Genomic DNA, 66,669 nt, shown 5'->3' with positions numbered 1-66,669 from the left:
TTGTGTCTATGTACTCTCCTAACATAATCTGTTTTGCTTTCGCTGTAAAGCCTTTTTGAAATCGGACAACGTGGTTCGATTCAGGAGAAGTGTATCTATAAAATGGTGTAAAATAGTCCTATGTTTGAGAAATTGAAATGATTAGATTTGTGGTTTTGAATCTGGCGCTCTGATTTTTCACTGGCTATTGTCAAACTCAGTCCCGCTGACGGGATTGGTGTCGTAAGAAGTTATTAAGCATCAGCTGTTAGAGCAGCTTACAGGTGTACAGGCACAGTGAATCTGTAAATAGCACACCCAACTACCTCATCCCCATATTATGAATTACCCTCTTGCCTTTTGCACCCCAGTATCTCTACTTGCACATCATCTGCACATATCACTCCAGTATTAATGCTAAGTTGTAATTATTTTTCGTCTCTATGGCCTATTTACTTACTACCTCCCTACTCTTCTACATTTGCACACAGTGTAAATAGATCTTTGTATTTTTCTTTTCCTTTGTGTTATTGACTGTACGTTTGTTTGTGTAACTCTGTTTTTGTTGCACTGCTATGCTTTATCTTGGCCAGGTCGCAGTTGTAAATGAGAACTTCTTCTCAACTGGCCTACCTGGTTAAATAAAGGTGAAATATATATATATTTAAATATATATTTAAATAAATAAAAATAAGCAAAGAGAAACGATAGTCCATTACTTTAACATACTTTGCTGGTGACACTGTCAGTCATTTATTTAGAATTCAAGGCACACTTAACCAGCATGGCTACCACATTCTGCAGCGATACGCCATCCCATCTGTTTTGCGCTTAGTGGGATTTTCATTTGTTTTTCAACAGGACAATGACCAAACACACCTCCAGGCTGGGTAAGGGCTATTTGACCAAGGAGAGTGATGGAGTGCTATATCAGATGACCTGGCCTCCACAATCACCCAACCTCAACCCAATTGAGATGGTTTGGGATGAGTTGGACCACAGAGTGAAGGAAAAGCAGCCAACAAGTGCTGAGCATATGTGGGAACTCCTTCAAGACTGTTGGAAAAGCATTCCAGGTGAAGCTGGTTGAGAGAATACCAAGAGTATGCAAAGCTGTCATCAAGACAAAAGGTGGCTACTTCGAAGAATCTAAAATATGAAGTATATTTTGATTTGTTTAACACTTTTTTGGTTACTACATGATTATTTCATAGTTTTGATGTCTTCACTATTATTCTACAATGTAGAAAATAGTAAAAATAAAGAAAGACCCTTGAATGAGTAGGTCTACAAACTGTTGACTGGTATTGTACATGTTAAACAGAGTAGCAGCAGTGCATATGATTGTATGTGAGTGCCTGTGTGTAGAGTCCATATGAATGTGTGTGTGGGCAAATTAAGTCGGAGTGTGCAAAAATATAAGGGTCAATGCAGATAGTTCTTGTAGCCATTTTTTGTAGCTATTTAGCAGACTCATGGCCTGGGTATAGAAGTTGTTCAGGAGCCTGTTGGTGTCAGACCTTTTGCTCTGGTACCGGTTGCTGTGTGGAAGCAGAGAGAACAGTCTATGGCTTGGGTGGCTGGAGTCTAACAATTTTCTGGGCCTTCCTTCACACCGCCTGATAGAGGTCCTGGATGGCAGGGAGCTTGGCCCCAGTGCAGTTGCCATACCAAGCAGTGACGCAGCCAGTCAAGATGCTCTCAATGGTGCAGCTGTGTTAACTTTTTGAGGATTTGAGGGCCCTGCCAAATCTTTTCAACCTCCTGAAGGGGAAGAGGCAATGTCATACCTTCGTTACAACTTGTGCGTGTGTGTTGCTAAGGCAGAGGGGTGTGTGTGTGTAACTGTATAGCTCTGTGTTGTAGGTGTTGGAGTTGCTGAGGAGGAGGGGAGGGGGGGGTGAGGGCGAGGACTTTGAAGCCATGGGACCGCTTCAGATGCGGTGTCTGGTGAAGACTGATGTCACAGACGGAAAGAGGAGCAACGCAGCTACCTCCAATGCTAGTGACAAAACCCCCAATGCAAATGCTGGCCTTAATGCTAAAGCAAATGCTGGCCTTAATGCTAAAGCTAATGACAAACCCATTGCTAAAGCTAGCCATATTGCTAATGCTAACCCTGCCGCTGGGGAGGCCAGCAGAATGGCCCAAGTCCACAGTCAGGCAGCAAGGCCCAAGTCCCCAGTCCAGCTTCTCCAGACCCAGGCCGAAGCCAGACCAGTGCCACTGAGATGACAGGTGAGTCTGAATCAAATCAAATTGTATTGGTCACATACTCATGGTTAGCAGATGTTAATGCGAGTGTAGCAAAATGCTTGTGCTTCTAGTTCCGACCGTGCAGTAATATCTAACAAGTAATCTAACAATTTCACAACATCTACCTTATACACACAAGTGTAAAGGGATGATTAAGAATATGTGTATATATAAATATATGGATGGCTGAACGGCATAGGCAAGATGCAGTAGATGGTATAGAGTACAGTATATACATATGAGTAATGTAGGGTATGTAAACATTTTATAAAGTGGCATTGTTTAAGTGACTAGTGATACATTTATTACATCCAATTTTTTATTATTAAAGTGGCTAGAGATGAGTCAGTATGTTGGCAGCAGCCACTCAATGTTAGTGATGGCTGTTTAACAGTCTGATGGCCTTGAGATAGAAGCTGTTTTTCAGTCTCTTTGTCCCAGCGTTGATGCACCTGTACTGACCTCGCCTTCTGGATGATAGCGGGGTGAACAGGCAGTGGCTTGGGTGGTTGTTGTCCTTGATGATCTTTTTGGCCTTCCTGTGACATCGGGTGGTGTAGGTGTCCTGGAGGGCAGGTAGTTTGCCCCCGGTGACGCATTGTGCAGACCTCACTACCCTCTGGAGAGCCTTACGGTTGTGGGCGGAGCAGTTGCCGTACCAGGCGGTGATACAGCCCGACAGGATGCTCTCGATTGTGTGTTTTTGGTGACAAGCCAAATTTCTTCAGCCTCCTGAGGTTGAGGCGCTGTTGCGCCTTCTTCACCACGCTGTCTGTGTGGGTGGACCATTTCAGTTTGTCCGTGATGTGTACGCCGAGGAACTTAACTTTACACCTTCTCCATTGCTGTCCCATCGATGTGGATATGGGGGTGCTCCCTCTGCTGTTTCCTGAAGTCCACAATTATCTCCTTTGTTTTGTTGACGTTGAGTATGAGGTTATTTTCCTGACACCACACTCGAGGGCCCTCACCTCCTCCCTGTAGGCCATCTCGTCGTTGTTGGTAATCAAGCCTACCACTGTAGTGTCGTCTGCAAACTTGATGATTGCGTTGGAGGCGTGCATGGCCACGCAGTCATGGGTGAACAGGGAGTACAGGCGATGGCTGAGAACGCACCCTTGTGGGGTCCCAGTGTTGAGGATCAGCGGGGTGGAGATGTTGTTTCCTACCCTCACCACCTGGGGGCGGCCCGTCAAAGTCCAGGACCCAGTTGCACAGTGCGGGGTCAAGACCCAGGGTTTCGAGCTTAATGACGAGTTTGGAGGGTACTATGGTGCTGAATGCTGAGCTGTAATCGATGAACGGCATTTTTACATGGGTATTCCTCTTGTCCAGATGGGTTAGGGCAGTGTGATTGCGATTGTGTCATCTGTGGACCTATTCGGGTGGTAAGCAAATTGGAGTGGGTCTAGGGTGTCAGGTAGGGTGGAGGTGATATGATCCTTGACTAGTCTCTCGAAGCACTTCATGATGACGGAAGTGACTGCTATGGGGCGATAGTCATTTAGCTCAGTTACCTTAGCTTTCTTGGGAACAGGAACAATGGTGGCCCTCTTGAAGTATGTGGGAACAGCATACTGGGATCGGGATTGATTGAATATGTCCGTAAACACACCAGCCAGCTGGTCTGCGCATGCTCTGAGGACGCGGCTAGGGATGGCGTCTGGGCCGGCAGCCTTGCGAGGGTTAACACGTTTAAATGTTTTATTCACGTTGGCTGCGGTGAAGGAGAGCCCGCAGGTTTTGGTAGTGTGCCGTGTCAGTGGCACTGTATTGTCCTCAAAGCGAGCAAAGAAGTTAGTTTGTCTGGGAGCAAGACATCGATGTCCGCGACGGGGATAGTTTTCTTTTTGTAATCCGTGATTGACTGTAGACCCTGCCACATATGTCTCGTGTCTGAGCCGTTGAATTGCGACTCTACTTTGTCTCTATACTGACGCTTAGCTTGTTTGCCTTGCGGAGGGAATAGCTACACTGTTTGTATTCGGTCATGTTTCCGGTCGCCTTGCCATGATTAAAAGCAGTGGTTCGCGGTTTCAGTTTTGCGCGAATGCTGCCATCAATCCACGGTTTCTGGTTGGGGAAGGTTTTAATAGTTCCCGTGGGTACAACATCATCGATGCACTTGCTAATAAACTCGCTCACCAAATCAGCGTATACATCAATGTTGTTGTCTGAGGCTATCTGGAACATATCCCAGTCCACGTGATCAAAGCAATCTTGAAGCATGGAATCAGATTGGTCGGACCACCCTTGAACAGACCTGAGCATTTCCTGTTTTAGTTTCTGTCTATAGGCTGGGAACAACAAAATGGAGTCGTGGTCAGATTTGCCGAAAGGAGGGCTTTGTATGCGTCGCAGAAATTAGAGTAGCAATGATCCAGAATTTTGCCAGCCCAGGTCGCGAATTCGATATGCTGATAAAATTTAGGGAGCCTTGTTTTCAGATTAGCCTTGTTAAAATCTCCAGCTACAATAAATGCAACCTCAGGATATGTGGTTTCCAGTTTACATGGAGTCCAATGAAGATCTTTCAGGGCCGTCGAGGTGTCTGCTTGGGTGGGGATATACACGGCTGTGATTATAATCGAAGAGAATTCTCTTGGTAGATAATGCGGTCGGCATTTGATTGTAAGAAATTATAGGTCAGGGAAAGAAAGGACAGGGAGGAAGGAAGGTGAGAGGAAGCTAATTGGAATTCCATGAAATTACAAACTCTTCTACAAATAAAACATATCGGAATTGAAATTCGTAATGTTCTATTTGACCCCCAGAATTTTCTGCTCTCTTGCCAGGCAACAGTGCGATGGAAGGCGGAGTGACGAGGGGGCGGTCCGACAGCGAATGATCTGATCGTTGCCATAAAGGAACAGCCCCATTGGGTTGTGGGACACTAGGAACCAGAGAGGTTCTAAGACCCAGAATCTCAACAAGCCATTATCTAAACAACTCAGACTAAGGATTAGCAGAGATGTCTTGACGTCAATGGGACACTTAACTAACGCCAGCGGTACTAGCCAGCAATGCCATGAAGTCGCTTTGATGTGATCAGGGATTTGAGTCGACAAGCAGTTTTTGGGTATCTTCCTATATTCAAAGCCATACTGCCCAAGGTGTGTTTGTGTGTGGTGGTGGCATACTGTCTGAAGTCGCTCTGGATAAGAGCGTCTGCTAAATGACGTAAATGTAAATCTATAAACTATGGTACCAATGAGGATTTCCTAAACAGGACAACTTGATACAGCTGTTTATAATACATTGATAATATGGCTTTTTTTTCATGGAAGTACATTAAGAAATAAGGGGAGATCGTAGCTATATTCAATACAATTCACAAGTTGATATAACCTACAGTTGAAGTCGGAAGTTTACATACACTTAGGTTGAAGTCGTTTTTCAAGCACTCCACAAATTTCTTGTTAACAAACTATAGTTGTGGCAAGTCAGTTAGGACATCTACTTTGTTCATGACACAAGTCATTTTTCCAACAATTCTTTACAGACAGATTATTTCACTTATAATTCACTATCACAATTCCAGTGGGTCAGAAGTTTATACACTAAGTTGACTGTGCCTTTAAACAGCTTGGGAAATTCCAGAAAATGTCATGGCTTTAGACGCTTCTGGTAGGCTAATTTACATAATTTGAGTCAATTGGAGGTGTACCTGTGGATGTATTTCAAGGCCTACCTTCAAACTCAGTGCCTCTGCTTGACATCATGGGAAAAATCTAAAATCAGCCAAGACCTCAGAATTTTTTTTGTAGATCTCCACAAGTCTGGTTCATCCTTGGGCGCAATTTCCAAACGCCTGAAGGTACAACGTTCATCTGTACAAGCAATAGCACGCAAGTATAAACACCATGGGACCACGCAGCCATCATACCGCTCAGGAAGGAGACGCGTTCTGTCTCCTAGAGATGAACGTACTTCGGTGCGAAAAGTGCAAATCAATCCCAGAACAACAGCAAAGGACCTTGTGAAGATGCTGGAGGAAACCGGTACAAAAGTATCTATAGCCACAGTAAAACGAGTCCTATATCGACATAATCTGAAAGGCCACTCAGCAAGGAAAAAGCCACTGCTCCAAAACTGCCATAAAAAAAGCCAGACTACGGTTTGCAACTGCACATGGGGACAAAGATCGTACTTTTTGGAGAAATGTCCTCTGGTCTGATGAAACAAAAATAACGTTTTGGCCATAATGACCATCGTTATGTTTGGAGGAAAAAGGGAGGCTTGCATGCCAAATAACACCATCCCAACCATGAAGCACGGGGGGCAGCATCATGTTGTGGGGGTGCTTTGCTGCAGGAGGGACCAGTGCACTTCACAAAATAGATGGCATCATAAGGAACGGAAAATTATGTAGATATATTGAAGCAACATCTCAAGACATCAGTCAGGAAGTTGAAGCTTGGTTGCAAATGGGTCTTCCAAATGGACAATGACCCCAAGCATACTTCCAAAGTTGTGGCAAAATGGCTTAAGGACAACAAAGTCAAGGTATTGGAGTGGCCATCACAAAGCCCTGATCTCAATCCCATAGAAAATTTGTGGGCAGAACTGAAAAAGCGTTCGCGAGCAAGGAAGCCTACAAACCTGACTCCGTTACACCAGCTGTCAGGAGGAATGGGCCAAAATTCACCCAACTTATTGTGGGAAGCTTGTGGAAGGCTACCCAAAACATTTGACCCAAGTTAAACAATTTAAAGGCAATGCTACCAAATACTAATTGAGTGTACAGTATGTAAACTTCTGACCCACTGGGAATGTGATGAAAGAAATAAAAGCTGAAATCATTCTCCTATTATTCTGACATTTCAATTCTTAAAATAAAGTGGTGATCCTAACTGACCTAAGACGGGGAATTTTTACTAGGATTAAATGTCAGGAATTGTGAAACTGAGTTTAAATGTATTTGGCTAAGGTGTATGTAAACTTCCGACTTCAACTGTATGTTTAACCCTTTATCATGGTTGGTGTCTTTACGGATTTTTCCAAAATCATGCAACATAAAATATTACTTTTATATCCATGCAATTATGGCAGTGTAAATTGTCTTCATGTAATATATTGGCATTAATCTGTTAAATTAGACATTGAACTTGAACCCTGTAAGAATACTGGATCTTGCCAGTTGACAGTTTTTCTATAGAGATCTCAGAAATGCAATTTAACTTGTAACATTTTGTGTGGATCTCGTTATGTTATGGGGTGAAAACGGTTTATTGGCACACAAATCCAAAATGATGTATGCAATTGCAAAATCGGGTGCTTCTAACCGAGTCACCTTCCCTTTATATTTAAACTCTACATTGATACTGTCATTAACGTGGTTCTTCAATAATGATGCATAATATTTGTTGGATGTGCATTTGGTGTCCAGCTGATTAGTTAGGCCGTGATATTTTCACATCTGATGAAGGAAGGAATTTAATGAATGACAGTCAAATGACGAATAGCTGTTGTGATAGCGCATGCGATGCAACAACTGCCCAAGTGCTGGAAAAAAGGTGTTCGGAAGGATTGTCAAGAATTTATTTTGAACGTTAGTTACACTGGTGATATCCCTAGCGAATTGATGTTGATCATCTGTTGTCTGCTTGATTTACAGCAGGTTCTCCTTAGATTCAACAGAGAAAGCATTAAGGTAATGAGTTCATGTTTTTGTGCCTTGGATTGGACACAGTCTATGTGAAATTGTGTAGGATAGATTATTGTGCAGCACCCAATGCTATTCCTATTAATTCTGGATATAATGACAAATGACATTGCCACTAGGCTATGTAATATGATCTGGTAATGAAATGACATGACGAATATATTATTTTCCATATTACACCTGCAATTTTAAACAATACAAGGGGCTTGAAGTAGTCTACATTCTCATTAATAAAACAGATGGTGAGATTAACGCTACCCCTATTTTGGGATTTATTATATGTCCCTGCATCAGGCCACAGCCTACAGAAAAAAATCACCATGCATGCATCCAATCGGTTTAGTCAGGCAATGTCTACATTATTATCAATTTAATTTGTAATATTTTGAATATCAATGCATTGGCAAGGCCTAAAAAAATGCATTCTCAGTGGCAATGGCCTACTCTTTGCATTCTTTTTTGGAGGAGGGGTTCGACAATGAACAAAAATATAAACGCAACATATGAAGTCTTGGTCCTTATTTCTCACAAATGTTGTGCACAAATTTGTTTACCTCCCTGTTAGTGAGCTTTTCTCCTTCAAGATAATCCACCCACCTGACAGGTGTGGCAAATCAAGAAGCTGATTAAAAGGCATGAGGCAAAAGGCAAAAGCCTGAGGAGTATACCAGGCTAATAAAGCCCTTTTGTGGGGAAAAACTCTGATTGGCTGGGCCTGGGCCATGGCTGCACCCCAGCCCAGTCATGTGAAATCCATAGATTAGAGCCTAATCAATTTCTTTCAATTTACTAATTTCCTTATAAGAACTGTAACTCAGTAAAATCTTTGAAATTGTTGCATGTTGCGTTTTATATTTTTGTTCAGAACACATTAAGCCCTATATGTACAATTGGAGGTCCTTAAATTACAATTAATCGCTTGAAAAAGTCCCTGAATTTGACTTGCCAATGTCTTTTATGAACCCTGCTTAAAGGAGGTATAGTCCAATGTTGTTGTATAGGTGGAGTTATAGGCCAATTTAAATATTCATTTTTATTACTCTAAATACACGTGGAACTGCATGAAAATCTTTTTTATTTTAGTTTCAAACCATTTTCATCCAAATGTCACACATTGCCCCCATTATTTATATAAAGACCCAGAACTGTTATTTTTATATGTGGCGTATGCTGAGTGGAGAATTCCTTTTTAGTCCAGAAATAGGCTTTCTGGGCCCGGAAGCTAGATTGTGATGCATATGTTAATGTGGATAAACAAAATAAAATATTTGTTATTATCAAATGCATTTGCAGCATCATTATTCCCCTTTGGACAGGTTACACATTGGCTGACGGTGACAACAGGAGGAATGGGAACCTAAAGGCAGTAGAATAGCCTTTTGGAAAACGGGAGGGACACACACACACACAACATAAAAGTCCATGTTGAAAAAAAAAGTGTATAAAATAAATGGTTTATTGGATGAACTCGGGACAAACAGCTCTTGCTTCAAACGTTGAGTTAATAAATTTAACCATTAACCAGTCCACATTTTATCATGGACACGTTGAGCAGGTGACTGGGAACGAACTGGTAAGGAAGAGTAGCAATCACGACTGGCGGACATAAAATGAATACCGACAGAAATCTGTAGTAAATGATGGCAATGTGACATGTTCGTCTATTTGTTAGGGTTTTTAAACTTGTTTGTGTGCACTTGCTACAGTTCACCAGTTTCTTTACATGGTCATGTGGACAGAAATACAATCTAATAATAGTTAATAGGGATTCAACTTTTGAAATGTTTCTCACCAGATATGCTTGTTTTATTAGAATACTTTATATATCCATATTCCTTGCAGCATTGATCTCAAGTTGACAACCCCTCTGAACACACAGATTGGAGAGGTTTGAGCAGGGCAGCCCCTGATGAGCCATGGATAGTACCCTCTGGTTCCTGGCTTATTCCCCAGCAGATGTTTCTGTTGGGATTCAGAACCGGCAAGCCTCCTGTTGCTAGGGCACCTTTTAGATTAAAAACGCTGCATTCGTTTCCAAATGTGCCTGCAGCAGCCGAGACACAACACATGCCCTATGTCGTCACCAGAGATCGCTTCCCTTTCCTGGAGACACATGAAGGTGAAGGGCTGCTCCTCTTCCTATAAGGACTGTAAGGTGTGGCTCGGGGGAAGCCGCGCCTGGGACGGACGTAAATTATGATGATAATATGACGGATAGCACATAGAGATGGACATGGGCTGCTCCTTATGATGATAATGTCACTCACTTTGTGTGTAGCATCACCCTGGAGTGCAGCCTGCAGATCTGGAGGAGGTACTTCAGAAGGGGGTGGAGAAGCTGGTCATCGGGCAGGGCATGAGTGAGGCACTGCAGGTATGTCCCTAGGCCTGGACCCATACACACAGACTTTCCCTAGCCATACACATTTACCCCAAATATTGTTTATTTTATTGACAAGATATTAGAATGACCAATCTAACAATGGAAATAAATGTCCTCAAAGATGGAAGGTAGGTGGGAGGAGGTGAGATCAGGTGGGACTATTCTAACCAATGAGAGGGCAGATACTCGTATGAACAATAGGCCATAGAGATATATAGAGGACTCAACTTTATCTGTGGCATTATAGCATCGGACAGCAATAGACATAGCCTATATGGCAATCTCCATTATAAAGTAGTACAATATTTTTCTCCATTGGCTGATTTTTTCCAACTCATAGGAATCCCCACCCAGTTTACTACTTTAACATGTTGGAAGCCTTCAATGGCAATGTCCATGCTGAAATGGATAATATCCATGATGAGTCCTCTATATATCTATGACAACAGGCACAACTACGATAGTCGTTTTTGGGTAAGTTGCCAATATGCCACAGGCGTTCACTTATCACTGCATTCGTAACAACCTAAACATTACAAAAATTCCTTACAATCAAATAAGCCTCACGTAGCAAATTAGCAATTCCATTTTTTGTTGACCAAATTCGAAACTCATTGACCTCTATACAAACATTCCTCACTTCTTGGGCTTATTTGGATGACTGTACGTACATACTCCAACCAGAAGCCATGGATTACAGATAACATTCGCACTGAGCTAAAGGCTAGAGCTGCCGCTTTCATGGAGCGGGACTCTAATCCGGAACCTTATAAGAAATCCCGCTATGCCCTACGACGGACCATCAAACAGGCAAAGCATCAATACAGGACTAAGATCAAATCGTACTACACCGGCTCTGACGCTCATTGGATGTGGTAGGGCTTGCAAACTATTACAGACTACAAAAGGGAAGCACAGCCGAGAGCTGCACATTGACACGAGCCTACCAGACGAGCTAAATAACTTCTATAACGTCTAGGCAAGTAAGACTGAAACATGCATGAGAGCATCAGCTGTTCCGGACAACTGTGTGATCACGCTCTCCGCAGCCAATGTAAGACCTTTAAACAGGTCAGGGGTGTGTCTATATGGTCAACATTCACAAGGCCGCAGGGCCAGACAGATTACCAGGATGTGTACTCTGAGCATGCGCTGACCAACTGGCAAGTGTCTTCACTGACATGTTCAACCTCTCCCTGTCTGAGTCTGTAATACCAACATGTTTCAAGCAGACCACCATAGTCCCTGTGCCCAAGAACACTAAAGTAACCTGCCTAAATGACTACCGACCCCTAGCACTCACGTTTGTAGCCATGAAATGCTTTGAAAAGGCTGGTCATGGCTCACATCACCACCATTATCCCAGAAACCCTAGACCCACTCCAATTTGCATACCGCACCAACAGATCCACAGATGATGCAATCTCTATTGCACTCCACACTGTCCTTTCAAACCATTGACTACAGCTCAGCATTCAACACCATAGTGCCCACAAAGCTCATCACTAAGCTAAGTACCCTGGGACTAAACACCTCCCTCTGCAACTGGATCCTGATTGCACGGCCAGGCATGACTCCAGCACCATCATTAAGTTTGCCAATGACACAACAGTGGTAGGCCTGATCACCAACAATGATGAGACAGCCTATAGGGAGGAGTTCAGAGACCTGACCTTGTGGTGCAAGGACAACAACCTCTCTCTCAACGTGATCAAGACAAAGGAGATGATTGTAGACTACAGGAAAAGGAGGACCGAGCACACCCCCATTCTTATCGACGGGGCTGTAGTGGAGCAGGTGGAGAGCTTCAAGTTTCTTGGTGTCCACATCACCAGCAAACTAACATGGTCCAAGCACACCAAGACAGTCGTGAAGAGGGCACAACAAAACCTCAGATCCTCAAAAGCTTTTACAGCTGCACCATCGAGAGCATCCTGACGGGTTGCATCACTGCTTGGTATGGCAACTGCTCGGCCTCCGACCGCGGTACATCACCTGGGTCAAGCTTCCTGCCACCCAGGACCTCTATACCAGGCGGTGTCAGAGGAAGGGCCTAAAAATTGTCAGACTCCAGCCACCCTAGTCATAGACTGTTCTCTCTGCTACCGCACGGCAAGCGGTACCGGAGCACCAAGTCTAGGTCCAAGAGGCTTCTAAATAGCTTCTACTTCCAAGCCATAAGACTCCTGAACAGCTAGTCAAATGTCTACTCAGACTATTTGCATTGCCCTTCCCCCCACCCTCTTCTACGCTGCTGCTACTCTCTGTTATTATCTATGCATAGTCACTTTAATAACTCTACCCACATGTGCATATTACCTCAATTACCTCGACACCAGTGCCCCCGCACATTGACTCTGTACCGGTACCTCCTGTATATAGCCCCGCTATTGTTATCTCTTACTTTTTTGTGGGGGGTATTTTCTTAAAACTGCATTGTTGGTTAAGGGCTTGTAAGCATTTCACTGTAAGGCACATGTGACAAAAAATTTGATTTGATTTAACTTTCAAAATACAGAAATCATCCCCGCAGCATAATATGATACAAATTGCATCATAAGGGAATGATTTATGTATTTGGAAAGTTACGTATCTTGAAAAAATGTTTTGCTTGTCAGCAATCAAGTTGAGACTATGTCAACAATGGACTAATGAAATAAAAACAAAATGATAGCTTTCGGGTAGAATTTGTCTTTTAAAGTCAGCTGCAATGTTGAACACGCTCTCTTTAAAAGGTCTCTCCTCAACTGTGGACTTTGTGTGACAGAGAGGTGTGGAACTGAGGGTGCTGCAGACCATGAAGGCTGTCGCAGAATACAACAACCTGGTTGGCCAGGGAGCCAAGGTGGGTGGCGTCTTCCACTCTACCTGCTGATGAAATCATACCACAGAGGGAGCAAAACCTTTTGCAATGGAAAACAATAATGGGCGTTTTCCATTGTAGTCCCTCCCTATTTTCTTCTGTTTGGTGCCTGATGAACACAACCCTGGGGTGAATTTAGCGATGTGAAACATTCAGAACACTGTAATGAACAGAGCTGAAATGACTTGGTGAGAATAAAGGCTTGTTTTTGTCATCTGGTTTCATTTATTGTCATTAAAAAAAAGGTTTTTGTCCTTAACTATAGCAACTAGGAATAGCAACACACAGGTCAGACATGTGGCCTCAGTGATACTCTGGCTTAGTCTCGGGCGGAATTCCAAATGGCACCCTATTCCCTTTACAGTGATCAAAAGTTGTACACTATATAGGGAATAGGGACCTATTTGGGATGCATCCTCATTCTAGTTGAGCATAAAGGTCAGTCAGCTAGTCAGCCAGCCACTAACAAACATTGTTTTGTAAAAATGAACACAGTAAGGAAGGACCAGCTTTGAGGTCTGCACCAATGGCTGAGGAGAAGCAGGTCATGGGTGGGAGAGGGAGAAGACAACAGACAAGATAGAAAAGACTAGAGGAAGACGAGAGGGAAAGGGAGATGGATGTTTAAAGAGGTGTGTTTGGTGACAGCGGCGAGCAGGTTTGGGCATGATGAAGACCTTGACAGGTTTGCTGAAGGGAATGGTTCCCTCAGTGGCACCCTCTGCTGGCTGGAGGCCTTCAGTGCTGCTGTCGTTCTACGCTGTCTTACAGAGACAAAATAAGCTGTAGGCCAGCAGCAGCCTCACTTCGATCTGACACGCCTCTGAGAGAAAGGGGCCGGGGTGAGTTTGTGTCCTCACCGGTCCATACGGAGTGAGACAGGTAGAATGTGTGTGGGTGTGCCCCCACTAGTCCATGTGCTGTAAGACAGGTAGTGTGTGTCCTCACCAGTCCATGCGCAGTGAGACAAGTAGACCTGTGTGATGAGGCGGTGGCGGTGTGGTCCAGGACTCCTGAAGTCTCCAGGTTTAGGCTGAATCAAATGAGACTGGCCGTCTGGATACAGCTCCTGGAGAGAGACAGAGTGTGTGTGTGTGTGTGTGTGTGTGTGTAAAAGACAAAGCAAACTATTACAACTGGGACCAACACTTCATCCATGAGCCGGGAGAGAGGAGATGGCACAGCTTATATACCGCTAGGGTCCTGAACAAAGGCTCCATTCCGATTCTCTACCCTTCACCCAGAAATGTGCATGTATATCCACCTTATGCATCTACATTGGATTGGTGCAAGCACGACTGGAGGGAGTTAACACTACATTCCAGTTCATTCCTTTTAAATCCATGAGGGTGAGTGTATGAGTGCACATTTTAGGAGAAGGTTGGGGAATCGGAACGCAGCCAAGGGTGTGTACCTGTACTTTGACAGTGTTGTGGGGGTCTTGTACGTGCTCCAGCGTAGCGTCGTTGTCTAGCGCCACCATCAGGCCAGAGGTGAAACGCAGTGGGTTGTCAGACTCTCCTGTCGGCTCGATGATGGTCGCTGATGCACGCTGGACCTGCCAGCCAATACAAACCACACTTGGGTCAAATACCTGTGTGTGTGTGTGTGTGTGTGTGTGTTCTGTGTACCTGTTTAGGTAACTGAAGGTTTAAGAAGCCACTCTGTCTCAGTGTGGTCTGAAGAATCTTGACCAGTTCTCCAGGCTTGCAGGCCGACAGCCTGGGACTCACGTACAACAGCTTCCCCACAAAACTTTCCTGGAGGTGGGGCAGCTCCATCACGAACAGCCTGGAGGCATAGAGGTTAGGATTCATCAGAATACCAAAAGAAAAGGGTGTGCTTTCTGCAAGTTCAATGTTGATAAATTAATTACAAATGCATCAGTTTCTTGTCTTTTATAGGACAAATATTCTGTCTTTTTTGTTTTCAACGATATCAAAAGTTTATGAAATAAAATGGATGAAATGATTGGTAGATTAAATGATAGTTAAAAAAAGAAAGATAATATACCTCAAAGGATTCCACCTCCTGAAGGAATTTCTCAGACACTGATGAGAGGTTCAACTCTGCAGAGAGATGAGAGGGGTCGAGCTGCTTGACAGTTATAGACATGGACGGTGGGGGTGTTTGTGTGTGTACTAACCCTCGTCTGGTACGGGCAGTCAGGACTAGATGTAAGGCCTTAGCCTGTAGTCTGGCATGGTGTATGGTGGCCACCTGTTTGTTCTCCCGACCACTATATAGGAACTCCAGTTTATACGTCTCCTCCAGCATCTACAGACACACACACACACACACAGACAACATGACATTATATACACACAGCTCTGCATATCACATTACTGTCTAGGGGTAACGCCACCGGCTGAAGACATATACACTGAGTGTACAAAACATTAGGAACACTTGCTCTTTCCTTGACAGACTGACCAGGTGAACCTTATTGATGTCACTTGTTAAATCCACTTCAAATCAGTGTAGATGAAGGGGAGGAGACAGGTTAAAGAAGGATTGTTAAGCCTTGAGACAATTGAGATATGGATTGTGTATGTGTGCCATTCAGTGGGTGAATGGGCAAGACAAAAGATGTCTTTGAACGGGGTATGGTAGTAAGTGCCAGGTTCACCGGTTTGTGTGTGTCAAGAACGGCAACGCTGCTGGGTTTTTCACACTCAACAGTTTCCCGTGTGTATCTAGAATGGTTCACCACCCAAAGGACATCCAGCCAACTTGACAACTGTGGGACGCGTCAACATGGGCCAGTATCCCTGTGGAACACTTTTGACATCTTGTAGAGTCCATGCCCAACGAATTGAGACTGTTCTGAGGGCAAAAGGGGGGGGGGCAACTCAATATTAAGAAGGTGTTCCTAATGCTTTGTACACTCAGTGTATGTGCTCCTCCTCCCACTGGAGACCGGGATTCAATACCCCTTCAACCCGTATCTCCCAACTGCCTGTATCCCTACCATTTGAAATCTGTCTAAATAAAGTTAAATAAATACTACAAAAAAACACATTCGTTTGTGCGTGTGTACCCGTTTGGCAGCAGCAGTTGCCATGGCGTTGTGTTTAAGGCAGAGGGTGAAGGCCATGGTCCACAACTTCTCCTGCAAGGCCTGTGGGAAGGACACAAGGAGAGGAGACAAGGAGATGAGGAAGGGCAATATGATTTGGCCATTGTGGTCAAATGTAATGCAGACAGACACCTGTCTATCCAGAGAGACACCTTGGTGAGCAGTAGTTGGCAGCGGAGGTAGGTGGCAGAAAAGTCAGCAGCCCCTACCAGCTCTGTCTGTAGCTCCCCCAGTCTCTGTAGGTCTCGGAGAGAATACACACACAATCACAGAAGTGTGATTGACTTGGAGTTACATTGTGTTGTTTAAGTGTTCCCTTTATTTTTTTGAGCAGTGTATATACATACATACATACACAATTCCTGACATTTAATCCTAGTAATAATTCCCTGTCTTCAGTCAGTTAGGATCCACTTTATTTTAAGAATGTGAAATGTCAGAAAAATAGTTGCAAGAATGATTTATTTCAGCTTTTATTTCTTTCATCACATTCCCAGTGGGTCAGAAGTTTACATACACTCAATTCGTATTTGGTAGCATTGCCTTAAAAAATATATATATATTTGGGTCAAATGTGTCGGGTAGCTTTCCACAAGTTTCCCACAATAAGTTGGGTGAATTTTGGCCCATTCATCCTGACAGAGCTGGTGTAACTGAGTCAGGTTTGTAGGCCTCCTTGCTCGCATACGCTTTTTCAGTTCTGCCTACAAATTTTCATTAGGATTGAGGTCAGGGCTTTGTGATGGCCACTCCAATACCTTGACTTTGTTGTCCTTAAGCCATTTTGCCACAACTTTGGAAGTATGCTTGGGGTCATTGTCCATTTGGAAGACCCATTTGCGACCAAGCTTTAACTTCCTCACTGATGTCTTGAGATTTTGCTTCAATATATCCACATAATTTCCCTTCCTCATGATGCCATCTAGTTTGTGAAGTGCACTGGTCCCTCCTGCAGCAAAGCACCCCCACAACATGATGCTGCCACACAACATAACGCCACAGATTTCTCAAGTTTTGAGGGAGCGCGCAATTGGAATGTTTACTGCAGGAATGTCCACCAGAGCTGTTACCAGAGAATTGAATGTACATTTTTTTAACATAAACTGCCTCCAACATCGTTTTAGAGAACTTGACAGTACATCCAACCAGCCACATAATTGCAGACCACTTGTAACCACGCCAGCCCAGGACCTCCACATCTGGCTTCTCCACCTGCAGGATCATCTGAGACCAGCTACCCGGACAGCTGATGAAACTGAGGGTTTGCAACTTCAGTTGGTAAATGCTCACCTTCGATGGCCACTGGCACGCTAAAGAAGTGTGCACCTCACGGATGAATCACGGTTTTTACTGTATTGGGCAGATGGCAGACAGCGTGAAAGGTGTCGTGTGGGTACCCGGTTTGCTGTTGTGAACAGAGTGCCGCGTGTTGGTGGGGTTATGGTATGGGCAGGCATAAGCTACGGACAACAAACATAATTGCATTTTATCTATGGCAATTTGAATGCTCAGAGACATCGTGACAAGATCCTGAGGCCCATTGTCATGCCATTCATCCACTGCCATCACCTCATGCTTCAACATGATATTGCACGGCCCCATGCCGCAAGGATCTCTACACAATTCCTGGAAGTTGAAAATGTCCCAGTTCTTCCATGGCCTGCATACTTACCAGATATGTCACACATTGAGCATGTTTGGGATGCTCTGGATCGACGTCTACGACAGCGTATTCCAGTTCCCTCCATATCCAGCAACTTCGCACGGTCTTTGAAGAGGAGTGGGACAACATTCCACGGGCCACAATCAACAGCCAGATCAACTTTATGCGAAGGAGATGTGTCACGCTGCGTGAGGCCAATAGTGGTCACACCAGATACTGACTGGTTCTCTGATTCACGCCCCTACCTTTTTTGTAAAGGTATCTGTGACCATCTGTGTGTATTCCCAGTCGTGAAATCCATAGATTGGGGCCTAATGAATTTATTTCAATTGACTGATTTTCCTTTGAAATTGTTGCATGTTGTGTTTTTAGATTTTTGTTCCGTGTATATTTCAGAGGAAACGTACGTCACATGAGCAGGCCAAGGATCTCAATATAATTTAGATGTAATACAGTATATATGTAATGTAGTCTGTATGCAGTGTGACCAAGATGGTGGCAGGGCAGTTCCACTGAGCATGTTGTGTGTCGCTGTTTGTTTGAAGTGTTAATTAGCAAAATCGTTAATCTTCAGATATATTTATCTTATTACACTGTCTTTTGTGTGTATTTATATTTTTTGTAACATTTTATGTACACGCTGCTATTTCCCTGTTTTGCCTTCTTGCCAGGTCGCCCTCGCAAAAGAGGTTTCTAACCTCAATGGGTCTTACCTGGTTAAATAAAAACATATACAGTACCAGTCAAAAGTTTGGACACACCCACTCATTCAAGGGTTTTTCTTTATTTTACTATTTTCTACATTGTAGAACAATAGTGAAGACATTAAACTATAAAATAACACATTGTTATTTTTATGTTTTAGATTCTTCAAAGTAGCCACCCTTTGCCTTGATGACAGCTTTGCACACTCTTGTTATTCCCTCAACCATTTTCCTGAGGTAGTCACCTGGAATGCATTTCAATTAACAGGTGTGCCTTGTTTAAAGGTTATTTGGGGAATTTCTTTCCTTAATGCATTTGATCCAAAGCGTTTACAAAGCTGTCATCAAGGCAAAGGGTGGCTACTTTGAAGAATCTCAAATATAAAATATATTTTGATTTCTTTAACACTTTTTTGGTTACTACATGATTCCATGTGTTATTTCATAGTTTTGATCTCTTCACTATTATTCTACAATGTAGAAAATAGTAAAAATAAAGAAAAACCATTGAATGAGTAGGTGTGTCCAAACTTTTGACTTTGTTGTCCTTAAGCCAGTTTGCCACAACTTTGGAAGTATGCTTGGGGTCATTGTCCATTTGGAAGACCCATTTGCGACCAAGCTTTAACTTCCTGACTGGTTGGAGTTGTTAACTTGTTTTTCAACCACTCCACAAATTACAAACTGTAGTTTTGGCAAGTCGGTTAGGGCATCCACTTTGTGCATGACACAAGTAATTTTCCCAACAATTTCACTTATAATTCACTGTATCACAATTCCAATGGGTCAGAAGTTTAAATACACTAAGTTGAATGTGCCTTTAAACAGCTTGGAAAATTCCAGAAAATTATGTCATGGCTTTAGAAGCTTCTGATAGGCTAATTGACATCATTTGAGTCAATTGGAGGTGTACCTGTGGATGTATTTCAAGGCCTACCTTCAAACTCAGTGCCTCTTTCCTTGACCAAAAAAATCAGCCAAGATCTCAGAAAAAAAATTGTAGACCTCCACAAGTCTGGTTCATCCTTGGGAGCAATTTCCAAACGCATGAAGGTACCACGTTCATCTGTACAAACAATAGTACGCAAGTATAAACACCATGGGACCACACAGCCGTCATACCGCTCAGGAAGGAGACGCGTTCTGTCTCCTAGAGATGAACGTACTTTGGTGCGGAAAGTGAAAATCAATCTCAGAACAACAGCAAAGGACCTTGTGAAGATGCTGGAGGAAACCGGTACAAAAGTATCTACATCCACAGTAAAACGAGTCCTATATCGACATAACCTGAAAGGTCACTCAGCAAGGAAGAAGCCACTGCTCCAACATCGCCATTAAAAAAGCCAGACTACGGTTTGCAACTGCAAACGGGGACAAAGACTATACTTTTTGGAGAAATGTCCTCTGGTCTGATGAAACAAAAATAGAACTGTTTGGGCATAATGACCATTGTTATGTTTGGAGGAAAAAGGGGGAGGCTTGCAAGCCGAAGAACACCATCTCAGCCGTGAAGCACGGGGGTGGCAGCATCATGTTGTGGGGGTGCTTTGCTGCAGGAGGCACTGGTGCACTTCACAAAATAGATGGCTTCATGAGGAAGCAAAATTATGTGGATATATTGAAGCAACATCTCAAGACATCAGTCAGGAAGTTAAAGCTTGGTTGCGAATGGGTCTTCCAAATGGACAATGACCCCAAGCATACTTCCAAAGTTGTGACCTCAATCCTATAGAACATTTGTGGGCAGAACTGAAAAAGTGTGTGCGAGCAAGGAGGCCTACAAATCTGACTCAGTTACACCAGCTCTGTCAGGAGGAATGGGCCAAAATTCACCCAACTTATTGTGTGGAAGCTTGTGGAAGGCTATGCGAAAACATTTGACCCAAGTTAAACAATTTAAAGGCAATGCTACCAAATACTAATTGAGTGTATGTAAAGTTCTGACCCACTGGGAATGTGATGAAAGAAATAAAAGCTGAAATAAATCATTCTCTCTACTATTATTTTGACATTTCACATTCTTAAAATACAGTGGTGATCCTAACTGACCTAAAACAGGGTATTTTTACTCGGATTAAATGTCAGGAATTGTGAAAAATTGAGTTTAAATATATTTGGCTAAGGTGTGTGTAAACTTCCGACTTCAACTGTATGTATATTGGGACGTAACAGGAGTAAGTGAGGTCATACCATGGCTTTGATGGCCGCCGTGTGCACCCTGGGGTCCTGGTCGGAAAAGTAGTCACTGATGACGCTCTGCGCGTCTCTCACACACACACACACACTCCACCAGACACCCCTGGAAGGGAGAGTGGAAAGTAGTCACTGATAACCCACTACTGCTGCACATCTTTGGTGGCTAATTTCTGCATTACCAAATGAGGAGAGTTAAACTTCACACACAAGTCAGAGATTTACTTAAAACTACATCTTTAATAATTAAGATGCTTTTGCAAAAGCACTTGACTTTCAATGATGCACCATCTCTAATGAACCATTGAAAAGTGACTACACATAAGTACAAAGAGCTTTTATACCCAAGATCCACCCCTCTCAACGTACATGACGAACAACAGATCTTAGGAACTGTTCACAAAGGGACCTTATACTTGAGAAAGGAGTATCCCTTAACCAGATAACATTCACTATAAATTATCGTTCAGTTTGGTCCCTAATGACGAGGTTCTAATCTCGTTCCTTGTACTTCATAGTACAAAAACACCATCTCATCCAATGGCATATATGAATTGTCAACTCTAGATACTCCCATCTCAAGTAAACCCCCTCTTGATCCCACTCCTGGACAAGCTCACTGAGGGGAGTGACTTGCACACAGACATTGTGGAGGCAAATAATTGGTTCTCTATTAATCACGCCATCTCTTCACATGGTTTAAGAATAGTTAAAGACATTCACATATGAAGACAATGTTCCATTTTGTCCTCCTCCCCGTCTGATATTCTGCATAGCAACAGAGATATGTCAAAGACAAGTCTGACCTCTCCCCTCTCTGGGCCCCAAGTGACTGAGCCCCAGCTAAGGGAAACGTGCAACTGAAAGACACCAGAATCCAAAGGATACATTCTAATGACAAGTATCTCACATAAGCATATTATGCTAATAAAACATCTTAATTATCTATGTTACCCAACTAATTCTGATTCATCCGCCACACATCCCACACACATCTCTCACAGACATGGTGATGTGATGAGGAGACTAGTCTGGTTAAATTAAATATAAACATGTCATGTAGTGAATATTTGTTATTGTTGTTGACTCAACTACCCTGGTTAACGCAAATAAATATACACACCTGGAGCACCGCCCCACAGCTGGAACCAATCCCTGTCCGTCTTTATTTAGGGGCGTGTCCACATTTCCCAGGCAACTGAGGAGTTGCAGGCATTTATTCCTCACGCCAAAATATGTGTCTGACAGGTGCTGAGAGAGGAGGATGAGCGAGATCGATGAGCGAGAGAGGGATGAGCAAGGGGGACGAGCGAGGGGGATGAGCGAGAGAGGGATGAAAAAGAGGTATGAGAGAGATTCAACTTGCAGACCACGTCTGTGTTTTACCTTGCAGGCCACCTCTATGAGTCTGTGTCTAACAGTAGGGCTTTCTGGGAGCCGATGACCAACAGAGTGTCCAGCAGCTGAGCCAGGACCTGGTGAGACTCTGGACACACACACACACACACACACACACACACACACACACACACACACACACACACACACACACACACACACACAGAAGAAAACAGAGACATGGACTAGGTCAGAGAAGATATGGGATAGAGTGTTACGATGTACGAAGTCTGTGTATCAGAGTGTAACTTACTCTCTGTGTTGAATGTGTTGAGGGTGTCATCTAGGATACTCTCAGGGCTGAAGTTCTGAGTCTTATTAAGCAGGCCAATCGGAGAGGCAATCTTCAGCCGGACCGAGTTATCCTGCTCCTACAGAGACATACATACACACACACACACGTACAGGTTATCACTCTCCTACAGGAAGACAGGAGCAAGGTGAGGGAAAGAAGGGATGGAAGAAGGAGAGGCAGAAAGGATAAAAGTAGGAGGGGAGAAAGGATGGACCATGGAAGGAGGGGAGAGGATAGCTGCTCTTAGCAATGCAAGCTTATTTCCATACACTAGCGTTGCTTTCAATTGTATTGGGTTGCACAAAAACAGTTTGCGGGAAGCCAGAAGTTAAATACAATTCCATTTCTACTTACTGTGCCGGTGGGCAGGAAGGTTAGTCATTATGACAGGGGGAATTTGACAATATCTAAAAGATTGTTTAATAATACAGACTTTCCAAACGTGGGTCTGTTGTAGACCCACTTCTAATCTGCATATCTCATGTCAAAATAAAAGTTCCCCACAAGTTATTCCTTTTTTGTCCATGTGCAGGACTTTTATTTTGACATAAGGTAAGCAGAGAGTACGTTGGCACAGTACTTTAACATTATATTTGATTGAACTTCTGGCTTTCCGCTGACTGTTTTTGTGCAACCCAATACAACTGAAAGCAACGCTAGTGTATGTAAATACACCCGCATTGCTAAGAGCAGCTAGGGATAGGAGGGCTGCTTTACTTTGTAATAGTGTTCCAGGAGGAGAGAAGGGAGAGAGATGAAGGATAGATAGAAAGAGAAGAGAAAGGACGGAAAGAGAATATGGTGGGATGGAAGGAGAGATGGGAGGATGAAAGGATTAAAGCCAGGACACCATACCTTGTAGTAGTGTTCCAGCAGTATGCGCACCACCCCCTCCACACTCTGCCTCCACGGAGCGGGCAAAGTGCAGCAGGTACTGCAAGGCATCAGTGAGGTTGGAGGACTTACACAGGTCAATGTGCAGTGCTGACAACTTACTTGCTTTGGTCAGACGGAGCTTCTTGGCTGGAGCCTCCTCTTGGGGAAGCTGTTGATCAACAGAGACAATGGATTACCTTTTCTTTATCATTTTGTGATATGAGATGATACGGATCTGAATAGCTAAACGGCATATCTAAAGCTGTAGGGATCGAACTATAGTTAGGCTCTAGACAAAGCTATCCCAGATCAGTTTGTGCTCTTCCCCACTATATTGATGTCCTTTGCATGATCATAACAGAAACAGACTGGCACTCAGGCTAGAACAAGATTGCAATTGTACACCAGCCAGCATAACTAGCTACCACTGGCCATTTGCTCAGATCCCTGTGACCCAGCTTTTCTATGAGGCCAATATAATATCTATATCTAGCTAAAGTTAATGAAAGAGGATGCATGATGTTATCAACAACTCGGTGGTGTTATTGTTTACTAGCTACGAAACACTCAGACGCAGTCTAACGTTAGCTAGCTGGCTTGCTATTATTGAAAGAACAACGTTGGTTAAAGGTGAATGTTTCGTTTTTTTCCGTAACCATGGTCTACCAACCTGGACAACTTTTGAGAATTCTTCGTAAACTCGCTTTTTGAGATGTGCTGCCATTTCCAACGAAGTTAACGTTCGTTGTTTAGCTAACGGTAGCAACCAGTATTTTTTTTAAAGCGCCCAACATTCATCGTCATCAAATGTCGTCGGAACACGCAATTCTGGGTATAAATATACTTCCGGTTCCTTAACAATTTCTTTCCTGTCAGCGGCCTCCAGTAAGATGGCTGTGCAAATCTCAAAGAAGAGGAAGGTCAGTTCACAATTCGTCACAAAATGCTCTTTATAACGGATACATTTGTAGCAAATTCGGATGCCATGTGTTAGCAGTATGAATACGGAGTTGGTTATAGTATTGCTCGGCGTCCTCGTCCCCTAGTCTAAAGAGGATTACCATAGATTCTAGCTACTGGTACGGGAATCCTCACTCCGCTAGTGAACGTGTCACGGGTTGCTGTTTAGACCGTACTAGCAAATAAGCATAACCACCTCTGATTGTCGAAGTGGTGTCTGTAGATTAGTGGTCACTGTCTAGTTGGCTAATGTTAAAGTCACACAGGTGGCAGGATACTTTATTTTAACTTTGGTACTAACGTTACCCAGTTCACCAGCTCTGTAACTTGCTGGCCAATGATGCTACCTACAGTAACACGTTCACTAGTGGCTATGTGACTACAAGCATGTTCCCTACAACCTTGTGTTATCCTTCGTTAGTTTGTCGCGGACGGAATCTTCAAAGCCGAACTGAACGAGTTCCTGACGCGCGAGCTTGCGGAGGATGGTTATTCCGGTGTGGAGGTGCGTGTGACCCCGACCAGGACCGAGATCATAATCCTGGCCACAAGGTAACGTTACTTGTATGTTGGTAGCTAGTGGTGTTATTCCGCCTTTAAAAGGTTTATTGTTGGTAGTAGAATGAATGTGTAAGGGGTAGAATTGGGTGGTATCCAGATTTTTATACCATCAAACCGTGCCATGCATGCATATACTGTATTACCGGGTAGTGCACACAAGGGGCATTTTTTTCCAACCATAAGCCGAAAGTATGTCACTTGCATAATGATAACAAAATGCTAACAAGTACTAAGGAATGCAGGTGCTAAAATAGAACTTGGTTGTATTTCAAAATCAAATTGTATTAGTCGCATGCGCCGAATACAACAGGTGTAGTGAAATGCTTATGAGCCAACAATGCACTAATAAAAATATGGATAAGAATAAGAAATAACAGTAAGAAGTAATTAAAGCGCAGCAGTAAAATAACAATAGCGGGACAATATTCAGGGGGTACCGGTACAGAGTCAATGTGAGGTGGCACATTGATGATAACAACAGTAGCAGCAGTGTGGGGGGCAAGGCAAATAATCTGGGTAGCCATTTGATTAGGTGTTCAGGAGTCTTATGGATTGGAGATAGAAGCTGTTTAGGAGCCTCTTGGACCTAGACATGGCACTCCTCTCTGCTACCGCACTTCAAGCAGTACCGAACAGTCTATGACTAAGGTGTCTGGAGTTGGACAATTTTTAGGGCCTTCCTCTGACACTGGTATAGAGGTCCTGGATGGCAGGAAGCTTGGCCCCAGTCATGTACTGGGCTGTTCGCACTACCCTCTGTAGTGCCTTGCGGACGGAGTCTGAGCAGTTGTCATACCAGGCAGTGATGCAACCAGTCAGGATGCTCTGGATGGTGCAGCTGTAGAACCCTTTGAGGACCCATGCTAAATCTTTTGTCTCCTGGGGGGGGGAGTAAGTTTTGTTGTGCCCTCTTCCCGCCTGTCTTGTTGTGCTTGGACCATGTTGGTGATGTGGACACCAAGGAACTTGATGCTCTCAATCTGCTCCACTGCAGCCCTGTCGATGAGAATGGGGACGTGCATGCCATTCTCACATAGGTGTTACTTTTGTCCAGGTGGGAAATGGCAGTGTGTAGTGCAATATAGATTGAATCATCTGTTGGTGGTACGCAAATTGGAGTAGGTCTAGGGTTTCTGGGATCATGGTGTTAATGTGAGCCATGACCTGCCTTTCAAAGCACTTCATGGCTACAGGTGTGAGTGCTACGGGTCGGTAGTCATTTAGGCAAGTTACCTTAGTGTTCTTGGGCACAGGCACTACGGTGGTTTTCTTAAAACATGGTGGTGTTAGATTCGGGCAGGGAGAGGTTGAACATGTCAGTGAAGACACTAGCTAGTTGGTCAGCGCATGCTCGCAGTACATGTCCTGGTAATCTGTCAGGCCTTGTGAATGTTGACCATATAGACACACCCCATGTCTTTTAATAAAATCAACTATCTACTGAGCTTGTCTTAACTTCAAGCATGCTGTTTGATTAAATAATTAAGATACGCATTACTCGGGGGAGCCAGAGATCATGATGGCCTGACCAGAAAACCCTGTTCCCGACCATCCTCCTGCTGCCGGCCTTCGCAGATTCTGACATTATGCTTCTGAAGATGCCTGTAATAGGTCGGCAACCATTTCCATTTTGAATGCGAGTTTTGATTTTCGTGGAACAGTTTTAGTTTGTTATAGTCTTTGCATCTCAAAATCATTATCATATGGTTAACCAAAGTTCTATCTAATTGAAAGTGATCCAAATCTAAAATTAACTACTATTACCAACTATGTAAAAATAGCCTACATAAAGCCAACAAATAAACATTGCAGCCTGCTGGTAGAAAATATCCTGATTTAAAAAAAAAAAAAAAAAACTATAAATCACATTGGCTAGTCATGGCATTTCTGCAACGAACTTGAAACATTGTATCAACTGTGTTCACCAGAAGGTGCTAGTAGACAGACACAGCTGGTTATCAAAAGGGAGAGAGACCTGTAAATATTTTTCTAATGCATTGAGAATGACAATAGTTCCTCAATGGATTTGATAAACCGATTTAGTTTAAATGGTGTTTGAGGTGAAGAGAACATTACTTTGAGAAGCTCCACAGCTCATTAGTGGTGGTGAGTTAAGACAATCCAAAATACTATCAGACATTCGCAGATGGGCACATTTATGGCCTACATTTACGCACAGGTCAGGTAGTCTAGGCCTACTTCTATATGTGTAATCATGTGCGCGTCCTTACTCGACATTGACAGTAGCGCTTCAAACAAAATACAATAAATTGACATCTTGTGACTGGAATGAAATAAATCGTCTTGTTTCTCACAAGTGTAGCATGGGTTGTGAGCTCTGCAAACAACGTGTCAACTCCCACAATGAGAATGATAACCAACTAATAATAATTGAATGCATTAACCTCTAGGGTAGTGGGACGAAAATCGAAAACCCCCCACAAAATGTCAATTCAAAGTTCTCAAACGGGACTATTTTACACCATTTTAGATACACTTCTCCTGAATCGAACCACGTTGTCCGATTTCCAAAAGGAAAGCAAAACATTAGATTGTTAGGAGAGTACATGGACACAATAACCCCACAGCCATTTTCTAAGCAACTAGCATGCATCACAAATACCCAAAACGCAGCTAAATGCAGCACTAACCTTTGACGATCTTCATCAGATGACACTCCTAGGACATCATGTTACACAATACATGCATTTTTTGTTCGATAAAGTTCATATTTATATATAAAAATAGCATTTTACATCAGCGCGTGACGTTCAGAAAATATTTTCCCTCAAATACTGCCGGTGAATCAGCGCCACAATTTACAAAAATACTTGTCATAAACATTGATACAAAATTAAACTGTCATTCAAAGAATTATAGATGAACATCTCCTTTATGCCAACGCTATGAAATATTTCAAAAAAGCTTCACGAGGAAAGCACTCTTTGCAATAATCTGAGTACCGAGCTCAGAAAAATACACTAGGCTATACAGATAGCCGCCGTCTTGGGGACATCTAAAATCATACATTACATTAGAAATATTCCCTTACCTTTGATCATCTTCATCAGAAGGCACTTCCAGGATCCCAGGTCCACAAAATAATGTTTTGTTCGATAAAGTCCATAATTTATGTCCAAATAACTTCTTGTTGTTCGTGCGTCCAGTAAGCTACTCCAAGTGTAGAAAGCGCGCGGACGATGTCGCAACGAAAAGTTAAGAAAAAAAAAAATTTGTATTTACGTTTGTTCAAACGTTGTAAAACATCAATTTTTAGGGCCTTCAGAACGTGAAGATTCAATAATATTTCAACCGGACGGTTCCTGTGTCTTCCTGTGATAAAGGTTTTGGAACTGGAGGATCCTCCCTCGTGAATGCGCCCCAAGAAGTGATGTCACACCTGCCTCAACAACTTCCCCTCCTTGTCATTCGGGCTCTGTTCATCGTAGAAGCTTCAAACAACTTTGTAAAGACTCGACATCTAGTGGTAGCCTTGGGAAGTGCACAATTATTACTACGTCACCGTGTATTCAATAGGAAACGACTTGAAGAGAGCCCATGCATCCAGATTTCCACTTCCTGGTAGGATTTCTCTGGGGTTTTTGCTTGCCATATGAGTTCTGTTATACTCAGACACCATTCAAACGGTTTTAGAAACTTCAGTGTTTTCTATCCAAATCTACTAATAATATGCATATCCTAGCTTCTGAGTTTGAGTAGGAGGCAGTTTAATATGGGCACATATTTTTTCCGAAATTGTCAATACTGCCCCCTAGCCCCAACAGGTTAACAAAAATCACCATAACCAAACATTCTGGAGTGAGATGTTTCTTGTGCATCTTAGCCACACTCCCCTTCTTGGACGTTTGTATTTTAGTCCACTGAGATGGGTGCAAATCAAACTTGTCTCGTGTGCAACTGCTCTTCACAAAAAATCATGTTTAGGTGGCTAGTTAGAGATATGGTGGGTTAGGGTTGGTGAAAGTTGTCTGCTTTAGAAAGGGCCATTTTGCCAAAGTGTGTTCATCATAATGAGAACACTGGCGCCTTCCTGCTACTGTCCTGCATCATCCAAACTAATCTGCGTTTACTAACTCAAGAATATCTATTGATTTGAATGAAATTGATTATCACTTTTTTAAATATTAAACGTGTTAAATACGGCTGGAGCTTTCAGGCAAACAAGATGACTGATAACTGATTGTATACAAAGCACATTTAGTAATGGATTATTGTTGTTTCAGGACCCAGAATGTTCTGGGAGAGAAGGGCCGTCGCATCCGGGAGCTGACCGCTGTTGTTCAGAAGCGGTTTGGCTTCCCTGAGGGCAACGTGGAGGTAAATGCACACTACTGACATGCATCCACTAGACATACAACAGCTGCTTACGTGTAAACATTATACATACTCCCTAACCCCAACATCAAGGAGCTGACAACTGTGGTTCAGAAGAGGTTTGGCTTCTGATGGCAGTGTGGAGGATAAAGGAATATGATTGTGTGAAGTTTAAATTAAAACAAGTGTGAATTCCACATTGGTGATGATTTTAAATGTGTTAATCAACTTACAACAACCAACCTCAAGTGTGTGTCTGAAGGTAGTCTATGACTGGAGAAGCTCTAGCTTTGCCTTTGCACCAGACTGTTAACCAGGAACCACTTTCCTTCAGTGATGATACGATGACGAGTCAGAACGGACATGGTTTGTCTCTGGGGTCACTGACTCAGGGTCACGTTCTGTGTCTCTGGGTTCAGTTACCCAGAGCAGCGTGTCTTCAGTTGAAGACATCGAGGCATTTGTCTGAGAAGGACTCAATCCACTATAGGAAATGTCTGGATTCAGATGTTTTCTTGTTAGGGAGTCAGGTGGCTAGTTGGGTAAGAAGAAGGTAGTCAGCGACGTATGAAGTAGTCGGCGTTCTAGATGCTATTTCCACCACAATTGTAAGAATGTGAAGCGGGAGGCTACACTTCTCTGCTGTGGTGGTCTAGGTGCAGCACCTGCACCAAGCTCTTAAGCTTTTGGCTGTGTAGCCTCTCCCACTCTCTGTATGTGTAGAAGGTTAACCTCCCCGCTCTCTCCCTCTAGCTGTATGCTGAGAAGGTTGCAACACGTGGTCTGTGTGCCATTGCTCAGGCGGAGTCCCTGCGCTACAAGTTGCTGGGAGGACTGGCTGTACGTAGGTAAGCCGAACCCTGGCCTGTGAGCTCTAACATGTTGCACCTAGACACTGCTTCATGGTCAGTTATGCATTAACCTGTAATGGAGCAGGTTTCACTCTGTAATCGTACAGGTTAGGATTTGGGAAGGTAAGCAGGTTCTAGATCTGTTATCTTGAGCAGCACATGGTTAGCTTAGCATGCTAACATGAGTGTCTCTAGGGATCCATTGAGCAGAACATACCCCTGCTGTTAGTCCACTTTCTTAAACTTCCTTTCTCATGACATACAGTAATGTCTCCCTTCAGTGATGAAACGATGACGAGTCGGAATGGGACAGTCCGTCTCTGGGGTCGCTGAGTCAGGGTCACGTTCTGTGTCTCTGGATTCAGTTCCCCAGAGCAGCATGTCTCTTCAGTTGAAGACATCGAGGCATTTGTCTGAGAATGGGCCAGCAAAATTGCTCATAATGTCAGATGTGATCTCATAGTTGACATGAGTTAATTATTTCCTTTCTCATTTACATCCCCCCCCCCTTTCATCCTCTCTCGCTCTCCCTCACCCGCTTTCTTTTCTCCACCTTCTTCACCATCCCTCTTTCCATCCCTTTCCTCTCCTTCTATCCCTCTTCCAGGGCTTGCTATGGTGTGCTGAGGTTCATCATGGAGAGTGGCTCTAAGGGTTGTGAAGTGGTAGTTTCTGGGAAGCTGAGGGGTCAGAGGGCCAAGTCCATGAAATTTGTTGACGGCCTGATGATCCACAGTGGAGACCCAGTCAACTACTACGTAGACACTGCTGTACGCCACGTCCTGCTCCGACAGGGTGAGTACCAAATCAACCCCTAGACACTACTACCCTACCCCTAAAAAGCGAGTCCCAAGTCAACCCCTATACCCTACCTTTAGACAATACTACTAATGGTTAGAAGGCAAATACCAAATCAACCCCTATACCCTACCCCTAGATTATTCTGCTCTGTCAAGGTGAGTCATCAACAGTAAGTTTTGGTCTGTTGCTTTTAAAGATGAAATGTTTTCCGTCGGTGATGATACGATGACGAGTCGGAACGGACACGGTTTGTCTCTGGGGTCACTGGGTCAAGGACACGTTCTGTGTCTCTGGGTTCAGTTCCCCAGAGCAGCGCGTCTCTTCAATTGAAGACATCGAGGCATTTGTCTGAGAAGGGCCAGGAATGACTTAAGTCTAGTTATATTATGATCAACTGCTTTCTTGCTACGCTACACACAGGCTAACCCTCATACTCTATTCTATATGCTTCACGGTTCTGTGTATACTCTGTTCTACGTATGCAGAATGATAACTGTTGGGTGGAGGGCACTGATGTGTGTGTTTGTCTTGTCAGGTGTGCTGGGCATCAAGGTGAAGATCATGTTACCATGGGACCCCAGTGGTAAGATCGGCCCCAAGAAGCCTCTGCCAGACCATGTGAGCATTGTGGAGCCCAAAGACGAGACTATCCCCTCCACCCCCGTGTCTGAGCAGAAGGGGGCCAAGCCAGAAGCCCCAGCAGCCATGCCACCGACTCCTGTACCCATTGCATAGACAGGTACTATACCCTACACTAACCCAGCCACTGCACAGTAGAAATGTACTGTTAATCAGTCTCAACTGGTTTTGCCTCAGGACCCAAATTTAACCACGTTGACTCAAAATGTGCATTGTGGGGGAACACCACAAATTAAATTTGGGAAATCATTTTTAAATCTAGATTGATAATGTATTATTTTTTGAGGAGGCTTGTGGTAGTGAAAGGACTCCCCCATGATTGTCTCATTTAAAATGCTCTACCAAAGCGTCTATCTCAGGGTGGGATACACTAAGTTTGTTTAGTTTAGTTTCCGCTTCCCTTCTGTGATGATACGATGACGAATCGGAATGGGACACAGCCTGTCTGGGGTCACTGGGTCAAGGACACGTTCTGTGTCTCTGGGTTCAGTTCCCCAGAGCAGTGTGTCTCTTCAGTTGACGACGTCGAGGCATTTGTCTGAGAAGGGCTTCCTGACTTAAGCAAGTATGTGTGTCTCAAATGGCACCACATTCCCTTAATTTTGCTCTACTTTTGACCAGGACCCATAGGGCTCTGTTCAAAAGCAGTACACTGTATTGGGAATGGGGTGCTATTTGAGTCAGACAATATACTGGTGGCGGAATTGACCATGAGCATGTTTCTAGACTGTTGCGCATTTAGCTAAACTATTGAATGTTGTGTGTGATTCTGGTAGGGTTAGGGATGGTGTCCTAATGGCTGATATTGTCTTTTCTTCTCCAGGTGTCAACCATTTGTTCAGATGGAAGCAGGACCCTGAATTTTCTTTCTGTACAAAAATAAAACCTGGAAAATACACTTGTCTGTCTCAACTTCCTGTTTCAACCATGCTAAATAATTAATTTGACAATTGTTTGATTTATGGCACTTTTACAGTTGGTGAATGGTAAGTAGCAAGGAGTCTGGGTAGCCAGGTAAGGAAATGCCACCTCAATAACTACTTAATAATTAAAAAATCCCTTGGTTTTTGGAAAATAATATACCTTGTAAAAACAGAACTTTGTTAGTGTAGTAGAGTGATGTTGTTCCCCTAGATTATGCACCAAGTTGCACGCAAGGACAGTTCAAGTAGGCCAGGTCAAGAGGGGATGTTAAGTTAATAACAATAATTCAATGTGTTTTCTTTATTTAATTACAGCAGCATAGTTAATGTTATTTTTCGGTTTACAAACATTTTTTGATATCTATATTGTAAATACACCTAATTGTAAAAGTTTGTATATTTTGGTTTGGTCCATCGCGGGTTATCCGTACCCTTTTATCGTTCTCTTTTGCCGGACCTGCTAGCAAGGTGCCCGAGAGCTGTGACTACACCGAGGGCTAACATATTGTGTGTTGTCTCTTCGTGTGCAGGTCGAATAAAAATGATTCTACCAACAGAATTCCAGTTGTGGCAGTGTCCTAAATAAAAAATACACAACGCAGAACGAACCACGCTACATCAGTACCAACAAAGGACCTAGAACGCAATTGTTTAATAAACCTGGCTTGTTTTAGGCCATGGTCATGTTCTAAAACTTCTTGTTGCTGTCATGGATAATCATTCCTTGATGTGTTATAGGACAACAGAACCCTCTTCTGGTAATTAACCCCGATATCAAAGAATATACTGTCCTTTCCGCACCTGTGTTTGGGTTATTTACTGGTTACAAGTAGCTTATTTTATACTGAACCAAAAATGAATGCTACATTTTAAGATTTTAGAATTCCAGTTCATATGAGAATCTTAATTGAAATACATTTATTTGGCCCTTATCTATGAATTTCACATGACTGGGAATATGTATGCATCTGTTGGTCAAACACGTTTAAAAAAAAAATGGGCCTCAGGATCTTGTCACAGTATTTCTGTGCATTCAAATTGCCATCGATAAAATGCAATTGTGTTTGTTGTCCGTAGCTTAAACCTGTACCATAAGCCCATCGCCACCATGGGGCACTCTGTTCACAGCGTTGACAGCAGCAAAATTCTCTATACACGTGGTCTGCGGTTGTGAGGCCGGTTGGCCATACTGCCACATTTCCTGAAACAGGTTTTATGGTAGAGAAATGAACATCGCATTCTCTGGCAATAGCTCGGGTGGACATCCCTGCAGTTGCCATGCCAATTGCGGGCTCCCTTAACTTGAGACATTTTGGCATTGTGTCGCGAGAACTGCACATTAGAGGACCTTTGTTGTCCCTGGCACGAGGTGCACCTGTGTAATTATCATGCTATTTCATCAGCTTCTTATATGCCACACTGGTCAGCTGGATGGATTCTTTTGGCAAATGAGAAATGCTTACTAACAGGGATGTGAACAATACATTTTTGTTCACAATTTGAGACAAGCTTATGGAATGTTTCTCAGGTCTTTTATTGCGGCTTATGAAACATGGGACCAAAACACTACATTTTACACTGAACAAAAATATAAATGCACTTTCCCTGAACTGAGTACTGTTGGGAGAGCAAAATTGTCCTTCAGTACAAACCTGTCACGGATACCCACCTGGGGCCATGCCTGGAGAGGACGAGACCATAGAAATAGTGACACCTGAACCTGGACTTGACAACGCCCATAGAAACACCTCCATGCCACTGAGGTAGTCGATTACCGGGCTATGGCCCATGACATGACCGGGCAGAGGAATGTGCCCTTCTCAAATTGAAAAGTATTCTGCATTTCCTTGATCCTACATTACCCCACGTGCTTGATGTCACTGTTTTAAACTGACTTCGCCAAATCACGTTATCTACAGTAACTTTGATTGGACTGATCGTGTCATCATCATACTTTCATAATCTTAGCTAACAATCAACTGTTTAATCCTTGTCATATGAAGAGAAATTATAGATAAAAGGTATCGGTGCTCATTGGCCATTGGACATAAACATTACACAACAGGTTTGGAAATCGCAAATTCAACAATGAGTGGTTTAGAAGGAATCAGTGGCTAACTGCAAGCATTGCAAAGCAATCACTAGCCTGCTATTCAGCGGAGTGGCTGTGTGGTCCCAAGTCTGGAGTTAAGGGTCTCTTTTCCAAGCTTAAAATGATAAACATCCAACATTGGCCATGCTGTCAATGAAGCATGATTTGTGCCGCGCTCAAAACAACAACTTGGAACTGCGAAATATGACTTCAGTGAGTTCAAGACAACTGGGAACTCGTAAACAAATCTCAGACTGGAAAATTCACGTTTTGAATGGTCATCCAACTTGGAAATGTAAATCCGTAACTCAGGCCTCTTTCTAGAGCTACGGCCTGAAGAACAGTGACGTCATTATGATTCGACTTTGTTTTTTTCCAGAGTTCGCGTTTGTCTTGAAAGCACCATAAATCCAGAGAACGCCAGAATATGAAGACAAAGTTTGATGACAGAATTTGCCCACGAAGGACCGCCGCACCACCTTCCTGTTCAAGTGAGCACAGCACAACAAGGTGAGTCCAAAAAGGTATTGTATGCTGCTGCATAAATTATGTAATATGCCACGGAGATATGTATACTGTAGCTAAGAAAGTAATACTAAGTGTATGTTGTGTAGTAAGCTGTTATTAGCCCATGTGCCTCACCCTAATAATTTGGTCTATTTTCCCCTCTTAATTTCAGCCTACTGTTGTCCCCTTATGCCATAGTTTGTACATCTCAATTGTCAGTAGAAACCACATTTGTTTAAGCAAGTCAGCCATATCAGCTATGTTTTTTTAAAAGGCAGTAAATGAGGCTAAATGAACTGTTTCGCTGCCAGACAAGGCTCCGATGATAGCCAGGTGTAGCAGTGGTAATGGTGTTGGGACTCTGCTGTTGGGACTCTGCTGTTGGGAAAGCTTTATGTAATGTAGGCCCAAACAGTTGGTGGGCACCGTTTGTCACCGTTATACTGAAATTAATGTATTGTTAAGTGTTGTGTTTTGTAGTGGCTTTGCTGGCATGCATCCCACATTTGTTTGCCCCACCAAGATTTACATGCTAAAATCACCACTGCTAATGTCTAACTCTAACCTTAAATTAAAACCAAAAAGCAAAATGTTTGTTTTTAGTGAATTATCACAATATAGACTATTTTGACTTTGCAGCTAAGTGGAAAGTGCTCAGTTCTGCCTCCAGGACAAGACTCAGACAATGAATGTCAACCTGCGATTAAAGCTGTGTTCGAATACCCATACTAACATATTGTATACTACATACAGTTGAAGTTGGAAGTTTACATACACCTTAGCCAAATACATTTAAACTCAGTTTCACAATTCCTGACATTTAATCCTAGTAAAAATTCTCTGTCTTAAGTCAGTTAGGATCAGCACTTTATTTTAAGAATGTGAAATGTCAGAATAATAGTAGAGAGAATTATTTATTTCAGCTTTTATTTCTTTCATCACATTCCCAGTGGGACAGAAGTTTACATACTCAATTAGTATTTGGTAGCATTGCCTTTAAATTGTTTAACTTGGGTCAAACGTTTTGCGTAGCCTTCCACAAGCTTCCCACAATAAGTTGGGTGAATTTTGGCCCATTCCTCCTGACAGAGCTGGTGTAACTGAGTCAGGTTTGTAGGCCTCCTTGCTCGCACAAGCTTTTTCAATTCCGCCCACAAATTTTATATAGGATTGAGGTCATTTATGTCCACTCCAATACCTTAACTTTGTTGTCCACAACTTTGGAAGTATGCTTGGGGTCATTGTACATTTGGAAGATGCATTTGCGACCAAGCTTTAACTTCCTGACTGATGTCTTGAGATGTTGTTTCAAAATATCCACATAACGCCATCTATTTTGTGAAGTGCACCAGTCCCTCCTGCAGCAAAGCACCCCCACAACATGATGCTGCCACCCCCGTGCTTCACGGTTGGGATGGTGTTCTTTGCTTGCAATCCTTCCCCTTTTTCCTCCAAACATAACAATGGTCATTATGACCAAACAGTTCTATTTTTGTTTCATCAGACCATTTACATTTTAGTAATTTAGCAGACGCTCCTATCCAGAGCGACTTACAGTAGTGAATGCATACATTTTTTCTCCGTACTGGTCCCCCGTGGGAATCGAACCCACAACCCTGGTGTTGCAAACACCATGCTCTACCAACTGAGCTACACGGGACTACCAGAGGACATTTCTCCAAAATGTACGATCTTTGTCCCCATGTGCAGTCACAAACCGTAGTCTGGCTTTTTTATGGTGGTTTTCGGAGCTTTGGCTTCTTCCTTGCTGAGTGGCCTTTCAGGTTATGGCGATATAGCACTCGTCTTACTGTGGATATCAATACTTTCGTTCCTGTTTCCTCCATGATCTTCACAAAGTTCTTTGCTGTTGTTCTGTGATTGATTTGCACTTTTCGCACCAAAGTACGTTCATCTCTAGGAGACAGAACGCGTCTCCTTCCTGAGCGGTATGACAGCTGCGTGGTCCCATGGTGTTTATACTTGCGTACTATTGTTTGTACAGATGAATGTGGTACCTTCAGGCGTTTGGAAATTGCTCCCAAGGATGAACCAAACATGTGGGGGTCCACAATTCTTTTTCTGAGGTCTTGGCTGATTTCTTTTGATTTTCCCACGATATCAAGCAAAGACGCACTGACTTTGAAGATAGGCCTTGAAATATATCCACAGGTACACCTCCAATTGACTCAAACTATGTCAATTAGCCTATCAGAAGCTTCTAAAGCCATGACATCATTTTCCAAGCTGTTTAAAGGCACAGTCAACTTAGTGTATATAAACTTCTGACACACTGGAATTGTGATACAGTGAATTATAAGTGAAATAATCTGTCTGTAAACAATTGTTGGAAAAATTACTTGTGTCATGCACAAAGTAGATGTCCTAACCGACTTGCCAAAACTATAGTTTGTTAAAAGAAATTTGTGGAGTGGTTGAAAAACGAGTTTTAATGATTCCAACCTAAGTGTGTAAACTTCCGACTTCAATTGTATACGACATACTCTATACTATTAGTTCATTTTAGTATACTGTTAACTAACGGTATTCTTTCAACTCTTCGCCTGTCTACCAGAAGTTGATGCTGTTGCTATGCAACCTCTTGTTAGATAGTTAGCATAACAAAGTACTAGTTGGACATTTTACGACTTCAGGTGTGTTTTTAAATTCAATCTGGAGTGCCAGAGTGTGCTCGTAAATTCAGAGCATTGTCAGATTGTACGTGTGCACACTGAGCATTCTGACATTGGCTAGCTACTCCCAGACACACATGATACCACTCTGATCATTTTACTCACCCAAGCAGAGCTGGTTAGGCAGTTTCTGTTATCCAGAGGGTTGGTGACTGTAACTGTGCTGCTGGCAACAATTTAACTATGCTTTTTTGCTGATGTTTTCTGACACCGGCCATATTCAGCGGGTGTTGAGCGCTCGTAAATTCATTATTCTGCACTCTGGTACGCTCAGACGAGTGTGCTCTGAAATCTGAGTAGAGAGCCAGTGTCACGGGTGTCGTAGGGATTAGACCAAAACGCAGCGGGAACGTGTAAACTCATCTTCTTATTTTATTAAAGAAGGAAAACAAAAGAAACACGTATACAAAAACAACAAACGACACTAAACAGTCCCGTCAGGTGCACGAACACAAAACAGGAAATAACTACCCACAAATCCCATAGAAAAAACACCCCTCTTAAATAGGACCTTCAATTAGAAGCAACGAGAGCAGCTGCTTCCAATTGAAGGTCAACCCAATAAACACCACATAGAAATAGACATACTAGAACCAACATAGAAATAGACGAACAAAGAACATAGCCCAACAAACCCCGAAACACTCTAAACAAACACCCCCTGCCACGCCCTGACCGAACTATATTAACAAACAACCTCTTTTACTGGTCAGGACGTGACAGCCAGAGCAAATTTACGAAAGCACCCGAATGTCCATTTTGAACGCACAATAACTATACCATTTAGCTAAGCTAAGAATGATGGGAATAATCAAGTCAATAACCGTTGGGTAGTTTGTTAGATAGCCTATAGTTAAAATACTGGCAAGTTTGATGTATAAATAGCCAACGAATGTTACATACAGGTACGTACTGCTGTAATAATATGCTATGTGGTTCGTAAGGACAGTGTAACTAACAAACTGTCAGCCAACATAATGTGTAAGGTAACTTATTTGACAAGTCATAACTTAATTACATTGCTGAACATTTTCTTAACATTTGTCATAAATTGTTAAAGCAATGATTTTGTATCCGCTCTCGTTGTACGTCGGCTCCATATTTTCCGCCATTTTCTTCAAATCTGAAAATGAGGTGAAGCCACACCCATTTCCTGAAGAATTGCATTATAGGCCCTAAAGTACGGAAATAGTGTCCTCTGTGTGAATACTTCATATTTTGGTGAATTTATTACAACATCTGGGAACTTTAGGCATACTAACTATATCCAAACTATGACCAATAAGCACACTATATACTCAATTCAAATCACAAATAGTACGGTTAGTATTAGTATTCGAACACAGCTTATTCGAACAGTATTCAAACACAGTGTTACTGTTTTGGATGTACAGACACTTCCCACTTGCAAAGACACACACAAGAAACACCCACCACAAAGCACCACTCCAATACACACATCTCTTTGGCTGTTAACTAACCTGCTATTTGACATTTACAAATAACTTTGTGGTTGAACTTATTTTCTCAAAGCTGCACTGCCCCCCACAAAGTTACACTTTCAAACTTGGTGAACTTTTATTGCAGGTGAGCATTTTACATATAGAATGAAGTCTTTGTCGGAGGATCTATCCATTCACGGATAGATACAGATGAATTACTACAAAATATGTAACTTTAACAAGAAACTCAATGCAGAGAACTGGCAAACCTTTTTATTTTACTTGCACTTGTATGTGCTACTCTATTGTTGCAAAACAGACATAGCTACCCCTGGCACTGAAATAAAATAGTTAAAATCTCATTTGAGGTGTCTGTTATTGAATTTTGCACTTCCGTTGAACCTGATAGTGCAACAATGTATAGTAGGCTATACATAGTAGGCTATTTTCCATCCTGTTATGCTAGTAGAACAATTCATAACACTACCACTGCATCAGAGAGGGAAGGGCAAACAAACCTGCAATCAATGGTTGGCTAGTCAATATGTCGATCCAACTCAAGATGCAAGGTTTGTCCAATGACAAGTGTAAATCATTTGATTTACTGCCTGAAGCTTTACATAGCCTACTTTGTGCCATTTTCTAAAACAATCATTCATACCACCATAAGACTGTAAAAATACATCATTTCGAATTGTCAGTATATAATATACGTTAAACTTGGATTTATAAAAATGTAGTGATTAAATTAAAAATAATTTCAGAATGTGATATTTCTGTTCGGTATTTCTTGTATCTTGTTTATGCACACTATATCACTCTAAATGTGTAGCCTACATTCAACCATACTTTCTAGTTACATGCATATTATTCTTATTGTCACGTCCTGACCAGTATAATGGGTTATTTGTTATTGTAGTTTGGTCAGGGCGTGGCAGGGGTGTGTTTGTTTTGTGTTGTTGGGGTCTTTGGGTATTGTTCTATGTTTGTATGTCTATGGTTATTCTATGTTGTGTATTTCTTTGTGTTGGCCTGGTATGGCTCTCAATCAGGAACAGCTGTACATCGTTGTTGCTGATTGGGAGTCATACTAAGGTAGCCCTTTTTTCACCTGTCTTTTGTGGGAAGTTGTTTTTGCACTGCTAGGGTTAGCCTGCAATGCTGTTTAGCTGTCGTTCGTTTTTTTTTCTCGTTTTCTTGTTGTTTGTGTAAATGTTCTAATAAAAGTATTATGAGCATTCACGTACCCGCTGCATTTTGGTCCCATCCTTACGACGGCCGTGACAGAACTTCCCACCAACAAAGGAACAAGCAGCGGGGTAAGGAGCATGATGAAGAAGGATGGACATGGGCGGAGATGAGGATGAGCATATCCAGGGCTATGGCATCGAGGCCCAGCATCCACAGGCCGGTGTGTTCAGTGCCAGCGTCCCGCATTTGCCGGGGGGAAGCGGGCACCCAGCCAGTACGGGTGGTGCCAGTCCTGCGCTCGAGACCGCCAGTGCGCCTCCACGGCCCAATGTATCCTGTTCCCGCTCCCCGCACTAGCCCTGAGGTGCGTGTCTCCAGTCTGGCACCTCCAAAGCCAGCACCACGCACCAGGCCTCCAGTGTGTCAGCCCAGTCCAGCTCGTCCTGCTCCTGCTCCTCGCACTAGCCCTGTGGTGTGTGTCCCTAGTCTGGCACTTCCTAGGCCAGCCCCACGCATCAGGCCTTCAGTGCGCAGTCCCCGTCCAGAGCTTCCGGCGACAGTGCCTCGTCCAGAGCGTCCGGCGACAGTGCCTCGTCCAGAGCGTCCGGCGACAGTGCCCCGTCCAGAGCGTCCGGCGACAGTGCCCCGTCCAGAGCGTCCGGCGACAGTGCCCCGTCCAGAGCGTCCGGCGACAGTGCCCCGTCCAGAGCGACGGGCGACAGTGCCCCGTCCAGAGCGACGGCCCACAGTGCCCCGTCCAGAGCGACGGCCCACAGTGCCCCGTCCAGAGCGACGGCCCACAGTGCCCCGTCCAGAGCGACGGCCCACAGTGCCCCGTCCAGAGCGACGGCCCACAGTGCCCCGTCCAGAGCGACGGCCCACAGTGCCCCGTCCAGAGCGACGGCCCACAGTGCCCCGTCCAGAGCGACGGCCCTACAGTCCGGAACCGAGAGAGACGGCCCTACAGTCCGGAACCGAGAGAGACGGCCCTACAGTCCGGAACCGAGAGAGACGGCCCTACAGTCCGGAACCGAGAGAGACGGCCCTACAGTCCGGAACCGAGAGAGACGGCCCTACAGTCCGGAACCGAGAGAGACGGCCCTACAGTCCGGAACCGAGAGAGACGGCCCTACAGTCCGGAACCGGTGCAGCCAGAGTCGCCCTTCAGTCCGGAACCGGTGCAGCCAGAGTCGCGCATCAGCCCGAGGTCTCCAGCGACGCGCATCAGCCCGAGGTCTCCAGCGATGCACCTAATCCCTGAGCCTTCAGCAGGGGTGGAGAGGTTTGGTTGGGGACTAAGGCCGGGGCCTGAGCCACCTCCGTGGTAGGAGGATTGGGGAGGGGGGGGTGTTGCACAAGAACCGTCGGTGACGGTGGCCACCCTCCCTTCCCTCCCCTGTAGTTTTGGGATTATAATATTTTTTTTTAAATATTTTGTTGTGGGTTATTGTTTTTATAGTTTTTTGTTTCAGGTGCATCCGGGGTTTGCACCTTTGGGGGGGGGGGGTACTATCACGTCCTGACCAGTATAAGGGGTTATTTGTTATTGTAGTTTGGTCAGGGTGTGGCAGGGGTGTGTTTGTTTTGCGTTGTCGGGGTTTTAGGGTATTGTTCTATGTTTTGTATTTCTATGGTTTTTCTATGTTGTGTATTTCTTTCTGTTGGCCTGGTATTGCTCTCAATCAGGAACAGCTGTACATCGTTGTTGCTGATTGGGAGTCATACTTAGGTAGCCCTTTTTTCACCTGTCTTTTGTGGGAAGTTGTTTTTGCACTGCTAGGGTTAGCCTGCAATACTGTTTAGCTGTCGTTCATTTTTTTGTTTTTCTTGTTTTTTTGTGTAAATGTTCTAATAAAAGTATTATGAGCATTCACATACCCGCTGCATTTTGGTCCCATCCTTACGCCGGCCGTGACACTTATTGCATCAATGAAATAATGAATTTTATTCAAAGTGGTCGTGAATATCCACTTATTTTGAGATACACTGAGGAGGCCTGGTTATTAGCACATAGATGCATTATCACAACTTAATAACCTAAAAAAAAACGTTACTTTTGGATTTGTGTATGAAATGGAACCAGCGGCCAAAGGATTGAACACTGATATTCGGATTTTTTTTGACAGTGCAATGTGAGTTTTTATTACAGTCATTATAGCAATGTAACGTTATTGATCTGTCAGTTTTCCTATATAATTCCCTACTTTTCACACTGACACGGTATAAACAGCTCTACAGGCTTCACTGTCATGGTGCACAGTCAGTTCACAACACTATGCTCATCATGTCTTAGCAGGGTCAGACAGTGAGGGAAGGCCAGTCATTAGAGCGCAGGTAAATTTTGCAGTCTATTATAATAATCAGTGAATATATACAAAGTTCCATCTTGAGTGGATGGATAGGCTACAGTCTGATATCTGGAAATAATGGTATTTTCAATTATTGAACCATTGACTCTATTCTTGGATAATATAATGTATAAATGTACACCAAGGCAATTCTTTGTCATGCCTCATCTGAGCTGGCTACATTCTGGCAAAGACTATATTCTTTTGTCTCACTTTCCCTGTTTTTGTTTGCTTGGAAATGTTGATACTGGAGGCTGTTAAAAGAAGAAACTGTGTAACCATAGCATGTATAGCAGCTAAGAAATGCATTGCCATTAATTGGAAGGTTGGTCATCCTCCCACAATGTCACAGTGGATGGCAGAAATGTCAAATAATGTATCACTAGATTTGATTTATTACTAGATTAAGGGTATACTGTACAGATTTGATAAGGTACCTTATGGAATACTGTATGACAGATGGGGTCTGTAATGAAAACCTTTTTTTTTGTCAAGCAGTCACAAATCTATATCAATTCCCCATTACAAATATCACCAGTAGTGGCCTACATTTATGGTTAATTCACAGAATTTCTCATCTGCAATGCTTACTTGGTTAGGGTAATTTACTGTTTTCAATGTCGGAGTGGATATATGTTTTGCAGAACTCACAACCTATGCTATACTTGTGAGAAACAAGTTTGTCTGATAAGTATTTCTGATTGCCTTAACTCACCACCACTAATGAGCTGTGGAGCTTCTCAAAGTCATTTTTCTACACCTCAAACAGCAAGTAAACAGTCCTGTTTTTAGAATCCGTTAAGAATGACAATAGTATTTGAACAATATTTCCACCTCTCTCTCTTTTGATAACCACTCGGCAAGAAAGGGACAAATGTAATGCTCTGATCCAGTGGAAACGTCATAAAATAACTGACCCAGTTGATACAGTGTTTCGAGACGGTTGCAGACAGGCCATGCATGGCCAATGTGATTTATAGGATATTTAATTGTATCGGGATATTTTATGCCTGCAGGATGCATTGTTTTGTAGGCTTTATGTAGGCATTTGTTACATAGTTGGCAGTGGCACTAAAAGTTACTTTTAGATTTGTATAATTTTCATTTAGATTACCATTGTAGAATGTAGATTAACCACAGACAATGTTTTTGAGATACAAAGACTATTATAAATGAAATGAAAGTGTTCCACGAATATGTGCCTATTGAAAATCATAACTGGCACGCAGGTTGGTAGAAATGGTAAGATAAAAAGGCACATTGGATGTGTCTATAAATGGAAAAATCTTTTTTTAAATTTTGACAAATTGATTGGTCGAAAGAAAAGACTACTCTTGCTCGACCAAGATTTTTGTTGTTGTTGTGTACAGCACTAGTAGAAATGCAGGAAATTAGCATTAGATGCCCCAGAAAATGTATGGAGGACCCCCCCCACTCTTCTAAAACCAGAGTTGCGCCGCCTACGAAAGGTTAAAAAAAATATGGCATCATTTAACATTACAACAGTTTTGGCAGGTTTGACCATTATTTGTGTAGACATCTGATATGATGAAGTCTCCCTGTTGTGTAAGATCATGTAACTATCATTTCATATCCATGATTGTAGAATGTAGATTAACCACAGACAATGATTTTGAGATACAAAGACTATTATAAATTAAATTAAACTGTTCCATGAATATGTCCCTATGAAAATCATAACTGGCACGCAGTTGGGTAGAAATGGTAAGATAAATAGGCACATATAATGTGTCTATATATGGAAAATTTTGACAAATCGATTGGTTGAAAGAAAAGACTACTCTTGGTTGACCACGGTGCATTTTACCCATGCTTCTGATATCAGGAAGTCTCCCTGTTGTTTAGGATCATGTAACTAACATCTCATATCAATGATTTTATGTGCATTACACTTTCTGAAAACTGCCCTTCGAATCTGCTGGAGGTTAAGTCCATATATGACAGGGTTTAAGACAGGTGGTATAACAAGGAATTGTACAGCCATTGCATTACGCATATTTAGCGTAGTATTTACATTATTCCACCCTTGTAAATTGTCAAACAGGGTCACTGTGATGAAAATAAATATTGTTATTAAATGTGGCACACAAGTCTGTGTGAACTTAATCCTTCCCTTAGCTGACTTTACACAAGTCCTTACAATCTGACTGTAAGAAAATACAATGAATAGTATCTGTAAAACATGAACCACTATTACAAATTTGTTCAAATTCTGATTGATGGTTATGGGTAGACATGCATGTTTCAGTACAGACGGAATGTCACAGAAGATCTTATCAATGCGAGATCCACACAAAGGTAGTCTGACGGTTAAACTAACTGCTATGAGTGCTATAAATAAAGGATAACACCAAGAAAACAAGAGTAACTTTCTAACAGTTAAAGATGTCACAATGGTATGGTATAGTAGTGGTCTGCATATTGCCACATACCTGTCGTAAGACATCACTGTTAGAGTAGAAAGTTCACACATGACAGATGTGTATATTACATAGGCTTGAGTGAAACATCCATCATAAGATATCACCTGAACATCTGACTGAAGGTCCAGTAAGAACTTAGGATAGAAACCAGCAGTTCCATACAATCCATTGACACATAGACTACACAGAAAGATATACATGGGCTCATGGAGACCTTTCTCCTGAATGATTGTTATGATCAGAATCAGATTCACAGTGATGATGAGAAGGTATGTGATAAGAGACAAGATAAAATAGACCGATTTGTTGTTAAATGTCTCTTGTAAGCCAAAGAGATAAAATAACTCGACTTGGGTTGAGTTCTCCATAGCTTTTTGTTAATTTTCTTCCTCTGGTCAGTGCAAAAATTCTTAGTCCTTCCAAGGCTTCAGCATGTATGGAGGTGAATGAATTCAAGTGTGAATCATTTGATTCTGTTTAGGCTGAGAAACTTGTGTCCATGAAATGTCTTCTTGCTTGAGAGAGGGATACTGGTTCAATAACTTGTCCTGGTAGCCTCTAAATATATCGTAGTGTATGATCACATGGGATTGTAGTTTCAGTGTCAACATGTAACCACTCCATAGAGATGGATCAATTTTGAGTTTATGACAAGCAGCTAATTGGTTGAAATTTACTCTATTTATGCATTAACCCAGCAAACAGGGGATGTCCTAAGGACTTTCGGCAATGTTCCAATTTAGTCCATTTCAGGCAGCGTTTACCAAACTCTGTCCTGGGGACCTCAAGGGGTGCACAAGCATTTTTTTGCCCAAGCACTACATAGCTGATTCAAATAATCAAACCTGATGATTAGTTCATTATTTGAATCAGCTGTGTAGTGCTAGGGCAAAAACCAAAACGTGCACCCCTTGGGGTCTCAAGGTCAACGTTTGGGAAATGCTGCTTTAAGGGCTTCAGCGAGACGTTATCCCACTGATGTTCTGAGAACATTGTAGAAACATTAAATACATGACGTTAACCTCGGGACCATAATAGTGCGTTCAGTACAGATCCCAGTTTGGTCGCAGTATAACGTTATGATAAGGTATACCGAACAAAAATGTAAACGTAACATGCTTCAATTTAAAGGATTTTACAGAGTTACAGTTCATATAATGAAATCAGTCAATTGAAATAATAGAATTAGGGCCTAATCTATGGATTTCACATGACTGGGAATACAGATATGCATCTGTTGGTCACAGATACAGTACCTTAAAAATAGGGAGGGGTGTGGATCAGAAAACCAGTCAGTATTTGGTGTGACTTCCCTTTGCCTCCTCCAGCACGTCACATCTCCTTCGCATATAGTTGATCAGGCTGTTGATTGTGGAATGTGGAACATTTTCCCACTCTTCTTCAATGACTGTGCAAAGTTTCTGGATATTGGCGCGAAGTGGAACACGCTGTCGTACCAGATTATCCCGAACATGCCTGTTGAGTATGCAGACCATGGGAGAACTTGGACATTTTCAGCTTCCAGAAACGGCGTACAAATCCTTGAAACATGGGGCTGTGCATTATTATGCTCAAACGTGGTGATGGCGGCAGATGAATGGCACGACAATGGACATCAGGATCTCGTTACAGCATCTCTGTGCATTCAAATTGCCATCAATAAAATGCAAATGTGTTCGTTGTCCACAGTTTATGACTGCCCATACCATAACCTCACCACCACCACCGTGTTCACAACGTTGACATCAGCAAACCGCTCTTCCACACGATGCCATACACGTGGTCTGCAGATGTGAGGTCGGTTGGACCTACGCTACCATTCAAAAGTTTGGGTTCACTTAGAAATGTCCTTGTTTTTGAAAGAAAAGCACACTCCAGGATGCTGGCCTTCAAGGAGGAGTTGCAAAGAAAAAGCCATATCTCAGACTGGCCAATAAAAAGAAAAGATTAAGAGGGGCAAAAGAACACAGACACTGGACAGAGGAACTCTGCATAGAAGGCCAGCATCCCAGAGTCGCCTCTTCACTGTTGACGTTGAGACTGGTGTTTAGCGGGTACTATTTAATGAAGCTGCCAGTTGAGGACTTCTGTTCTGTGAGGCGTCTGTTTCTCAAACTAGACACTCTATTGTACTTGTCCTCTTGCTCAGTTGTGTACCAGGGCCTCCCACTCTTTCTATTCTGGTAAGAGCCAGTTTGTGCTGTTCTGTGAAGGGAGTAGTACACAGCATTGTACGAGATCTTCAGTTTCTTGGCAATTTCTCGCATGGAATAACCGTCATTTCTCAGAACAAGATTAGACTGACGTGTTTCAGAAGAAAGTTCTTTGTTTCTGGCCATTTTGAGCATGTTATCGAACCCACAAATGCTGATGCTCCATATACTCAATTAGTCTAAAGAAGGCCAGTTTTATTGCTTTTTTAATCAGAACAACAATATTTTTCAGCTGTTCTAACATAATTGCAAAAGGGGTTTCAATTAGCCTTTTAAAATGATAAACTTGGATTAGCTAACACAACATGCCACTGGAACACAGGAGTGATAATGGGCCTCTGTACGGCTGTGTAGATATTACATAAAATAAATCAACCGTTTCCAGCTACAATAGTCATTTACAACATGAACAATGTCTACACTGTATTTATGGTCACTTTTGATGTTATTTTAAAGGACATTTCTAAGTGACCCCAAAGTTTTACATAATAGGATTGAAAAGTGGTGGACATTATTAGAAAATAAATTAATAAAAAGTACAGTTGAAGTCGGAAGTTTACATACACCTTAGCCAAATACATTTAAACTCAGTTTTTCACAATTCCTGACATTTAATCCTTGTAAAAATTCCCTGTCTTAGGTCAGTTAATGCAAATCATTCCCAGAACAACAGCAAAGGACCTTGTGAAGGTGCTGGAGGAAACGGGTACAAAAGTATCAATATCCACAGTAAAACGAGTCCTATATCGACATAACCTGAAAGGCTACTCAGCAAGGAAGAAGCCACTGCTCCAAAACAGCCATAAACAAGGCAGACTAAGGTTTGCAACTGCACATGGGGACAAAGATCATACTTTTTGGAGAAATGTCCTCTGGTCTGATGAGACAAAAATGGAACTGTTAAGCCATAATGACCATAGTTATGTTTGGAGGAAAAAGGGGGAGGCTTGCAAGCCGAAGAACACCATCCCAACTGTGAAGCACGGGGGTGGCAGCATCATGTTGTGGGGGGGCTTTGCTGCAGGACGGACTAGTGCACTTCACAAAATGGATGGCATCATGAGGAAGGGAAATTATGTGGATATATTGAAGCAACATCTCAAGACATCAGTCAGGAAATTAAAGCTTGGTCGCAAATGGGTCTTCCAAATGGACAATGACCCCAAGCATACTTCCAAAGTTGTGTCAAAATGGCTTAAGGACAACAAAGTCAAGGTATTGGAGTGGCCATCACAAAGCTCTGACCTCAATCCTATAGAAAATTTGTGGGCAGAACTGAAAAAGCTTGTGCGAGCAAGGAGGCCTACAAACCTGACTCAGCTACACCATCTCCGTCAGGAGGAGTGGGCCAAAATTCACCCAACTTATTGTGGGAAGCTTGTGGAAGGCTACCCAAAATGTTTGACCCAAATTAAACAATTTAAAGGAAATGCTTCCAAATACTAATTGAGTGTATGTAAACTTCTGACCTACTTGGAATGTGATGAAAGAAATAAAAGCTGAAATGAATAATTCTCTACTATTATTCTGATATTTCACATTCTTAAAATAAAGTGGTGATCCCAACTGACCCAATACAGGGAATTTTTACTAGGATTTAATGTCAGGAATTGTGAAACTGAGTTTAAATGTATTTGGCTAAGGTGTATGTAAACTTCCGACTTCAACTGTATGTGTGGGGACCCTCTAGCCTGGTAATTTACACTGTAGAAGAAGTATGTGACATCACCAATGTGCTGGGCAGGCAAAGCTATCAGATCTATCATTAACTCTTTTAGCAGGAGTTTGTGTGCTATGTATTGTGCACCATGTACAAGAAAGAAATGCCTCTGACAAAGGAAAGGTTTCCCGGACCATATAACCTATCTAGGGAAAAGAGAGAATAACTCTGAAGTCAGAGCAATACTTTAAAACCTAGGCCCAGAGCTATTCCTGCTCAGGTAAAAGTGAGGACCCTTATTGCCACTCTTGGATATCCTAGACGTTCAGTACACTTTCAGGGTCTACACTCCCAGAGGCGATGACAGAAGGTGTGTCACAAATGGCACTCTATTCCCTATATAGTGCACCACTTTTGACCAGACTAATCTGGTCAACATAGGGAATAGGGTACCATTTGGTATGCAATCAAGACCAGCCGTGCCTCTCCTTCAGCCCCTCAGGTCTCTACAGGTTAATAGCTGCAGTAATTGGGTCCCAGGGAGCGAGGTGATAGAGTGGACTAATGACCTCCTACTTACTGACTCAATAAACTTGTTTTTTATGCTCTTGTTATTGGCTTCTGCTTTCCCTATGGTAAGGTATGCATGGAGTGAAAAACATACTGGTGTTTCGCACATAATTTTCTTTTGACAGAACTACAAAACATACAATACATCATAATTACCCTTACTGTATTATTTTATTCAGTGGGTCAAACATATCTGCACAGTGACCTTAAAAAATCAAGATTGGTATGTGGTTGTCCCACCTAGCTATTTTAAGATGAATGCACTAACTGTATGTCGCTCTGGATATGAGCGTCTGCTAAATGACTAAAATGTAAATGTATAAATGGGTATCTGGTCCTCCGATTTCTCAATACAAATGAAATAAAGTATATGCAGTATATTTGTTATAAGCAAAGAATTATCTGGAATTTGTTAGGCCAGAATAAGCTATCCATATTTGACAACAGGTTTCTCTTGTGTCCCAGGTAGTTGCCTTTCTGGTATGACTCGACATTTCTGAGGAATACCAAAACTAGTCATCTGTCAGATAGTTGGCACACAGATATCATGTTACATACAGTAGATCAACTGGTCCTCAGAGAATATAGTTTTTCATGCTACATTATTTCTCTCTCAAAATGTGAAACAATCGCCAACCTTGTACTGAATATACCATATAGGGCCTATTTTCCATTAGGGATGGACGTAATGGTACCAGATGGGCAAAAAGGTGGGCTTACCTTTTACACATTTCAAATCAAAGTTTATTTGTCACGTGCGCCGAATACAACAGGTGAAAACCTTACAGTGAAATGCTTACTTACAGGCTCTAACCAATAGTGCGAAAAAAAGGTGTGTAGGTGTGTGTGTGTGAGTGGGTGAGTAAAGAAATAAAACAACATTAAAAAAACATTTGAAAATAAGAGTAGCAAGGCTATATACAGACACCGGTTAGTAAGGCTAACTGAGGTAGTATGTACATGTAGGTATAGTTAAAGTGACTGTGCATATATGATGAACAGAGAGTAACAGTAGCGTACAAAGAGGGGTTGGCGGGTGGTGGGACACATTTACATCCAGTGTATCGATCCAGGAAGTTTTACATTTCTAGATTTGTTACTTACTTAGATTGTCACGCCCTGATCTGTTTCACCCCCCTCCAGGTGTTGTTTATTATCCCCGGTGTATTTATCCCTGTGTTTGCTGTCTCTCTGTGCCAGTTTGTCTTGTTTTGCCAAGTCAACCAGCGTTTTTTTTCCTTGCTCCTTATTCCCAGTCTCTGTTTTTTCCTAGCCCTCCTGGTTTTGACCCTTGCCTGTCCTGACGCCGAACCCGCCTGCCTGACCACTCCCGCCTGTTCTGTCCTCAAGCCTGCCTATCGCCTGGTACTGTTTGGACTCTGACCTGATTACTGAACCCCTGCCTGTCCTGACCTCGAGCCTGCCTATCGGGACCTCGAGCCTGCCTATCGCCTGGTACTGTTTGGACTCTGATCTGGTTTATGAACTCTCGCCTGTCCCCGACCTGCCTTTTGCCTACCCTTTTGTTATAATAAATATTGGAGCTCAACCATCTGACTCCTGTGTCTGCGTTTGGGTCTCGCCTTGTGCCCTTATAGTACGAACTGGCCATGACAGACCCAGCAGACTTGGACCAGCTTCATCACGTTGTCTCCCTGTAGGGAGCCACCATTGGGAGGCATGAGGCGCAACTTCGGGAACTCTTGGAAGGGCTTTGTTCCCTTACGGAATGCCACGACCAAGGGTTCAAGGCTATATCGGAGCAAATCTGTGAATTAGCTCATAGGCAGCATGCCACATTTGAGACCTCCCAACCACCCAGTAACCTTTCTACTACTAGTGGATTTGTTCAACCTACCCCGGATCCCCGAAAACCCTGCTTACCTCCTCCGGAGCGTTATGCAGGTAATCCTGGTACCTGCCGGCATTCCTTTCCCTGAGTTCCCTCATTTTCAAACTCCAGCTCTCTTCGTTCCCATCGGACCGATCGAAGATAGCGGAGAGCCGAAAACACCTGAGGTTCCCCGGGAATCATCGGCGGCGGGTGAGTTGGGAGTCCTTAATTTCCATCACCTGCCCACCTTTTTTTGTGATTCTGCTGTGGGGAGACCAGTCTAAGTCTGTATGGGTGCTCACTTACTCTGGGGCTGATGAAAGTTTTATGGACGCTACCATGGTTTCTGAATTAGGTATTCCCACTCAACTTCTCTCAGTCTCCATGGATGCAAGGGCACTAGACGGCCTCCCTTTTGGAAGAGTCACCCATAGCACAGTGCCCGTTCATATACGGGCATCAGGAAATCACAGTGAGACCATACAGTTCCTCCTCATCGATTTTCCCCCCCATGTTCCTGTGGTTTTGGGATTTCCTTGGCTCCAGAAACACAATCCTGTTATTGACTGGACCACAAGCTCCATCCTGGGTTGAAGCCCGTTTTGTCATTCTCATTGCCTTAAAGCGGCACAGCTGTCTTTGAGATGTCCCCCTCAGGACGTAAGCAAAGCCTTGGCTGTCTCTGCCATTCCCACTGAGTACCATGACCTCCTGGAGATCTTCAGTAAGGCATGTGCTACTTCTCTTCTCCCGCACCATCCTTATGATTGTGCCATTGATCTCCTCCCTGGCACCACACCACCGCGTGGTCGGCTATATTCTCTATCCGGCCCGGAGACCAAGGCCATGGAGGAGTACATAGAGGAGTCTCTGGCTACTGGAGGCATCCGTCCGTCTGCATCTCCTGCCGGCGCACGGTTTTTCTTTGTGGAGAAGAAGGACAAGGCCCTGCATCTGTGCATTGATTACCGGGGTCTGAATGACATAACAATCAAGAATTACCCCTTACCACTCCTCTCCTCGGCTTTCGAACGTCTTCAGGGGGCCACTATTTTTTCCAAGCTGGACCTTCGGAATGCCTACCACCTTGTTTGGATACGCAAAGGAGATGAGTGGAAGACAGCATTTAACACAGCCAGTTGCCGTTATGAGTACCAGGTCATGCCATTTGGACTCGCCAACTGTCTTCCAGGCTCTGGTAAACGATGTGCTCCGAGACATTCTAAACCGTTTTGTGTTTGTCTACCTTAACGACATCCTGTTGTTTTCCCGGTCTGCCCAAGTACATGTTCTTCATATCAGACAAGTCCTTCAGCGCCTCCTGGAGAACCAATTGTTTGTGAAAGCCGAGAAGTGTGAGTTCCACCGCTCTAGCCAGTGGAGGCACTGGCTGGAAGGAGCAGAGCAGCCATTCTTGGTTTGGACCGACCATAAAAATGTGGAATATCTCCGTACAGCCAAGTGCCTTAACTCCAGGCAGGCCCGGTGGGCTTTGTTTACAATATTCAACTTCACCATTTCCTACTGCCCATGGTCCAAACATGTGAAGCCTGACACCCTCTCCCACCTATACAGTTCCTCTGCCACACACTCGGTCTCCAAAACCATTCTTCCTACCTCATGCCTTGCGGCTTCAGTTGGTTGGGGTATTGAAACCTTGGTCCGCAAGGCACAACGTTACCAGCCTGAACCTGAAGGGGGCCCGGCTAACCGGTTATTTTTTCCTAACTCAGTCCGGTCCCGTGTCCTGGAATGGACTCATTCCTCCAGGCTGACCTGTCATCCAGGTTCCCGTCATACCCTAGCCTTCCTCCGACAACGTTTCTGGTGGCCCACAATGGTTCCTGACGTCTCTGCCTTCATCGCCACATGCACTGTGTATGCTCAGAACAAGACTCCGCAGCAAGCTCTTTCTGGCCTCCTTCAGCCGCTACCTGGCCCTCATCGCCTCTGGTCCCACATCTCTCTGGACTTTGTCGTTGGGCTCCCTCCATCTGATGGCAACACTGTCATTCTGACAGTAGTGGATCGGTTCTCCAAGGCTGCCCATTTCATCCCTCTCCCCAAACTGCCCTCTGTCAAGAAGACGGCCCAGCTTATGGTGCAGCACATCTTCCGGATCCATGGACTCCCGGTGGACAAGGTCTCCAACCAGGGTCCTCAGTTCTCGTCTCTGTTCTGGAAGGCATTCTGCACCCTTATTGGGTTGTCGGCCAGCCTGTCCTCTGGATTCCATCCCCATTCAATGGCCAGTCAGAGCGAGCTAACCAGGACCTGGAAACCACCCTAAGATGCCTGGTCTCAACCAACCCTAATACCTGGAGCCGACAACTGGTCTGGGTGGAGTATGCCCGGAAAACCCTTCTCTGTTCAGCCACAGGACTCTCCCCCTTTGAGTGTTCAATGGAGTATCAGCCTCCGATCTTCCCAGAAGAAGAGCAGGAGGTCAACGTACCCTCGGGCCAGATGTTTGTCCGCCACTGTTGACGTGCCTGGAGAAGAGCTCGGGCGGTAACCATCTGCCTCCTGTGTCTGCATTTGGGTCTCGACTTGTGCCCTTATAGTACGATAAAGCAGTCTTTGGCAAAACTGTAAATGTAAGTAAGGAATTCAAAGTAATGAACTTCTGTTATTTCTTATTTTACATTTACATTTACCTCATTTAGCAGACGATCTTATCCAGAGCGACTTACAAATTGGTGCATTCACCTTATGATATCCAGTGGAACAACCACTTTACAATAGTACATCTATATATTTTTGTTGGGGGGGGGGGGGTGTAGAAGGATTACTTAATCCTATCCCAGGTATTCCTTAAAGAGGTGGGGTTTCAGGTGTCTACGGAAGGTGGTGATTGACTCCGCTGTCCTGGCGTCGTGAGGAAGCTTGTTCCACCATTGGGGTGCCAGAGCAGCGAACAGTTTTGACTGGGCTGAGAGGGAACTGTGCTTCCGCAGAGGTAGGGGGGCCAGCAGGCCAGAGGTGGATGAACGCAGTGCCCTTGTTTGGGTGTAGGGCCTGATCAGAGCCTGAAGGTACGGAGGTGCCGTTCCCCTCACAGCTCCGTAGGCAAGCACCATGGTCTTGTAGCAGATGCGAGCTTCAACTGGAAGCCAGTGGAGTGTGCGGAGGAGCGGGGTGACATGAGAGAACTTGGGAAGGTTGAACACCAGACGGGCTGCGGCGCTCTGGATGAGTTGTAGGGGTTTAATGGCACAGGCAGGGAGCCCCGCCAAAAGGGAGTTGCAGTAATCCAGACGGGAGATGACAAGTGCCTGGATTAGGACCTGCGCCGCTTCCTGTGTAAGGCAGGGTCGTACTCTGCGAATGTTGTATAGCATGAACCTACAGGATCGGGTCACCGCCTTGATGTTAGCGGAGAACGACAGGGTGTTGTCCAGGGTCACGCCGAGGCTCTTAGCACTCTGGGAGGAGGACACAATGGAGTTGTCCACCGTGATGGCGAGATCATATAAAGGGCAGTCCTTCCCCGGGAGGAAGAACAGCTCCGTCCTGCCGAGGTTCAGCTTGAGGTGGTGATCCGTCATCCACACTGATATGTCTGCCAGACATGCCGAGATGCGATTCGCCACCTGGTTATCAGGAGGGGGAAAGGAGAAGATTAATTGTGTGTCGTCTGCGTAGCAATGATAGGAGAGACCATGTGAGGATATGACAGAGCCAAGTGACTTGGTGTATAGCGAGAATAGGAGAGGGCCTAGAACTGAGCCCTGGGGGACACCAGTGGTGAGAGCACGTGGTGTGGAGATGGATTCTCGCCACGCCACCTGGTAGGAGCGACCTATCAGGTAGGATGCAATCCAAGATTGAGCCGCGCCGGAGATACCCAACTCGGAGAGGGTGGAGAGGAGGATCTGATGGTTCACAGTATCAAAGGCAGCAGATAGGGCTAGAAGGATGAGAGCATAGAAGAGAGAGTTAGCTTTAGCAGTGCGGAGAGCCTCCGTGACACAGAAAAGAGCAGTCTCAGTTGAATGACCAGCCTTGAAACCTGACTGATTTGGATCAAGAAGGTCATTCTGAGAGAGATAGCAGGAGAGCTGGCCAAGGACGGCACGTTCAAGAGTTTTGGAGAGAAAAGAAAGAAGGGATACTGGTCTGTAGTTGTTGACATCGGAGGGATCGAGTGTAGGTTTTTTGAGAAGGGTGCAACTCTCGCTCTCTTGAAGACGGAAGGGACGTAGCCAGCGGTCAAGGATGAGTTGATGAGCGAGGTGAGGTAAGGGAGAAGGTATCTGGAAATGGTCTGGAGAAGAGAGGAGGGGATAGGGTCAAGTGGGCAGGTTGTTGGGCGGCCGGCCGTCACGACGCAAGATTTCATCTGGAGAGAGAGGGGAGAAAGAGGTCAAGCATAGGGTAGGGCAATGTGAGCAGGACCAGCTGTGTCGTTTGACTTAACAAACGAGGATCGGATGTCGTCGACCTTCTTTTCAAAATGGTTGACGAAGTCATCCGCAGAGAGGGAGGAGAGGGGGAGGGGGAGGAGGATTCAGGAGGGAGGAGAAGGTGGCAAAGAGCTTCCTAGGGTTAGAGGCAGATGCTTGGAATTTAGAGTGGTAGAAAGTGGCTTTAGCAGCAGAAACAGAGGATTCCTGTAGAGAGGAGGGAGTGAAAAGATGCCAGGTCCGCAGGGAGGCTAGTTTTCCTCCATTTCCGCTCGGCTGCCCGGAGCCCTGTTCTGTGAGCTCGCAATGAGTCGTCAAGCCACGGAGCAGGAGGGGAGGACTGAGCCGGTCGGGAGGATAGGGGACATAGAGAGTCAAAGGATGCAGAAAGGGAGGAGAGGAGGGTTGAGGAGGCAGAATCAAGAGATTGGTTGGAGAAGGCTTGAGCAGAGGGAAGAGATGATAGGATGGAAGAGGAGAGAGTAGCAGGAGAGAGAGAGCGAAGGTTGCGACGGCGCAATACCATCTGAGTAGGGGCAGAGTGAGTAGTGTTGGAGGAGAGCGAGAGGGAAAAGGATACAAGGTAGTGATCGGAGACTTGGAGGGGAGTTGCAGTGACATTAGTAGAAGAACAGCATCTAGTGAAGATGAGGTCAAGCTTATTGCCTGCCTTGTGAGTAGGGGGGGACGGTGAGAGGGTGAGGTCAAAAGAGGAGAGGAGTGGAAAGAAGGAGGCAGAGAGAAATGAGTCAAAGGTAGACGTAAGGAGGTTAAAGTCACCCAGAACTGTGAGGGGTGAGCCATCCTCAGGAAAGGAACTTGTCAAGCTCATTGATGAACTCTCCAAGGGAACCTGGAGGGCGATAAATGGTAAGGATGTTAAGCTTGAATGGGCTAGTGATTGTGACAGCATGGAATTCAAAGGAGGAGATTGACAGATGGGTCAGGGGAGAAAGAGAGAATGTCCACTTGGGAGAGAATAGGATTCCAGTGCCACCACCCCGCTGACCAGATGCTCTCGGGGTGTACGAGAACACGTGGTCAGACGAGGAGAGAGCAGTAGGAGTAGCAGTATTTTCTGTGGTAATCCATGTTACCGTTAGTGCCAAGAAGTCGAGTGACTGGAGGGTAGCATAGGCTGAGATGAACTCTGCCTTGTTGGCCGCAGACCGGCAGTTCCAGAGGCTGCTGGAGACCTGGAACTCCACGTGGGTTGTGCGCGCTGGGACCACCAGGTTAGAGTGGCAGCGGCCACGCGATGTGAAGCGTTTGTATGGCCTGTGCAGAGAGGAGAGAACAGGGATAGACCGACACATAGTTGATAGGCTACAGGAGAGGCTACGCTAATGCAAAGGAGATTGTAATGAAAATTAACTAAACAACTGGGGAAGCGAGAGAGCAGGGCCTCCCTCACTAACCATTCACTGAAACACTCAAATATAACTATTCCAACTTCCACTTAGAAATTATAATTGATGTAAACTACAGTGGTTCAATGTTTCCAGGAATAGGCTCAAACTTAGTTTATTCCGCTAGATAACTTGGTACAGTATTCTTCCGTGAAAACCCACCTAGTGCACCGTGTCCTATGACGCCGTAGCTAACTAGCATGCTAGCATCCTATAACACACGGTTAGCACCAATACTTGGTAACAACAAGCTACCAATGGATCATTCGTGTCCGTGTCTAGTTCATAACGCAGAAGTAATTAAACATTGGCTAGCTAACACAAAGTCAGTCCTGCTAGCTACGCAAGTGGACTACACATCTCAAATTTTCAGAAAGTTAAGCTTACGTTGCAAAAATCTTATTGACTAAAAATGATACAGCTAGCTGGTAGGGTTAGCTAGCTAGCAGTGGGCGCGTTGTTGACTATGTTAGAAAATGTAGCTGGCTAGCTAACCTCGATAGTTACTCTGTACTACGCTTTTATCTTGATACAAAGACAACTATGTAGCTAGCTAACATTACACTAGTCAAATCGTTCCGTTGTAATGTATATAGTTTCTACAGCACTGCTAATTGGTAAAGTTGGCTAGCTAGCTGTGGTGATATGGTGTTAACGCCGTTTCAAAAACGGCGCGAACGAACGAATACAGCTGGCTAGCGAACCTTGTTAGTTCCTCAGAGCTACACCTTTATCCTTGATACAAAGACAGCAGAGACAACTATGTAGCTAGCTAACTATACACTAATCAAATCGTTCCTATGTAATGTAATGTAATGAAATGTAATATTACCCGCGGAGCGAGGTGCAGCACGACTACTCACTCCAGCATAATTTATTACATATGTAAAGTGCTTTTCATTATAAAATAATAATCTCAAAGTGCATAAAAAAGATAAACAAATCATGAAAGCAACAATCAAAGTCTAGAAAGAAGGGACAGCTCATATAGATGAGTCTTAAGGCCTGCTTTAACCTGTTATGGCTAGGGGGCAGTATTTTCACGGCTGGATAAAAAACGTACCCGATTTAATCTGGTTACTACTCCTGCCCAGTAACTAGAATATGCATATAATTATTGGCTTTGGATAGAAAACACTCCAAAGTTTCTAAAACTGTTTGAATGGTGTCTGTGAGTAAAACAGAACTCAAATGGCAGGTCAAAACCTGAGAGATTCCTTTACAGGAAGTGGCCTGTCTGACCATTTCTTGAACTTCTTTGCCATCTCTATCTTTTACAAAGGATCTCTGCTCTAACGTGACACTTCCTACGTCTTCCATAGGCGCTCAGAGCCTGGGAAAAACCTGAATGTCGTCATCCCAGCCCCAGGCTGAAACACATTATCGCCTTTCTCAAGTGGCCGATCAAGGGACTGTGGGCTTAGGCGCGTGACCTGGCCGCCCCCGTCTTTGTGATTTTTCCTCTGTTTGCCGAAAAGGATATTCCCGGTCGGAATATTATCGCCATTTTAAGACAAAAATAGCATAAAAATTCATTTTAAACAGCATTTGAAATGCTTCGAAGTACGATAATGGAATATTTTGAATTTTTTTTGTCACGATACGCGCCGGCGCGTCACCCTTCGGATAGTGTCTTGAATGCAAGAACAAAACGCAGCTATTTGGATATAACTATGGATTATTTGGAACTAAAACAACATTGGGTGTTGAAGTAGAAGTCCTGGGAGTGCATTCTGACGAAGAACAACAAAGGTAATAACATTTTTCTTATAGTAAATCTGAGTTTGGTGAGTGCCAAACTTGGTGGGTGTCAAAATAGCTAGCCATGATGGCCGGGCTATCTACTCAGAATATTGCAAAATGTGCTTTCACCGAAAAGCTATTTTAAAATCGGACATATCGAGTGCATAGAGGAGTTCTGTATCTATAATTATTAAAATAATCGTTATGTTTTTTGTGAACATTTATCGTGAGTAATTTAGTAAATTCACCGGAAGTTTTCGGTGGGTATGGTAGTTCTGAACGTCACATGCTAATGTAAAAAGGTGGTTTTTGATATAAATATGAACTTGATTGAACAAAACATGCATGTATTGTATAACATAATGTCCTAGGAGTGTCATCTGATGAAGATCATCAAAGGTTAGTGCTGCATTTAGCTGTGGTTTTGGTTTTTGTGACATTATATGCTAGCTTGAAAAATGGGTGTTTGATTATTTCTGGCTGGGTACTCTCCTGACATAATCTAATGTTTTGCTTTCGTTGTAAAGCCTTTTTGAAATCGTACAATGTGGTTAGATAAAGGAGAGTCTTGTCTTTAAAATGGTGTAAAATAGTCATGTTTGAAAAATGGACGTTTTGGGATTTTTGAGGAGTTTGTAATTTGCGCCAAGCTCTATCATTGGATATTGGCGAGGCGTTCCGCTAGCGGAACATCTAGATGTAAGAGGATAACATAATGTCCTAGGAGTGTCATCTGATGAAGATCATCAAAGGTTAGTGCTGCATTTAGCTGTGGTTTTGGTTTTTGTGACATATGCTTTGAAAATGGCTGTGTGATTATTTTTGGCAGGGTACTCTCCTGACATAATCTAATGTTTTGCTTTCGCTGTAAAGCCTTTTTGAAATCGGACAACGTGGTTAGATTAACGAGTGTCTTGTCTTTAAAATGGTTTAAAATAGTCATACGTTTGAGAAATTTAAGTTATAGCATTTTTGAGGTATTTGTATTTCGCGCCACGCGATTCCACTGGCTGTTGACTAGGGTGGGACGCAAACGTCAAACCGTCCCACTGGCCCAGAGAGGTTAACCTCCCTGGGATATGTGGGACGTTATCTCATAATTCAAATTTCTCAAACATACAAGCATTATACACTATTTTAACCTCCCTGGGCGAGGTGGGACGCTTTCGTGCCACGCGATTCCAACAGCCAGTGGAATCGCGTGGCACGAAATACAAATACCTCAAAAATGCTATAACTGCAATTTCTCAAACATATGACTATTTTACACCAGAGATGCTGTATTTTCGATAGAGATGCAACTGAAGAACAACAAATTGTCAGATAGGGCACTTCTGTATGGAATCTTCTCAGGTTTTGGCCTGCCATATGAGTTCTGTTATCCTCACAGACACCATTCAAACAGTTTTAGAAACTTTAGAGTGTTTTCTATCCAAATCTACTAATTATTTGCATATTCTCGTTTCTGGGCAAGAGTAGTAACCAGTTTAAATCGGACCCTTCCAACTGTTTGGATTACAGAAATCTTGTTTCATTATTCAACCTTTTGATGTTATTGTACTGCAACTTCTCTCTGTGGTAACAAAGTGATTTAACTTCCATTTCTGAAAGAGTGGGAGAGAGTTTTCCTGCAGGTATTTCCGACAATCATAAAACTGTGGTGGGAGAGAGAGAGAGAGAGAGAGGTGGGATCTGGCATCTTTGATCCTTACTCAAAAGGGCAAGTCATGACACCTGATTACCCATATAGAAGTAGGACTAGTCTACCTGGCCTGCGTGCAAATCTAGGCCTATACATGTGCCCATTTAGGGATGTCTAATAGTATTTCTGAATGTCATAACTCACCACCACTAATGAGCTGCAGAGCTAATCAAAGTATTTTTTCTTCATCTCAAACAGAAAGTAAACAAAGTCTGTTTTTAGAATTAATTGTAACGCCCTGGCCATAGAGAGGGGTTTTTTGCTCTTTATTTTGGTTAGGCCAGGGTGTTACATTGGATGGGCGTTCTATGTTCATTTTTCTATGTTTTTGTATTTCTTTGTTTAGGGCCGTGTGTGGCTCCCAATCAGGCACAGCTGAAGTTAATTGTTGCTGATTGGGAGTCACACATAAGGAGCCTGTTTTTCCTTTGGGTTTTGTGGGGGATTGTTTTCTGTTTAGTGTAGTTCCTGACAGAACTGTTGGCTGTCGTTTCTTTTCGTGTTTTGGTATTAGTGTTCAATTCGGTCTATTAAAAGTCTCATGATGAACACATCCTCCGCTGCACCTTGATCTCCTCTTTCCACCAACGACGGTCATTACAGAATCCCCCACCAGAAACGGACCAAGCAGCGGAGGAGGGAGCAGCACAAGGAGGACTATAGGAAGCAGCGCGCTCGGAAAGTCATGGCATCCTGGTCGCTGGAGGTGTTGGAGTCCAGGATTGACTGGACATGGGATCAATTATTTGACCACTGCAACAACCTGCCGAGGGAGAGCGACGGACACGGGAGGCAGCCCCAATAATTTTTTTGGGGGGGGCACACGGGGAGATTGGCGGAGTCAGGCGGTAGACCTGAGCCAACTCCCCGTGCTTACCGGAAGCAGCGTGGTACTGGTAAGGCACCGTGTTATGCTGTGGAGCGCACGGTGTCCCCAGTATGCGTTCAAAGCCCAGTGCGCTACATACCAGCCCCCCGCAAGTGCCATGTGAGGGCAGGCATCGAGCCAGGACCGGTTGTGCCAGCTCAGCGCGTCTGGTCTCCAGTGTGCCTTTTCGGGCCAGGGTATCCTGCATCGGCTCTGCGCACTGTGTCTCCAGGGCGCTGGGAGGGTCCAGTTCGCCCAATGCCTGCTCCGCCCGTGCCGGGCCAAAGTGGGCATTCAGCCTGGAGTATGGGTAAAGAGCGTAAAGTCTAGAACTCCAGTTCTCCTACACAGCCCGATTTATCCTGTGCCTTCTCCTCGGACCAGGCCTCCAGTGGATCTCTCCAGCCTGGTCCGTCCTGTGCCACCTCCCAGGACTAGGCCTCCAGTGGGTCTCCCCATCCTGGTTAAGCCTGTGCCTCCTCCTCGGACCAGGCCTCCAGTGGGTCTCCCCATCCTGGTCCGTCCTGTGCCGCCTCCTAGGACTAGGCCTCCAGTTGGTCTCGCCAGTCCAGAGCCGCCCGCCAGTCCGGAGCCGCCAGAGCCGCCCGCCAGTCAGGAGCCGCCAGAGCCGCCCGCCAGTCAGGAGCCGCCAGAGCCGCCCGCCAGTCAGGAGCCGCCAGAGCCGCCCGCCTGTCAGGAGCCTCCAGAGCCGCCCGCCTGTCCGGAGCCTCCAGAGCCGCCCGCCTGTCCGGAGCCTCCAGAGCCGCCCGCCTGTCCGGAGCCTCCAGAGCCGCCCGCCTGTCCGGAGCCGCCAGAGCCGCCCGCCTGTCCGGAGCCGCCAGAGCCGCCCGCCTGTCCGGAGCCGCCAGAGCCGCCCGCCTGTCCGAAGCCGCCAGAGCCGCCCGCCTGTCCAGAGCCGCCCGCCTGTCCGGAGCAGTCAGAGCCGCCCGGTGAGTCCTGTGCCTGCGCCTAGGGCCAGGCCTCTTACATGTCTCCTCAGCCTGGTGAATCCTGGGTCAGTGCCGTCGGAGCCGCCAGGGACGCCTGCCAGCCGGGCGCAGCCAGGGACGCCCGCCAGCCGGGCGCAGCCAGGGACGCCCGCCAGCCGGGCGCAACCAGGGTCGCCCGCCAGCCGGGCGCAGCCATCGCCGCCCGCCAGCCGGGCGCAGTCAGGGTCGCCCACCAGACCTTCGGCGCGGCCAGGTGCGCCACCTAAGAGGGCGACGCCGAGGGTGGAGCAGAGGCCACGTCCCGCACCTGAGCCGCCTCCGTAAGAAGGCCCACCCGGACCCTCCCATTCAGTGTCAGGTTTTGCGGCCGGAGTCCGCACCTTGGGGGGGGGTACTGTAACGCCCTGGCCATAGAGAGGGGTTTTTTGTTCTTTATTTTGGTTAGGCCAGGGTGTTACATTGGGTGGGCGTTCTATGTTCATTTTTCTATGTTTTTGTATTTCTTTGTTTTGGGCCATGTGTGGCTCCAAATCAGGCACAGCTGAAGTTCATTGTTGCTGATTGGGAGTCACACATAAGGAGCCTGTTTTTCCTTTGGGTTTTGTGGGGGATTGTTTTCTGTTTAGTGTAGTTCCTGACAGAACTGTTGGCTGTCGTTTCTTTTCGTGTTTTGGTATTAGTGTTCAATTCGGTCTATTAAAAGTCTCATGATGAACACATGCTCCGCTGGACCTTTGTCTCCTCTTTCCACCAACGACGGTCGTTACATTAATTGAGAATGACAACAGTTCCTGAAAGTATTTGAACAATATTTCCATCTCTCTCCCTTTTGATAACCACTCGGCATGAAAGGGAAAAATGTAATGCTCTGATCCAGTGGAAACGTCATAAAGTACCTGACCCAGTTGATAGTTGATACAATGTTTAGAATTCGTTGCAGACAGGCCATGCGTAGCCAATGGGATTTATAGGATATTTATATTTATGAGGATATTTTTCTGACTGCAGGCTGCAATATTTTTATGTGTTGGCTTTATGTAGGCTTTTTTTTTACATAGTTGGCAGTGGCAATAAAAGTTACTTTTAGATTTGTATCATTTTCTTTTAGATTTGTATCATTTTCATTTAGATTAATATTTTAGAATGTAGATTAACCACAGACAATGTTTTTGAGATACAAAGACTATTATAAATTAAATGAAACTGTTCCACGAATATATGCCTATGAAAAGCATAACTCTCTCGCAGGTTGGTGGAAATGGTAAGATGTGTCTATATATGGAAAAATACATGTTTTAAAATGTAGACAGATTGATTGGTCGAAAGAAAAGACTACGATTCGTCGACCAAGATTTTTGTTGTTGTGTACTGCACTAGTAGAAATGCAGGAAATTAGCATTAGATGCCCCAGAAATTTAGGGAGGGCCCCCAGTCCCCCTGCCAGGCTATGTCCCACCCCCCCTACACTTCTAAAACCAAAGTTGCGCCTCTTACTAAAGGTATCAAGAAATAGGGAGCCATTTAACACTGCAACAGTTTAGCAGATTTTACCTTTATTTTGTTGACTTCTGATATTTTTGAGGGTTGCTCCCTAACTTTGAGTTGAATTAAGATTTGTGAAAATGTAAAAATATCTACAGTACTAGTCAAAAGTTTGGACACCTACTCATTCAAGGGTTTATCTTTATTCTTACTATTTTTTACATTGAAGAATAATAGTGAAGACATCAAAACAATGAAATAACAACTGTAGAATCATGTAGTAACCAAAAACGTGTTAAAGAAATCAAAATATATTTTTGATTCTTTTAAGTAGCCACCCTTTGCCTTGATGACAGTTTTACACACGGTTGGCATTCTCTCAACCAGCTACACCTGGAATGATTTTCCAACAGTCTTGAAGGAGTTCCCATATGCTGAGCACATGTTGGCTGCTTTTCCTTCAATCTGCGGTCAAACTCATCCCAAACCATCTCAACTGGGTTGAGGTCGGGTGATTGTGGAGGCCAGGTCATCTGATGCAGCACTCCATCACTTTTCTTCTTGGTCAAGTAGCTCTTACACAGACTGGAGGTGTGTTGAGTCATTGTGCTGTTGAAAAACAAATGATAGGAAAAGGGGGATATCTAGTCAGTTGTTCATCTGAATGTTTTCAACTGAAATGTGTCTTCTGCATTTAACCCAATGCTTCTGAATCAAAGAGGTGCGGGGGGCTGTCTTAAATCGACATACACGTCTTCGGTGCCCGGGCTACAGTGGGTTAACTGCCTTGCTCAGGGGCAGAATGACAGATTTTTACCTTCAAACCGCTAGGCTACCTGCCACCCCACTAAGCGCAAACCAGATGGGATGGCGTAACGCTGCAGAATGCTGTGATAGCCATGCTGGTTAAGTGTGCCTTGAATTCTAAATAAATCACAACAGTGTCACCAGCAAAGCACCCCCGCACACTCACACCTCCTCCTCCATGATTTACGGTGGGAACCACACATGCGGAGATCATCCGATCACCAATTCTGCGTCTCACAAAAACACGGCGGTTGGAACCAAAAATCTCAAATTTGGACTCATCAGACCAAAGGACATATTTCCACTGGTCTAATGTCCATTTCTGGTGTTTCTTGGCCCAAGCAAGTCTCTTTTTATTATTGGTGTCCATAAGTAATGGTTTCTTTGCAGCAATTTGACCATGAAGGCCTGATTCATGACGTCTCCTCTGAACAGTTGATGTTGAGATGTGTCTGTTAAAAGTTGTAAAGTTGCCTTTACATTTGATCATTTACATTTATATTAAGATTGTAGAATGTAGATCAACCACCAACAATGATTTTGAGATACAAAGACAATTATAAATTAAATTAAACTCTTCCACAAAAATGTGCATATGACTATCATAACTGACGCGCAAATTGGTAGAAATCGTATATAAATTGGCACATAGGGTGTGTCTATATATGGAAATATACATGTTTAAAAATGGACAAATCAATTGGTCGAAGGAAAAGACTATGTTTGGTCGACCAATAGAAATGCAGGAAAGTAGCAATAGATGCCCAAAAAAATGTAGGGAGAACCCCCAGAAATCCCTGCCAGATTATGTCCCCACCACACTTCTAAAACCAAAGTTGCGCCCCTTGATATAGGTATCAAGAAATGAGGCACCATTTAACCCTCCAATAGTTTTGGCAGATTTTACCTTTATTTTTGTTGACTTCTGACATCAGGAAGTCTCCCTGTCGTGTAAGATCATGTAACTAACGTCTCATTTCAATTATTTATGTGCATTACACTTTCTAAAAACTGCCCTTCGAATCTGCTGGAGGTTAAGTCCATATATGACAGGGTTAAAGACAGGTGGTATAACAAGGAATTGTTCAGCCATTGCATTACGCATATTGAGCGTAATATTTACATTACTATTCCACCCTTGCAACGTGTCAAACAGGGTCACTGTGATGAAAATAACCATTGTTATTAAATGTGGCATACAAGTCTGTGTGAACTTAATCCTTCCCTTAGCTGACTTTACACAAGTCCTTACAATCTGACTGTAAGAAAATACAATGAATAGTATCTGTAAAACATTAACCATTATTACAAATTTGTTCAAAATCTGATTGATGGTAATGGGTAAACATGCATGTTTCACTATAGACGGAATGTCACAGAAGAGTTTATCAATACGAGATCCACACAAAGAAATTCTGACGGTTAAACTAACTGCAATCAGTCCTATAAATAAAGGATAACACCAAGAAAATAAGAGTAACTTTCTAACAGTTAAAGATGTCACAATGGTATGGTATAGTAGTGGTCTGCATATTGCCACATACCTGTCGTAAGACATCACTGTTAGAGTAGAAACTTCACACATGACAGATGTGTATATTACATAGGCTTGAGTGAAACATCCATCATAAGATATCACCTGAACATCTGACTGAAGGTCCAGTAACAACTTGGGGTAGAAACCAGCGGTTCCATACAATCCATTGACACATAGACTACACAGAAAGATATACATGGGCTCATGGAGACCTTTCTCCTGAATGATTGTTATGATCAGAGTCAGATTCACAGTGATGATGAGAAGGTATGTGATAAGAGACAAGGTAAAATAGACCGATTTGTTGATAAATGTCTCTTGTAAGCCAAAGAGATAAAAGAACTTGA

General features: G+C 43.9%; 3 protein-coding genes, 4 non-coding genes and 2 pseudogenes across 7 annotated transcripts in view; 6 read left to right on the top strand and 3 right to left on the bottom strand.

The window, feature by feature from the left end:
- The first annotated feature begins 9,543 nt into the window (after positions 1-9,543).
- LOC106580983 (mth938 domain-containing protein-like) lies at positions 9,544-13,333 on the top strand (annotated as a pseudogene).
- A 15-nt stretch (positions 13,334-13,348) lies between these two features.
- On the bottom strand, positions 13,349-24,156 carry LOC106580972 (integrator complex subunit 4-like; annotated as a pseudogene).
- LOC106580973 (40S ribosomal protein S3) lies at positions 23,997-32,397 on the top strand. The gene is made up of 7 exons (XM_014162576.2): positions 23,997-24,274; positions 24,736-24,866; positions 29,120-29,213; positions 29,964-30,058; positions 30,669-30,856; positions 31,398-31,601; positions 32,325-32,397. Exons 1-6 carry the CDS (start codon positions 24,245-24,247, stop codon positions 31,595-31,597), a joined length of 738 nt encoding a protein of 245 aa, XP_014018051.1. The 5' UTR covers positions 23,997-24,244; the 3' UTR covers positions 31,598-31,601; positions 32,325-32,397.
- Positions 29,539-29,684, top strand: LOC123729352 (small nucleolar RNA SNORD15). The gene has a single exon (XR_006761138.1). It is a non-coding gene; the product is annotated as a small nucleolar RNA SNORD15 (small nucleolar RNA).
- On the top strand, positions 30,337-30,483 carry LOC123729354 (small nucleolar RNA SNORD15). The gene has a single exon (XR_006761140.1). It is a non-coding gene; the product is annotated as a small nucleolar RNA SNORD15 (small nucleolar RNA).
- On the top strand, positions 31,072-31,219 carry LOC123729355 (small nucleolar RNA SNORD15). The gene has a single exon (XR_006761141.1). It is a non-coding gene; the product is annotated as a small nucleolar RNA SNORD15 (small nucleolar RNA).
- Positions 31,902-32,048, top strand: LOC123729353 (small nucleolar RNA SNORD15). The gene has a single exon (XR_006761139.1). It is a non-coding gene; the product is annotated as a small nucleolar RNA SNORD15 (small nucleolar RNA).
- A 10,737-nt stretch (positions 32,398-43,134) lies between the features above and the next one.
- On the bottom strand, positions 43,135-45,841 carry LOC106580982 (olfactory receptor 6N1-like). Its single transcript, XM_014162597.2, has one exon. It carries the CDS (start codon positions 45,507-45,509, stop codon positions 44,574-44,576), a length of 936 nt encoding a protein of 311 aa, XP_014018072.1. The 5' UTR covers positions 45,510-45,841; the 3' UTR covers positions 43,135-44,573.
- A 19,926-nt stretch (positions 45,842-65,767) lies between these two features.
- The window catches only part of LOC106580981 (olfactory receptor 1D2), a 1,073-nt gene continuing 171 nt past the window's right edge, over positions 65,768-66,669 (bottom strand). Inside the window, exon 1 of the mRNA XM_014162596.2 lies at positions 65,768-66,669. This exon is cut by the window's right edge and continues 171 nt beyond it. Within this exon, the coding sequence (XP_014018071.2) occupies positions 65,768-66,669 (902 nt within the window).

This window comes from Salmo salar, chromosome ssa20, assembly GCF_905237065.1.
Source record: "Salmo salar chromosome ssa20, Ssal_v3.1, whole genome shotgun sequence".
NCBI classification, from domain to species: domain Eukaryota; kingdom Metazoa; phylum Chordata; class Actinopteri; order Salmoniformes; family Salmonidae; genus Salmo; species Salmo salar.
Note: the sequence above shows the minus strand (reverse complement) of the source record. Positions and strands in the feature narration are given on the sequence as shown.

Coding starts and splice junctions, on each gene's coding strand:
- LOC106580982 (XM_014162597.2), bottom strand. CDS start 45,509: ATGGAGAACTCAACCCAAGTCGAGTTATTTTATCTCTTTGGCTTACAA.
- LOC106580973 (XM_014162576.2), top strand. CDS start 24,245: ATGGCTGTGCAAATCTCAAAGAAGAGGAAG. Junction 24,867..29,119: donor ATCATAATCCTGGCCACAAG/GTAACGTTACTT, acceptor TTGTTGTTTCAG/GACCCAGAATGTTCTGGGAG. Junction 29,214..29,963: donor TCCCTGAGGGCAACGTGGAG/GTAAATGCACAC, acceptor CTCTCCCTCTAG/CTGTATGCTGAGAAGGTTGC.